The 72089-nt window shown below is 37.0% G+C and overlaps 2 protein-coding genes and 1 long non-coding RNA gene across 11 annotated transcripts; 2 read left to right on the top strand and 1 right to left on the bottom strand.

The window, feature by feature from the left end:
* Window positions 1-16905: 16905 nt before the first annotated feature.
* On the top strand, window positions 16906-17499 carry LOC131033605 (uncharacterized). The gene is made up of 2 exons (XM_057964847.1): window positions 16906-17332; window positions 17444-17499. Exons 1-2 carry the CDS (start codon window positions 16906-16908, stop codon window positions 17497-17499), a joined length of 483 nt encoding a protein of 160 aa, XP_057820830.1.
* A 7394-nt stretch (window positions 17500-24893) lies between these two features.
* On the top strand, window positions 24894-59002 carry LOC131033604 (uncharacterized). Of its 3 annotated transcripts, none has more exons than XR_009103631.2 (3): window positions 24894-25566; window positions 58377-58447; window positions 58718-59002. It is a non-coding gene; the product is annotated as an uncharacterized LOC131033604 (long non-coding RNA). The 3 variants fall into 3 exon arrangements; XR_009103632.2 differs by having other exon boundaries at window positions 24894-25617; XR_009103630.2 differs by lacking the exon at window positions 24894-25566 and having other exon boundaries at window positions 56651-58447.
* On the bottom strand, window positions 25906-62288 carry LOC131033603 (equilibrative nucleotide transporter 3). Of its 7 annotated transcripts, none has more exons than XM_057964841.2 (12): window positions 61796-62288; window positions 61578-61647; window positions 61339-61362; window positions 51971-52067; window positions 51752-51856; window positions 48054-48209; window positions 47676-47819; window positions 47472-47577; window positions 28043-28215; window positions 27760-27920; window positions 26536-26794; window positions 25906-26411 (listed from the first exon to the last, which is right to left on the bottom strand). In XM_057964841.2, the coding sequence occupies exons 4-12, from the start codon at window positions 52028-52030 to the stop codon at window positions 26304-26306; spliced, it is 1272 nt and encodes a 423-aa protein (XP_057820824.1). In that variant the 5' UTR covers window positions 52031-52067; window positions 61339-61362; window positions 61578-61647; window positions 61796-62288; the 3' UTR covers window positions 25906-26303. The 7 variants fall into 7 exon arrangements, with proteins under 7 accessions (XP_057820824.1, XP_057820828.1, XP_057820826.1 ...); XM_057964845.2 differs by having other exon boundaries at window positions 61930-62288; XM_057964843.2 differs by lacking the exon at window positions 61339-61362 and having other exon boundaries at window positions 61930-62288.
* Between the last annotated feature and the right edge of the window lie 9801 nt (window positions 62289-72089).

The raw sequence follows: 72089 nt of genomic DNA, 5'->3' as shown, positions 1-72089 counted from the left end.
TGGACATTGCAAGTACACTTTAGATTCATTTACATTCCATCCAACTCTTGGTCTTCCATACTTTTTCCATTTTTTATCTAGTCTCACACATCTCGGTCAATACCTAGTTCATGGTTGAAACCTGTCTTCAAAAATCTAGGAGAGAAACTAAAGAGGCTCAAGAGTCCGCAAACATGAGTTCTTATGAGTATGACAATGATATCTTTTTCAATTCTGATCATACTACATTACCTGGCATGGATGCCTATAGAAACATTCCAAATGTTGAAAACATGGACACTACAAACAACAATGATACACATAATGACAATATGGACAACTTTTCCGTACATTCAACAGATGTGGAATAATCCATTATGAATCCCCATTTCAATCGATTGGTTGAGGAAATAATGAGGAGGGATAGACAATACTTCTTACAAATGATGGCACAAAGTGGAGCCAAGATACCTCATGATTTTGACATGTCTCAAATAATGGAACATAGGCCTTTGCAACAACCTCACTCTAACATGGTTCAAAGAAGGCCTAATAGTGGAGGCAATAGAGGACCACATATGGTACCTGAATCACCATCATCTTTGTTTCAAAAACCAGAGGTCCCACATACACATGGTCAAGTATATGATACTCACCTTCACAGACCATTGTGGAAGTCTTATGCAGACAGATATGCTCAATCACATACCAATGCTAAGGATCAACCACCAAAGCAATTGTGATCTTTTGCAAGTCATGATTATGCTGCATCACATACAAATCTAGATCATCTATTGAGTTCAGGCATGCTCGACATTTTGGGACACAATAACCCATGCATTGGGGCACCAAATTAGGAAGGCGGGAGAGCATGTCTGCATATATGGATGATACATGATCATACACATTAGTTCATATGGCAGGAGGTCTATATGTATGATCATTATCATCCATATATGCAACATGCTCCCCCTCCAATTGGTGCCTCAAGCATGGGGTATGGTCCAAGAAGTCGATCTCCACCTAAGAACAATTTGGAGCAACAAATCAGGGACTTGCAAAAGAAAATGGAGGACATAAATACACCAAAGCCAACATACACAATGAGAGACATATGTCCTTATCCATTTGACAAAAACATTCCAATGCCTCCTTTTCCTACAGACTTTGTGACACCTAAATTTGATAAGTATAGAGGAAAAGGGGATCCTAAGGCACACATAAGATAGTTTTTCATAGCTTGCATTGAGGTAGCAGCAGAAGAGACATATTTGATGAGATTATTCCCACAAAGCCTAGGTGATCAAGCTATGGAATGGTTCTCCCAACTCCCACCTGGTATTAAGTCATGGGGTGATCTAGCAGAGGCATTTATCCAACATTTCTCCTACAACATAGAGACAGACATATCAGTCACTACTTTGTGCAACACCAAGCAAAGGGATGGAGAATCTTTTTCATCATTTTTACAAAGATGGAGAAATCTATCCAGCGGATGCTCTTGTGAAATTCCACAAAAACAAATGGTAGAATTGTTCACCCAAAATGTTAACAAAGACATTGGCTATGATCTAAGGAAAGCTTGTTTGTCCACCTTCAAGGACGTCATTGAAAAAGGCTTAGAAACAGAGAAGGTCCTAATTGAACAAGGAGTCATTAAGATATTCAAGGAAAACAAAGATGACTTTAAGGGAAAAGACAAGCTGAGATTTTGGAACAAAAACAAGAACACAGTCAATGATGGTGTTGTTGATGCCAATACAGTGCGACCCAAATTCATCTTTTTGAGATCAAGTTCTACAAACAATCAAGTGAATACTCAAACAACTTCCAGATCACGAAGGAAGTACACTCCCTTGGGAGAACCACTTGAGTCAGTTTTCAAAAAGCTAGTGGCAAACAAGGTAATCACAGTTCCAGATTTTCCTCCATATGAGCCAAAGGTTAAACCAAATTGGTGGAATGATGATGAGTATTGTGAATTTCATAAGAGCAAAGGTCATAAGATAGGAAATTGTCATCGACTGAAGAACATCATACAAGATCTCATTGATAGAGGTAATATTGAGATTGAGGGACACTCGTCTAATCAAGAACATGAGATGTTTAAGGAACCATTCCCAAAACATGACAAGGGAAAAGCTAAAGCCACAGAAGACCAAACCAACTATACCAGAGCATCCTACAACTATGATTCAACTATCAATCACATCTCGATGGACAATTATGTCTCTACCATTATCATCAAGGACAAAAACCCTGAGAATTCTACCCGGAGACCCAAGATTGTCCTAAAAGGTGTTGGATCTTCTCCCGAACCTACCTCTGAATGTCATGTCACAACTTGCCAAGGTAAATTTACTTTGCAAGGTGCTCCAACTAAAAACACCCCTTCTTCATCAACCAAACTTGAGTATGACCTTGTAGAATAGTTAGGGAAGACACCCGCGCTCATCTCCATCCTTGAGCTATTACGCATATCCCCCGCACATAAAGCTATTCTTGACAAAACCTTGAGAGACACTGTCGTCCCTACTGATCTGAACATGGACCAGTTTCAAGCCATGGTGGGATACATTTCCGTTCCACACTCCCTTACATTCATAGAAGCCGACGACGCCTCCGTAAGTCAGCCACATAATGCACCACTACACATTGAAGCCTTCATACACAAACATCGAATAAAATGAGTCTTGATAGATGGAGGAGCAAGTCTAAACATTTGTACATTGAGAACTATTAAACAATTGGGATATTCTGATAAAGCTGTGAATCCTACAAATCAAATCACCATCAAGGCATATGATGATGAAGAGCGTTCATCCAAGGGCATAGTCACCTTACCTCTTATAGTTGGGCCTGTTACGAACGATGTGGTTTGTCAAGTCTTGGATCTAGATCTCACTTATAATATATTGCTAGGACGTCCTTGGATTCATGAAATGAGGGCAGTCCCATCCACATATCACCAATGCATTAAGTTTCCTCACAATGGAGTAGAAGTAACAGTTAACGGTGATCCTGATCCGTTCATATACTGCAATAACCTGAGATCAAAAACTGAGACCATCATTCCCAGTAATCGTGAAGTTGTTCCTTCTTCGGCATACATTGATCCTGAGTCATTAAAACCTTCGACATCAAAACAAGGTGAGCTTAAAGGTAAGTTTCAGGACAAGGGCATGGGAGAATGCACTTTAAATTAGACCATGTACTTACGACAAGTCATGAGTTCCCCAAAAGAATATGGAAGACCACATCCTAACAAGCAAGTAACCATCATGGTACTCAAATGGGATCCTACTACCTTTCAAAGATGGGGCGAACTGGAAGAGGAAGACTTATACAAAATGCTTTACAAAGACATTGAAGGTGACACACAAGATCACATCAGTCTACCATGTGAGAAATATGGCAAAGGTTTCAAGATTCTACAAAAATTTGGGTATGATGGAAAAAGCCCTCTTGGGTTACGAAAGGAAGGCATCATTGAACCTTTACAACCTGAATTGACTTTCAAAAAGGAATGCTCGAAGGGACTTGGTTTCTCGACTTCCAAGGTCCACACTCAAAGGGCAGAAGAAGCCTTACAAATCAAAGCTGCCAAAATTCAACAAGAGGATCGCTATTCCATAGACTCCAATGAATGGGAATTGGGTTCAGACAAGTCTTCCAGTGACTACGAGCTCACCGAGATATTCAGAGAACCAAATGAACCCACAAAAGAAGAGGAATTTTATAAAAGATTCAAAGTTGGTCAAGAAACAACCCATGAGGATTCCACACAGTCCTTGTCTTAAGGTCCTAGGTTGAAATCACATAGGATGAGAACCCCTGTCCCAGACTGTGCTACTAGTGATGATAATTTAGATTCGCTCGCGATCGAGATTGATGAGGAGAGTGCCATCGATGACCTCGATAATTACCTTGACATACCCGAATATAACTACATCTTCACTCTTAGCCCCTCTAACTTTGAAGACATTGAAGGCCTTCCCCTTGTTCACCACCAACTCCTTGACTGGGATCATGAAGGACCTGCACAGTTTGACACATTCCAAAATGATGAAGCTTTTATTGACTATCTGGGCATATGAGAATATTTTCCTCCTGGGGACCATAAAGTGGGATACACTATAGAACTCAATAGCGTGGCATATTTTGGTGAGGGTGTCGGACCTTCTAGTCGCAAAAATGTGAAAATAAGAACAAATCAAGGGTCTTATGGCGAAAACCACACCGTGGCGCTGTCTGACCCCAAAAAAGTAAAAAGAAAGAACGTATCTGAGGGCGAAAACCTCTCTGAGGCACCCGAAGATGGAAGGCTCCACATTCTCCCATCATCATATGAGGAAAAGTCATCCATGTTGGTAGAGGAGACTATCAAAACAAACATTGGTAAAGAAGAGGTTCCACACAACATATTCCTGGCTCAATCGTTGACAGAGTCAGAAAGGTCAAAATTCATAAGTTTCTTCAAAGAACGACAAATCAACTTTGCTTGGTCATACGTTGATATGCCTGGATTAGATCTGGATTTGGTAATGCATCATTTGATAGTTAAACTGGGGGCAAAATCAGTGAAACAGAAATTAAGAAAGATGCATCCACAAGTTGCATTATTGGTCAAAGCAGAGCTTGAGAAATTATTGGATGTCGGATTCATATGCCCAATTGATTATCCTGAATGGATCTCCAACTTGGTGCCTGTTAGTAAACCAGATCACAGCATCAGAATATGTACAGATTTCAGAGACATCAACAAAGCTTGTCCAAAGGATGACTTCCCATTACCAAATATCGACTTGATTGTTGATCTCACAGCAGGTCATGAAATGTTATCATTGATGGATGGATTCTCTAGTTATAATCAAATAAGGATCGCGCTCGAGGATCAACACAAAACATCATTCACTTGTCCTTGGGGAACTTTCTGCTGGAATGTCATGCCCTTTGGGCTAAAGAATGTAGGTGCTACATATCAAAGAGCCATGACTACTATCTTTCATGATCTCATGCATGTAACCGTGGAAGATTATGTCGATGACCTCTTGGGCAAATCAATAGATAGAAATACACATTTGGACATACTTTCAGTCATCTTTGATCGGTTGGAAAAATACAAAGTAAGATTAAACCCCAAGAAATGTGTCTTTGGAGTAACCTCCGGGAAGCTCCTAGGATTCATTGTATCCAAAAGAGGAATTGAAGCTGGTCCAGCAAAAGTCAAGGCCATCTTGGAAATGCAACCACCAAGAAGTATCAGTCAACTTCGGTCTTTACAAGGCAGACTCCAGTCTATACGAAGATTCATAGTGCAACTTGCAGATAAGTGTAATCCTTTTCAGCACTTGCTACATAAAAACATCAAATTCAAATGGGATGATAACTGTCAACGGGCTTTCCAGACACTCAAAGATTATCTTCTAAATCCGCCAGTTTTGATGCCACCAATTCCAGATCAACCTATGTTACTATACATATCAGCTACTCCAACAGCATTAGGGGCACTCTTAGCACAACAAATTGCTGAGGGCAAAGAAAAAGCAATATACTATATCAGTCGCACATTGGTGGGATATGAGCTAAACTACACACCAATTGAGCATGCATGTCTCGCCGTGGTCTTTGCTTCACAGAAATTACGACATTACATGCTCACTCATAAGACTAAGTTGGTTGCAAGAATCAATCCATTGAAATACCTTCTCAATAAAGCAACACTTACTGGACGACTAGCCAAATGGGTAATGATCTTGAGTGAATTCGACATCGAGTATGTGGACAAAAAATCAATAAAAGGACAAGCCATCACAGATCAATTAGCAGATGCTCCCATGATAGATGATGTTCCTCTAAGTTCAGAATTTCCAGATGAATCCATTTTAACAATGTCACATGTGAAGCCATGGCAACTGTACTTCGATAGCTCATACACACAGCATGGGGCAGGAGCTAGCATCCTCTTTATAACTCCTCAAGGGGATTCTATACCAAAATCATACCGCTTATCATTTCTTTGCACTAACAATATAGTGGAATATGAGGCCTTAACAACTGGATTACGGATTGCAGTTCAGTGGAAGATCCAGGAACTTTGTGTTTTTGGGGACTCTCAACTTGTAATCCGTCAAGCAACTGATGATTACCAAACAAAAGATGAAAAATTACTACCTTACAAACAAATGGTGGATGACCTGAAACAACACTTCACCAAGATAGATTTTGAGCAGATACCAAGAGAGCAGAATCGCGCCGCAGATGCCATGGCTACAATTGCTTCCCTGATCGATCTACCTCCAAATGAGACCTGCTATGAGTTCTTGGTGGATAACCTTTTGGTTCCTTCATATGAAATCATTCTTACTGAGATGATATGTGTCATCGGTCCCGAGTCCCAGTTATATGGTTCCATTTTCACATACCTTCGTGACAATACCCTACCTCCTGATCTATCAAATAACCAACGTCGCACTTTCATTTGCCAATCTTCTCAATACGTCATTTTAGCTGATATCCTATACCGGCGAGGTCTAGATGGCACTCTTCTTAGATGTTTAGAAAGTGACGAAGCTCAGATTGCGTTACATGAAGTGCATGAAGGGATATGTGGTCCACATGCTAGTGATCCTACCTTAGCCAAGAAACTCATCAGAACTGGATATTACTGGCCCAATATGGAAAAGGACTCATATCAGTTTGTCAAGAAATGTAAATAATGTCAAATTCATGGAGACCTCATACATGCGCCAGCACAAGAACTTCAACCAATTGCATCTCCCTGGCCCTTTTGTTAGTGGGAACTCAATCTCATAGGCAAGATTCACCCTCCTTCTTCCAATGGTCATAAATTCATTATCACTGCCACAGAGTATTTCACAAAATAGATCGAAGCCGTGCCTCTCACACAAGTCACTGGAAAACAGATTGCTACGTTCATCCTCAACTATATCATTTGTTGATACGGTATTCCTGTTTCCATTATCACTGATAATGGGCGTCCCTTCAAAAATCAGGATGTTCGTGAACTCTGTGACCGCTTCCATATTTCCCATCGTTTCTCCACACCATATTACCCCCAAGGTAATGGTCAAGCTGAGGCGTCTAATAAAACAATCCTTAAAGTCCTAAAGAAGACAGTCGACGAGGCTGGCCGTAATTGGCATATCCAACTTAATCGTACACTTTGGGCTTACTGCAGAAGTGTCCGCACACCTACAGGAGCTACACCCTATTCACTTGTCTATGGTGCTAAAGCCATCTTGCCTATTGAGGTCGAGCTACCCTCTTTATGGGTCTCTTTGCAAAATATCATTAGTGATGAAGACTATAGGATCTCTCGCTTACAAGAGCTTGAACTACTGGATGAACGAAGACAAACTGCTTTTAATCATCTCAAGGCTTACCAACAACGAATGAGTCGCAACTACAATCACAAGGTCAAGCCTCTCACATTTGAGGTAGGTGATTTGGTTCTCAGAGAAACCCCCAAAAATCAGCAAGACAGAGAGAAGAAGGGCAAGTTCGAACCAAATTGGCTTGGTCCTTACATCATTACAACAGCATATGGATCTAGGGCATATCAGCTCTCAACTATAGAAGATGAACCTTTGGAGGATCCTATCAACAACATGCATCTTCGCAGGTTTTACACATAGCTCTTCAGAGTATCCTAATTCAAAAAATACAAAAAAATAAAAAAAATTCAAAAATACAAAAAAAAATTTATAAAACAAAAAAAATCGTTACTTGGTGAAAACCTGGCAAACAAGTGCCTTGTGACACAAAAAAACATTGAAAAAATAAAAAAAGTAAAGAAAAACATTTCGTCCAATGGTGAAAACCACTTCTGTGGTGCCCTGGGCAAGTACCATGGTGAAAAATGGGTCACCAGCGCCATGCATAGAGACATTGCTCCTCCCTCCTTCAGGGTTCACTTTCATCCTTTCACTTTGCACACACTCACAACCTATTCGTTCATAATAAACTTACCCATTCCCATCATGGCTTGTTATTGATCTACCCAAGATTGGTTAGCCATTCATAATAAACCTCCCTTTTCACTTCCCTTTCCATCCATAATAAATCAGCTCCTATCTGTGGCTAAGGCAAATCCTACGTCTAGTGATGGGTGTGGAACTAAGAGCATCACATGTTTCAAGGAGTACAATTTCTTCCAGCTTCCTTCAGTCTATCTACGCACAATCCGCAATAAAGCAACACTTGCATTGTCGATCCGTAATTTCATATTCTCTGCAATAAAGTATCAGTTTCATGGATTTAGTCAGTTTCAGATGAGACACAACAGCAACAATGGGCTTCAACAAATCAAATGTTTCAACAGACTCAAACAACATATAGTTCAGTGCTATCTATCCTTTCTGTGAAAGTAAACATTGTGACCACAATCAAATAAGACTTATACAAGTGACAAGAGACACTAAACTTGAGGGCTACAGTGGATGTTGGTGTCGAGTCTTGGTTTTCTTTTGATTTCATCTTTTTTGGTGACATGTCTTTTAGCTTTTCCAAGATGTGTCTGACTAGAGATTCTATCTCCAGGATGTCTTTGACTAGAATGGCGAGGATGGGGTATCGTCACCTATTTGTATTTGCTATCTGTGGATTGTCTCTTAGTAATGCTATGACTTGTCCAAGGATATGAGGACACTGTGAGTCTAGTATGAATTGGGGCATTCCTTGTTTGTGACTGTCTTATCTCCATGCAAACGGGTACAATGACTTTCTGGGTCGAACATATGCCTCGATTGTCATAACCTACTTGCCATAATAAAGCTCAATGATGATAAAGCACAAGAAGCTCTTTCACTTTCATATCTTCTATCTTTCATCCCCCTTTCTTGATTGACTTCCATCGTCCTTCTCGAGTCCACGTAGCTTGCTATCACATGACTGAGTATAATGACACACCAAAAACATATGCATCTCATGTAGTTGCACCTGCATTACCACATGTTAGCATTTCATACAAACACATAGATATCACAATTGCATCACATCCTGCACGCAACACCTGTTAGCACAATTTACATTTGCATTATCATATTCATCTACATTACATACATTCACATTTGCATCATGCATACACATATTAAAAACATAAAAGAACAAAAAAATATATTGCATTTCATCATGTACATATTTGCATCCATATCATAAGCATCACATAGAAACACACATCACATAGGTACACATGCATATAGCTGCCGCAAAGATGAATCATCTCATATATATATCATAAGTGTCATAATACAATGAGGTCAAAAAAATCATATGGCTACAATCACCCGAAGGTGTCTACATCATCATACAAAAATGGTGCAATACTGATACATAGGGAGCCCTCTATGGCTATGATGAACTCTCTCCCTCGGAACCGCCTGGCCTCGATGGAATCTGAGCCCCTGAAGGACCTACCCCAGGATCATCCCTCCTGTCCCCTCTATCTGGTGGTGGTGGAGGACCCATAACCCCACCACTAGATGCTTGTCTCCTCCGGCTCCCTCCCGTAGCTGTCGTTGTCCGCAATGGTCTATGGAAGCTCCTCGCCCGCTGATCCGCTAGCATTGCACCATAATAGAGATCCTGCCAGTAGGCAATCTCCTCCTCAGCCTGCAGAACATAGGCATATCTGGCCCCTATGTCCTCTGTTGCCTGCCTCCCAGCCCTCAGTACTGTCTCAGCCTCTGTGTACCACTAAATGGCCTGGTCTCACTCTCGCTTAGTATCTCAGAGCCGCCTCTTGAGCCTATCCCTCTCCCTCTCCAACTCCTGGATCTCATCTGCCTGTCCCTGGCAGATCTCCCTCAGCTCCATCAACTCATCCTCCTCGGCCTCAGCCCCCTGTGGCTTTGCCTATGGCTCCCCCTGTACGGGTGCCTGCCCCTATGCCTGTGCCTGTACCTGTACTGGTGCTTGTACGGGTACTTGTCCCTATATCTGTCCCTATACCTATCCTTGTACCTACACCTGTCTGGGACCTTGTGCTGCTGGCACCTGTAGCGGCAATCCACCACAACCTCTCACCACCCGAGCCTGCCTATCCTCTCCACCCTCCCTCTGCGGTGCAACCCTCCTCTCTCCAACTGCCCCCCTCCTCCTCCGTCGGCCTCTACCCCCATCAACTCCATCATCATCATCATCCCCACCACCATCTCCATCTAATAGCTCTCCCGGATCCGTCAGGCATGGGAATGGATGCTCGGCCCAGTATGCTGTGTACTCGACATCCATGTCGACATCCTCAATCTCTGGCCACATGTCCCAGGGTAGGGGCATCATCTCTACCAGCTACGTAACAGCCTAATCATATGATAATAGGGGCCCAAACTGCGCCTGATCTCTCACAGTCCGTGCATACATGCCTGAACCCCGTGGCATCCGCTGAATCCTGCCAAACTGTCTGCCAAACCTGTCCACTAGCTACCTCTCCAACACATAGGGCATCCGCCCAATCAAGTACCTGCTCTGGAAGGTGTAGGGAATCTCTACCACATCGTCCTCCCATTGCTCGCATCCTAGGTATGGCCTCCATATGACCATATCGATGTCATCAATCACCCGCCGCCAATGCTCTAGCCTGCCAATCCATGGCTGCGACGTGATCATGTTGTATAAATGTACAAAACTGCGTCCGTGACCTCTGCCTCTGAAATGTATCGGTCTCGTCACTGGCAGATGCTCATAGGCCCACACCTGTAACAATGTCACCCCATAGCCCAATCCCACTGATTCATGGTATACAAACTGATGCAGCTCATAGTAGAGGTGTGCCAGCACACACGGTCCCCAGGCATATCTAGTGTGTTGTGTCACCAGTGTCTCTAGTGCACCTCCCCAACCCACAGCCAACCCTCGTGTCGCTCTATCAGGACACAGGAACCCACTAATCGCTCCTCTTATCACTACTGGCAGCGCCAATCCTGAAGCTGTCATAGTGTCCCAAGCCACATGCCCTGCCCTCATCTCCAGTCCTGGGTCCTGGAACACTCGTCTCAGGGCCTCCCTATCTCCATCTCGATCATAGGGAATCATCTCCCCGTCGATCGGTATCCACAAAATCCTATATACATCCTCTAGGGTGACTGTCATCTCACCCATCGACAAATGGAACATGCACGTCTCAGAGTGCCATCTCTCAGCTAATGCAGTCAGCAAACCCATGTTCGCCCGAAACTCAGGTACATACAAAATATGTCTCAATCCCATAGCCTCAATTGCAGCTCGATCCTCGACCGTCAACTCAGGTCGCAATCTCTGTCTCGATGGGAATCTCTCTCATGACTCCAACATAGGCAGATACTCCTGCAGTCAAGCAAATCAATCATGTCAATCATAGTGGCATTCACTGTTCATCACAAAATGCTACTTTTTATCTAAGTGCATATGGCTATCTATTCTAGTGACACTCACTGTTCATCACAAAGTGTTGCTTTTGCCCTAGTGACACTCCCTGTTCATCACAAAGTGTTGCTTCTATCCTAGTGGTACTCTCTGTTCATCACAAAGTGCTCCTCACATTTGCACTCACTGTTCATCACAAAGTGCTGCTCTTTTTAGTACTCCCTGTTCATCACAAAGTACTATATCTTGGTACTCACTGTTCATCACAAAGTGCCTTGATTTATCCTAGTCTTCCCTAGAGGACCTGCTTGAGTGTATCCTCTCAGCAGCTTATCCAATCGACATCGTATGTTCATCATAGAACTGTCGATTTGACCTAGAAGACACAAATTCACATTTTTGGACACAAACGCGCTTTCCTGACATAAACGCGCTTAAAGATTGCACAGACGCGCCTGAAAAACACAGATGCGCTTGAAAAACACAGACATACCTATGCTCTGCACAGACGCGCCTGGGCAACATAGACGTGCCTTCTTGGCACATACGCGCCTACACATCACAAATGCGGCCGCATTTGGCACAGACGCGCCTGGCACAAACACAGACGCGCCTCGCGAGCATAGATGCGCCTGACACCAACGCAGATGTGTCTGGACATTTTTTGACATTTTTGGACCTTAACCTAAAGTGCATTTATTGCCCTATCTACCATGCATTAATGACAACAATACATGCATCAAAGTACAAGGAGGTTTCGCGGTACTTACCGGCTCTCCTGCCTCTGCTGGCCTCTGAAATCGGTGAATGCGGTCGAATCTGTGAACAAAGGCCATCGCTGCTGACTGCTGCTGCTCCATTTTCGCTCTGCACTCTGCTCTCATGGATGTGTAGATGACAATGAGGATGTATTTTCCCCCGTGGTCTATTTTATAGACTACCCTAGTCCTAGCCCTTGTTTCCCGAGTCATTCCATTCTATCCTGTCTTTCTTATCGAGAGATTGTCTGCGATCTTTTCAGACATTTTTCATCCAATCTCTCGAGGGGGCATATCATTCCCATCTTGAGGCAACTCTGTATTAGTTCATATTATCTTCTTTGAAACAACGCGACAAGCCGCATTGTCTCAAAGAGGGGCAAAATGTAGACACCCAAAATTGTCCAGTCTAATTAAATAAATATTTTATTTATTTAATTATCTAAGCCTAATTATTCTATTAATTAAATAAATCTTTATTTATTTAATTAATTCATTTATCCTCTTCTAGCCTTATTTCTCATTTAAATAAATACATTTATTTATTTAAATTATCCTTTTCCTAAATTAAATAAATATCTTATTTATTTAATTGATCCCACTTCTTCTATTAATTAAATAAATCTTTATTTATTTAATTAATTCATTAACCTTTTCTACCCATGACACATGTCACTCATCTCTTAATTCATACACTACCTACCCCTTTCATTATTTTATTATTTCTTTTACCTACCCTCTAATCATAGCCGACCTCCTTTTACACCTCTCAATCTTATCCCTCCATTTCTTATTGTGTCTTCTATATAAGGAGATGCCTCCTTCATTATCAAACCCTAATCATTCATTCTAATCAATCATCTTGAGGACTTGACTACACTGCGATCCTACTTGCAACCACATTTCCGTTCTTTGTTGAGCTCTTGTGCACATAAAATCTGAGAGCAAATACATCAAACAAGATCATTGGAGATAGGAAGAATGGAGATCCAAACCCTATTGGACATGTGATGGTATAATCTTTGTGATTTCATTTGATTTGCATTGTCTTAGGTAATCTTCATATGTTATGGTGGATCTTTGTTGTTGTTAGGCTAGGGTTTTGTGGTTGAATTCATTTAGCCTTTCAATATCGTTATTATTGTTATCCATTTTCACCATAAACAGTAACCAATAAGCTTGATATTATTCTTATCCAAGAGGTGAAAATGACCTATCAAAATTTTTCTTCTCTTGTGGACAGTAAATGGCCTAGTGTCGCCTTCTATTATAATGAGGCGAAAGGATCTTCAAGTGGAATTGTGACTCTCTAGAATAGGAGCAAGTTGGATGGGCACGCTATTAGCCTTTCTCACAACTTTCTTGCTACCAGGTTCACTATGAATAACTTCTCATGGTACTTTTTCAACATATATGTTCCTAATACTAGAAATGGTTGGGCTCTAGTTTGGAAGGAAATCTCTATCTTCATGGCTAATAATAAGGAGGCAATGTTCATGTTAGCCAGTGACTTTAACACCCCTCTTTTCCCCTCTGAGAAGCTAGGTGGTCTAGCTGATTATAGTGATAGCATGCTTGACTTTGCTGACTTCATTAGAAAAAAATGAGCTATTTCATCTAGACCTTCAAGGGAATCCTTTCACCTGGTCTAACAACAAAAAAAGCTCTAATCTGATTTAGGTCAAGTTGGATAGGTTTCTGATCTTTGCTAAGTGGGACCTTGGCAACAATTCCTCACTCTTGAGTCTCCCTCGCACTATCTCTGACCATTCCCTGATCCTCCTTTCTTGGGTTAATAGGCCGGTCTCGGGCCCCATACCCTTTAGGTATGAGATTATGTGGCACTCTCACCCGGACTTCAAATAGTATATACAAAATTGGTGGAATTCCCCTGTTCAAGGTTCTGCTATGTTTAGAATCTCTAAAAAAGCTAGAGATAATCAAAAGGGAGATCGGAGCCTGGAATAAATCTTCCTCTGGCGATATCTTTAAGAGAAAGGAGGTTGAAACCAAATTGGACCACCTCTAGAGAACCATTGTGGAGGGGATCACCTCAATGGATATCCACAAAGAGGAGGAATGTTGGAGACAAAAATGGAAAGAAATCACGAGCCTTGAAAAGATCTATTGGAAGCAAAGATCCAGAATCCAGAATCCAGTGGTTAACTGAGGGGGATAGGAACACCTCCTTCTTTCACAGGTCTACTTCAAAGCACAAAAGGAGAAACACTATCCGTTTCATTTCAATGACAAAAATGAAGAATTGGTGGGGAATAATGAGATTGGGCAATGGGCTTCTCTTTTCTTTACTAATTCTTACACTAATGACAGGACGAGCGAACCTACTAAGGTTAGTGATAAGCTTCTCAATCTTATCCCTCAAGTCCTGAATGATGCTGACAATGAGTTGCTGATGTGCCAAGTGTCTGAAGATGAAGTCAAAGAGGTGGTTTTTGTGATGGTTGCCTTTAAGGCCCCAAGACCCGATGACTTCCCTCCAACATTCTTTCAGGTGTTCTAGGAAATTGTGAAGTATGACTTAATCAAAGCTACCAAGGACTTCATTCGCACTGGGAACATTCTGAAGAAATTGAATAACACTTTCATTGTATTGGTTCCCAAAGTTCTAGATCCTAATTTTATAACTGATTATCGCCCTATCAGCCTGTGCAATTTGGTTTACAAGATCTTCTCTAAAGTTGTTGTCAACAAAATCGAACCCCTTCTTGATAGATGTATTAGCCCCTCTCAGAGGGGTTTTGTTTCGGGTAGGCAGATCCTCGATATGGTCATAACTACCCATGAGGTAACCACTCCATGGAGAAGAGTCGCAACCCAAGTATGGCTCTTAAACTTGACATCTCTAAGGCTTATGATAAAGTTAACTGGAATTTCCTGTATGTTGTACTATCCAAGATGGGATTCCGGGGAAGATTCCTCAATGTTATCAAGGTGGCAGTGGTAAGTGTTCACTACTTGGTGATTGTCAATGAAACCTGTTGGGGATTCTTCAAGGTTGGGAAGGGCCTAAGACAAGAGAACCCTCTCTCACCTTATTTGTTTATTATGGTGGCATAAGTTTTGAGCAGGAACTTCTCCCACTTAATCAGGAATAGAAGAATTTCGAGGGTGAAAGCGGCTTCCACCCTTCCCCCAATGGTTATGCAACAATTTGTTGATGACACCTTCCTGTTCGGCCAGTCGTCTGTTATTGAAGCCAAAGAATGGAAACACTTGTTGGAGGATTACGCCTTGGCCTTGGGACAACTTATCAATTATAATAAGAGCAAATTTTATATTTTCAACACGGATATGAATCTCCAAGGTAAACTTATTCAAATTCTTGGATGTTTTGCTGCTAATCTTCCCAATTCCTACTTGGGACTTCCCCTCACGATAAAGGAAGTCACCCCCCAATTCTGGGAGTCTATCTTAGAAAGAATGCAAAAGAAACTTGCTGGCTGGACTGGAAAAACCTTGAGTAGCGCTAGAAAACTCCAACTTCTGTCGGCCTCTCTTCAAGGTGTCCCAGTCTATTTTCTATCGCTATTTAAGATCTCCATTGCTATGGATGAGAAACTTGAGAAAATCCAAATAAGCTTTCTATGGACGAGGATGGAGGAAAAGTCTAGACTCAACCTTGTCAATTGGGAGGTGGTGTACAAACCTAGGTACATGGGAGGCCTAGGGATTAGAAAAATTTCTAACCTGAACAAGGCATTGCTGACTAAAATTGGATGGAATCTTGAGAAGGAGAGAGCTGACTGGTACAAGATTATGCGGGCTAATTATTTCAATCACACTCCCTTCTCTTCCCTTCTATCTTCTCATGAGCTCCCTCCTAGATCAAAAATATGGAACAACATTGTCAAAAACTAAAAGTTGCTCAAGGGAGGCCTAAAATGGTAGTTGGGCAATGGTGAGAAGATTAGATTCTGGGAGGACAACTGGATTGGCGATAGACCCCTGGCTTCTTCCCGCTTCAGTTGCCTCATGGGAACCCTCAAGGACTTGCTTGGTCCTCTAGTGATGAATTACATATCTGCCTCTCGTTGTTGGTTGAGGCTTGCTGATGGTTTGGGAGATAATACTCATTGGGGCCATTTGGGGGGGGGAATTACAATCTCTTCTTGAGGAGGTCAGGATTCCCCGATTCCCTCATGCCAATAAGTTTGTTTGGGCTAAGAATCCCTTTGGGTCTTTCAGTGTTAAGTCGGCCTATAATCTCCTATTCGCTCCTGCGAACGACTGCTACAGCTGGAGGGAAGTTTGGAATTCTCAGCTTATCCCTAAAATAAACTTTTTCTGGTGGGTGGCTCTGCATGGAAAGATCCTAACCATTGATAACCTTAAAAGAAGAGGCTTCCTATTAGCCAATCGGTGTGTTCTGTGTAATTGTACAGAGGAAAGCATAAATCATCTCTTTATTCATTGTCCCTTTGCTTCTATGGTCTGGCACAAAGTCTTATAGAAATTCAACATTGTGTGGACCTTCTTAGAAGACTTGCAGTAGTTTATCATCAACTGGAAGTTCCCCTCTGCTCACCCTTCGATCAGACAGTTTTGGAAACTCATCCCTCCTCATATCTGTTGGAATATATGGAAGGAAAGGAACAACCGGATCTTCCGAGATACTAATAACTCTATTGACACAGTGGTTGGCATAACAAAAAAGCTCCTCAAGGAGAACGCTTTGGTCTGTAAATGGAAAACAATTGCAATCTGCCCTCTGGAGATGGATTGCAATTGGGTTAGGACATGGAATATGCCTGACAACTTCCTCTAATATGACAATTCTAAAAGGATGGAGAGGCTCAACACTAGATGGTCGCCCTCATCCCCCTCATGGCTCAAACTTAACTTTGATAGTGTCGCTCACAGTGGAGTTGCAACGGGAGGTGGAATTATAAGGGATAGCTTTGGCAACCCGATTCTGGCCTATGCTGGGAATTTTGGCTCAGCTTCGAGCAACATGGCCGAAGCCTTAGCGCTCTTCTGGGGGCTTAAATTGGCTCTCGATATTAATGCTAAAAGACTGATCATTGAAGGGGATTCTAAGCTGATTATTGAGGCGACTAAAGGTGTTTCTGGGATTAGTTGGATGATTAACAACATACTCAAGGACATATGGTCTTTGATTGTTTGGCTAGAGGAATTTCAAATTCAACATATTTATAGAGAGGGAAATTTGGTGGTGGATTCCCTAGATGCGATAGGCCTTGAGATGAAAGGTATGAGGTGCTAGAGACACCTGGAATCGCTTTCTGACAGACAGAAATCCCTCATAGGGAGAGATCAAAATTTCATTACTAACCAATGATTTGCTATGTCCTATTTTACAGGTGGACGTTTTGGCCCTTCTGCGATGTCAAGGTGCAGGAGGGAAATTCAAATTTGAATTGGGCGGGTTATGCCAAGGTGGCTATCGGTGGTCCCCATTTTCTCCACCGCTATGATCTGGCGATGACGTGTCTGATCACCTATGATTGTGTTACCGAAGGATTGCAGCTTCAACTTTTAATCATTAACTTGATAGACCATAGAAAGTACAACACTTATTGCTATAACTGGAACTTGAGATTTTTCCATAATAAAGATCTTTGCAAGTTGGCAGACGAGTTAAGAGGTGTCCTTTCATATGCTTATCAGAGCTAGCAGACGCATGCCTTGGGATGCACCATAAAAGATAATTATTGCAATTTTCACCATACTTTGGCTAAAATTTTGTCAATCATTCTCACCTTTCACTCAGGTTTCTCCCTCTGCAAAACCATTACCAGTTCCACACTGCTTACCAACATCACTCTGGAGGAAGCTGATATGGGGGGAATTTAGTCTGGGTTGAGCCGGACATTGTTGATGACTACTTTCGCAATGACCCATGTGTTTGGATGTATGTCAAGGAAGGGGGCATTATCCCGTTCATGGAAGCCATGACTGGGTTTGACGAGAACCTCTCCATGCAGTTTGTCAGCAGCTGGAAAGACAAGAGAGTTGTTATGTGGGATATTTTGTTTGAAATTAACAAAGATGTCATTGCCCAGGCTACAGGACTATCTATTGAGGGAAGTAAGTGGAAGAAAACTAGCATGGTCATGGATGAGACTGGTATGAATAGATTCTACAAAAAGGGCGAAGAACCAGTTAAGATGCATAGGGGTTTCAACAGAGAATGCCTACCTTATCCGTGGGACTAGCTGTGTAAAATTATCATGAAATATTTTACCCTTGAGGGAAGATTTGGGGTTTTCTATTACTACCACTTCCCATTGCTCAATCATTTTGGCAACCATGATACTATTTCCTTTCTGTTCTTTTTACTTCATGCTTTGGATTCCACTATTAAAGAGGTTCGTCATTGCATGAGTTAGGACAACAATTTTACCATCCTTCACCAGGGTTTAATGTTTCAGCTCTACAATTTCCACCGGGCCCTGTGTCCACCTAAACCCATCTTTGTCCAACCCGCTCCCTCCTACTAGGGCCCCCCTATTGGTACTAAAAAAGGAAATAAAAAGACCTCAAAAAGCCTAATATACCATGTCAATCCCCTGACCACACCCCTCTCATTTCCCCTAAAATTGGGGAGAAAAACAAATGTAATCCTTCCGCTAAAAAAAAGCTACCTCCAAAAAACCTAGGAAAGAACCCAAGATCCTGTTAGTTGAGTCTGACGTGGATGATGGTGTGACTCCTCAGAGGTCCAACAGATTTGCTAGTAAACCTCGTATGAAACAAATTGTTGTGAGGAAGAACTATGCCAAAGACGGTGAGGAAGATTCTAAGAAGGAAGAAAGTGATAAGGCTGAGGATGATATGGAGGCCACATAGGGCTCAAAGTCTTCTAAGTTGGATACCAATTCCCCTGACTCTGAGACCGTAAAGGAAGATAATAAGAACACCTCCCCTTCATCTGCCACTTGCCCCCCTCATAATAAAATCTCTGAGGAGGATGGGAGGAAGTCTGAGGACGGTCAGACTATTGTTGAAGGTGGTGAGAAGGAGGAGGTGGTGCATTATGTGGGGTGTAAAGCTATCTCCGAGGACCTGAATGGTGTGAAGAAGAAGCTGGACTATCTGGATTCCCATGTTAGTAAAATTGTGAAATTTGTCATTAAAGTGATGCACTCCTCGGCCACTACAATGTGCATGTTGCACCAGGAAAAAGTGAACTAGGATGGGTTGGAAGGTGACACCACAAAGGAAATATTTGAATTCCTTGCTGCAGATTGGATCGGGCTACTGCTCTCCTAGCACATGGGAGCTGGAAAAAATGATTAATGGGTGTTACTTTCCTTTTTTGCTCTAGTTTTCGTTTCAGGATCGACTGGATCCTTGTTATGTTTAATTTCATTATCAGCCCTATGAGGCTTGCTAAGACTCTCTTTAACTTTATTTAGTTATTTTAGTTTGAACAATAAGCTTACCTCTAAGGATAGATGGTTTAAGGTTAGTTTTTTTTTGGTTATCTTATGTTTAAGTTGCTATATGGACAAGATTGTTATCAATCTTGGGTTATTCTATAGCTGGAGGTGGTTTATGTTTTTGATGATTAAGATAGGGATTGGCTGACTACCATTTGGCAGTTGTGTGTGCTGGTTATGCTCTCTTTGAGGTTTGCTATGTATTTTGGGTCAGCCCCCTTGTTTTGGCTGCTTTATTATCAAAAACAATATCATATAACTATACAAAAAACAACACCATCCTCCTTCCTAAACCCTACCTAGATTATCATATTCCATCTGACAGAGAAAAAATGTAGCAAAAAAACTATACAAAAACAATGTACTGTGTATGTGTATGTGTAAACCCTACAACCAGTCTACCCTAAAAGCTAGCAGATCCACCATTATACTGAATATTTATAAACATATATATCTATATTTTGTATTAATAAATTCTTCACCCAACACAATGTCTATAATTTGCGTAAAGATGGGCTCTTCGAATTTAAACAGACTGCACATCCTCTTCTCTGTCACTATTCCATAAAAGCTAACTGTTGTTTGGGTGTGTTAAGGGAGAAATTTGCTTCCATGTCGTTTGATCCCTTGCCACCTATCCACTTGTCTATTTCTTCCTCAATACTCAATGAGTTGATCATCCACCACCTCATTCCGTTTTAAAAAGCCACCAACTTGTCACATTTAATGCCCTATTTGATCCACCATGTCTATCTACCTTTGGTGGCGTATGGTCCTCCTCAAAGGATTAAACTCTCCTTTCGAAAATCCTCTTAGATTTCACATGACTACCTATCATTAATTGACACAACCAAATTGGAAAGGGAATCAACTACTGTATCACCCCCTCATTTTACATGTGAAATTTTAAAATCTTTAAAAGAATTTAAAAAATTCTTGATAATTTTGACATATTTATTTAGTTTCCATGACAAAGCTTCACCTTTGATGACTAAATTGATGATAATCAATGAGTCTTCTTCCAAGTGTAGTTGGTTTATGTCTAATTTTTTAGCCATTTTAATTGCTAAAACAACAGCTTGAGCCTCCAATTCATTATTTGTTCCTTTGTTCCCAAAGCCACTATATTTCCATTTGAATCCCTTGCCACAAAACCAACCTTGAATGGTCCCAAGTTCCCCTTTGAAGCGCCATCGAAATTGGCCTTGATCCATCCATCATCAGGCTTATTCCACATCGCCTCCATAGTACCACTAGGAGTCCAATCAACCTCGATAGGCTCATTAACAAGCCATTATTATTTTAATTGTTCATTGAGTATATTTTAATTTGATTAAATTAAGTTACGTTTAAAGTTTAATTTTGAAATGTATTTTATTTATTATTAAAAGTTTATATCTGTATTGATTTATTGATTAAGTTAAATAATTTTATATTGATATCTGAAGCATAAATTAAGTAAATTTATTGAGATATGTAATGGTGAAAATTTAGATCTGATTTGACATGTTTGATCTTAATGCAATAATTAGTGTACAAGCGACATATTTGTGCATGCAAGTTTGCAAATTATTTGTTATCCCGACTTTCTACTTTGCAAGAATTCAGATATGTGTTTTATTTTATTTTTACTTGGATCAAATCCATAGATGCAAAAATGACCCTTAAACTTTGTGTAATGTTGTAAATTGTAACCCCTTTTTGGGCCTTTGCTTTAGTGTGCCCAATCCTATGTCAATAATAAGCTCATTTGGACCCTCACACATCCAACTATTGTCAAATACTTAGAATAGGACTTGATTTGGCATCACCAAATCCAACACTCATGACTCCGCTTTGAGAGGCTTTGGTAGGATTGTGCCAATCATGGGTGCCACAGATCCATTTGGGTGTCATTGACCTATTTAGGTGCCATAGTCCATGCAAAATCCCACAAAATTTGTGTCATTGTTAATGTTGGCTTTCCTCTTTTCAAATCCAATCTCAATTCTTGTATACGACTGTTGGAAGTCGTCCTAAATGTGAAAATATCTTGAAAACCCTATATAAAGGCATCATTTCTAATGATCATTTTTTCGCAACCTAGCACTGTCATTCACAAGCACTCCTAATTCCTTCAAGAGCATATTTGAGTTCAAGAAGCATCATACTACAATAGGCTATCTTCAAGTATGCCTTCATGATGTATTTTTGTCATGATTTATCATGTTATTCCATCAACATTTGGAGGACTTACCTAAAGAGCATTGCATCACCACCTTATCAATCATGAGTTATAATCTTGCCAATTAGCATTTTACTTCAGATTTAGCCTCTACCCGACCAGAATTAAGCTCTCTTTTCTAATCAATCATGGTTCTAGTGGAGGTTAATTCCTACTTGGGGTTTGACTTAAGCAAACACCTATACAACACAATATTTTTCCTCTTTTTTATGTGCAAGTCATAGATCCCACAACTGAAAGTTGTTGAGAGCAAATTGAGACATACATCCCCAAATTTTGAATAGGTGAAAACCCTTGGATTATGCCGATTTCCACATGTGACCAATAATTTTTTGCTACATTTTAGAGGGAGTGATCAGTAGGGCATCTTGATCTAAATTTTAAGTTATAGGCGACAAAAGAACCTTTAGGTCTATGGCACCTAACACACTTGACCGACATTTTCAAGCTCATATTTCAATGACAAGTTCTTCTCTATATCTCATTTCCAAATCTGTACTTTTGAGTTGACTTTTAGTTTTGTATCTGTCTATTTATGCTGAACCTTATCAATTTTGCATCATTTAACATAGTTCTTGCATCTTCAATTTAATAATATCCAATCAACATTCAAAAGGGAATAATTAGTCAAAGTTCTCATCTCTCCTATAGGATCGAAGTTGAGCCTAATTGGTTGTTCCCTAATAAAGGAGTTTGGAAATGGCTCCTGGATTGCATTCTTAGGCTAGACTCCATTTTCCATCATGTCACTTTGTAAACCAAATTAATCCTAGTCACAAGCTAGCCCCTTTCCAATTAGTCTTTTCTTGTTGACTTGAATGTGAACCATTCAAATTTATGTGTTAGGGTGTCATATAAAAGGAAAAACCCTATTAAGAAAAGTGAGAGAACTTTTGGTTAAAAAAAAAGTGTAAAACTATTTACATCAACATTTTAGATCACACTTCATGATCCATCATCAAGATGAGGAAGAACGTTATTTTATTTTTACACATTTATGACATCATGTGAGATACCTTGCATGTTGGTTACATTACACATTGTATTATCTTTAGAGCATTATCTAAGTTTGAAATGACTAAGCACATTGCATGATTGCTTGGCATGCCTTCAACCCTTGTTATAAAACCATTCAATTATATCTTAGCAGTTTGACTTAAGGAAAAGATCTTCCCCTAGCAAAATCCTCAAAGGTGTTCCTTAATTGTAATTGTTCTATAGATTCAGGTTCCCAAAAGTGAAGCAAACTATTTTAGGTGACCACAACTAGACAAATTAAATTTGTGCATAAAGATTAAATAATTCACAAATGATTCAAAGAGTTGTATAATGAACATTCTAGTTTGATTTTAGCCATTTAAAAATGTCTAACCATGAGTCACGATGACAAATTAAAAAATACCATATGTCATACAACATTTGATATCAAATCCTAAAGCTAAATAACCTAATTCTCTCCATCAATTTTGGTGTATGTTTTTAGATTTGTTTCAGTAACATTCTTATCACTCCTAACTCTTTATTATAGGATATGTCATGTGGATATGCCATGTTATAGGAAATTCTTATTAGCCAATTGATATTAGTACTACTTGCAATCATTTTGATAGGGAATATTGTGTCTTCAAGAGTGGCAACATTCTAAACCCTTTAAAAACTAGGAAGTCCTTAGTTAAAGTCATAAGCGGACTAAAATTGGCTTGCACTTGTGAAATAAAGCACCTACTTTCCATTCCTAGACTGTTCACCATCCTAAAGTCTTGTATTCAATTCTTTGGAAGTATGGGAATGAGGTACCTTAACTAAATTTTTTCAACATAAAAAAATTAAAATATTTTCATAATTAAGAACAAATAGAGCCACTTTTTTGCAACAACATTTAAAACATATCTGATCAAGGCTATTTTGAGAAAAATGAGCTAAAGATAGAGATAGCTTGGTATACTACTAAAGTTTAGGACATGTCTCCATGTAGCTTCTTAGCTTATCTCAACTTATTTAAGAATTATTTGTGGACTAGGCGACCCCATGAATGTTCAATTTTTAAGAAGATATGTTAAATTAGTATTAATTATAATTTGTGTAATAATTTTTTTTAAGAGAAATAAAATCTTAAAAAAAAAGAGAAAGAAATTTGTAGTCATGTGACATCTTTTTCAATATGCAGTTGTTGCTTATTACTAGCCCTCTTGCCCTCCCTTTTTTTCATAGCTTATACCATGTTCTCATGGAGTTGCTTAAGTGCACTTTCTGCTTAAATCTAAGTTGTTAGAGTGTTTCTATGCAAATTTAAAATTATGGGAAAGAGATAATTTAGAATATGGGCTAAAAATAAATAATAATTATTAATAATAGAAATTTAAAATGGTTGCTTAAAAACAAGAATAAAAGTTAAATGTTCATGGAGTCACCAACCTCAAAAATAATTCTTAAATAAATTGAATAGCAACCTACCAAAAGAAGCCAAACAACCACATGAGACCAATTCCTAAATAGGGAAAGATCGCCAATTCCTAAATAGGGGAAGAGCACTACTAGTGAATCGCGTTCCAATAACCAATCACTCCTTGTGCACCCAACCCCCCAATTCCTCATTTTAAAGGAGCCAGAAAGATGATAATGAAAAGCTCATTAATAAGATGCACATGTACCAATAGGCAATCATTTTTTAGCTTTTTTGATCCATAATTGGCTCGTGTGTGCATCACTACTAGGACATTTGTGCATAACTACTTCGGCATTTGTCCACAAGTACTGACAATTTTGAGTGGACAATTACTGAAACATCTTTAAGTAGGTATCAGGGGACACTTTGAAATGTGTAATTTTTTACTCTTGTATGCATAACTGATCCCACAACGTGCATCACTAAATCGTCAAAATCCAATGTACCGTTTCCGTTTAGAAATTCTAGGTGCATGAAGTTATCTATATCCAACATGATACGCTTCCCCTAATAACTGCTTCACTAAAATAAGAAAAAATTCTAATTGTCCTTTTCCCGCAATTTTAAATTTACATGATAATACTTGAGGACTAAATTTAAACAGAAAATGTACTTGACCAGTGGCATGGGAGAAATAATGGCTTCACCTAACTGTGAATTATCCGTTCTTTTTCTCACGAGAGATGGAATTCCCAACCAACATTGGACATGCTGGTCTTGTTTTGACTGGGATTATTTTGTTGTATCTCATGACAAATTTATTTCTCTAATTATAACTGCCAATATTCAGGAATGGCTGAATGTTGCATCTGAGCCCTCATAAAACCAAAAATATCTTTCAATGATAAATTTCCAACATGTAGGTTGAACCAAACGATTTTAACAAAGAAACCGGGTGAATTTGGTATTTTTGTATGAGATATCCATGTTACCAGCACCAAGACTGATCATTCACTCATGGAAGTATTGTGTATTAGGACGAAGTGAAGTATTGGAATTTTACCGTTTGACAGGCGAAAAAGGATAATCAAAGATGGACCTGCCCTGTCTCCGGATTAGCAGAGATGATTTGTGAATGCCACCATTGCATAAGCACGCATTAGGGAGAGCCAACTACGGCAACAACTTCCCAAGTTCCTCTAGAGGTGGAGATGATAGCTTAGATAGAGAATGTAAGAAACAGGAGCGTACAGTTGAGTCCCAAGTCCTGACTTAATCAGTTCATTAGTTAAAAATATGTAAGGTGATTGGATACTTTCTGTAAATGTTATCTTTTAAACAACCATCGCATACGCCACATTTTAACCCAGTACAAGTAAGCAAGAGTACCTCTTTTGACATGGTGTGATACAGGAACCGTTTTGTTGAGAGGTATGACAGTTGGATTCATGTTGATGCTGTGAGCTTTTTCAAATAAAATTAGTGAGTTGAAATCACTAAAAATTTAGTGATTAATATTTGTCAATTAGCTATTCTTTCAATTTTTTTCCAAAATAATTAGCAATTGAAAATACTTGAAAGTGAAGATTCACTTTTATATTTGTTCCCTAAGTTTTATATAAGATGGCCCTGAATGTCAAATGTAAAACTTCCTTTTTGAATTATTTTTATTTAGCATTTCTGATGCAGAGTTGTTTATTTTAGTTCCTGTCCAACTATAAAATGGTCTTCCCCTGATGCGAATTCTCTCGATGCGACAACTCTTTACCATTGAAAGAATAAGATTCAAATTTCATCCAAATAACTCATAATACATAGTAGCAGCTATCTGTGGGCGATAGCTTTTTCTTTCTATTGTCAAAGCTCTGACAGTACTAAGATTTATTAACTCAAAGCTAGAAACAACCTTGTAGATTGACGAATATTATTTTATATACATACAGACATCAGATAATGGGGAACATCTTTCCCCACTTAAAGTATAAAGATGGGATAACTGATAGAGAACTGGTAAACTTACATCAAGTTCTGTTTTGATTCTCCGCTTGTACAACTGATTGTAATCCAAGCTTCAAGAATATTTTCAGATGAGAAAATAAATGAATGACAACCTATATTTTCGTCAACAATATCTCCAACAGCCTCCTTGTAATTATCAAGATAAAACATTACCATCCCTTACCAATTAGCCACAACCAATCACTGATAACACCTGAAGTTATTCCCATTAGCAAGAATACGACTAATATATTTCCTAGGGCGTTTTGTTCAGGTCCCTGCAATTTTCCCGAATTTTAATTAGTGGGTAATCTGAAAATCAATAATTTTTGTGTGTGTGTGAGAGTGAGAGAGAGAGAGAGAGAGAGGGGGAGAGAGAGAGAGAGAGGGGGAGAGAGAGACCTTATATCCCTTTGGTGCAAGGGTAAATACACAAGTTGTAATGAATCCATTAGACAAGCCCAGTAAAATGCATAGCATTAACATCCAGCCTTGGTCTCCATACTTTGCAGTGAAATAGAATGCAGGGATGAAGCTTAGGCGAGAAATTGCTGCAATTGTCAGCCATGACCTTCTTTCTAGCTTCAGAACCTTAATCAGGGGAATGTATCGTCCAATAAGATCTCCAACATTGAACATTGCTATTAGAGTGATAGCATACCTGTGATAAAAAATGGAAGTCATATAACAGTCCCAAAAAAGTCAGTGTTTCCCAATCTAATTGCAAAAGAAATCTTTATTTCCAGAATTATGCATCCATTACTAATTTTCTCATTTGACCTTGGTAAAGTAAAGAAATTACTTTGTGACCCGTCATCGTTTATTCATTTCATGTACAGTGCAAGCAATATGAGTTGAATCTTCCGGTAGTATTGTTTTGTCTTCATTTTTATCTTTACAGAGTTTATATGTCATTTGTCTTGTTGGTCAATGTTCTCTTATGCATGAAGCTGTTTGTTGAGGTTGTTTACTTGCACAGGGCTATATGGTATAATACTATAACTATAAATAATAAATACTAAATACTTACTAGTTTTACACATGGTCTTTTATCTAATGCAAAACATTTTCAGACAATAACTATAATCCCTGAAGCTTATGCAGTGATAGCACACTACTGATTGCAGATAAGTAATTAAGTATTTAACTCGTAATTTGAAGCAACAGTCAAACGATTTCTCAGCAAGCTTTTGTTGTAGAGGGTTTCTAATTGTCTTTGTTTATGACCCCTAATACAAGGATTAAGTGTTGAAGAGGGGGGTGGGTTATAGCTCTAAGCTGGGATTTTCATAAAGTTGTTAAAATACATAACTACTTAATTTAGACAGAAAAGCTTATAGCTATCTAAGAGTCCTCCACAGGCAATTTTGATGGTGTTAAATTTAATTAGACCACCGAGACCAAGTGTTCCCAATAATAAAAATAATACACTAATAGGTAAAAACTAAATTACCATCATTTGAGAATGCTAACCTCCAAAAATTAAAGCAGATAATATTGCATTCCAGAGGAAACTATATCAATGCATTATCTGATTGTGAAATCCTCTTTAATACATGCTGAGAATTTCATTCCTTTTAACATTCATGTAAGTAGTAAAAAGTCCTGAAAAAAATGGAAACTCACCAGGAACCCAGCCCATGTTTGCCTGTATCTTCTGATAGAAAACCAGGGAATATTGATAGTGTAAGTATATAGGTAATGAAGATATCCAACCCAAAATCAATGTTTTGTTTCAGCAGCTCCTTGTTATTCAGACGTTCTTTAGCTTTTGATTCTTCAACATCCTTTTCAATTAACAAATGAAAGTAAAATCAGTGAGAGCGAGATGCTTATGAGTCCATACTCAATAAAGAAAGCAATATAAGTGATTTTTTTTAATATCTGATAAATTAAGGACGGTCATTACATTTTGGTCTGATACTGCAATACCTCCTGCAGCAAGATCAGCAACCACTGTTTTTGATCCCTCAGAAGCTGCCTTAGATCGGTAATAGTTTACAACCTTAAGGCGTGGGAAGATGAAAGTATAGAGAAAAACACAGAATAGCTCATACAAGGTACTTATCGAAAAGAACAGCACTGCAAAGAAAAATGTGAATTAAATCAAACCTTTGGTAACATAAAGAAACAATAAAAGCACTAATAGTATGCTTGATCTTCATATGCAGCAGAAAACAAACTTCCTGCACAAGTAAAAGATTGTTGTTATCCTCAAAGGTAAACAAAGACAACTAAAAGATTAGTGAAAGATGCCAATGACCAAAGAAAACTGTCAGTTTTGAACATTGAATCTAACTCATTAGGGAACTCTGGAATTTTGAGGATCAAAAACTATATTCCTCAATAGTTTTCTACATTTGGCACCTCTACAGCTTGAAATTTTTTTTCTTCCTTCAACTTCAAGATAAATGGCAGAGTTCACAATTAAAGCTTTTAAAGTCTGTTTGTTCTTTCTTCCCAACTTTTGTACATTTTCTTTAAATCTCAATGCTTCTACAACCCAAGTTATCATATTAGTTGGCCACGTTTTTGAACCATTAATTTCACTTTGTTAAACATGTTGGTTGTAGAATGATTTTCTCATGCTTTTCCTTTTTTGGAGATGGGAAACAAACTCACTAGCCTTCAGGCTGCAGATATCCCATACCTACTTTGGTTAAGCTACTAAGATCTGAGAGGCAACTCGTCTGCCAAAATCTTTTGGGAATTTATGACTTTTGGCTTGATGGTCTTTGATATTTGAAGAGTTTGATGAAATTTAAAATATTTGTATTTGTTCTTATTTCCTAAAGAGAGATTAATTGATGGAATTAAATTATAGTTGGGAACAGTAAGTGGTGTTCCATTATTTTGTTTCTGTGTATTCCCTTCATTTTGTGCAATAAACTGAAAGTTGAAACAGTCCAGAGATGAATGAAATCAACTATCTTGTCTGTTTGGTGTTTCTTTGCATTTTAGTTGAATGAATGATAATTCTGATAATTGAAAATGTTGATATGATGAAAGAGATGAATGCGATTCTGTAACCTGTTCTTAATGTATAAAGATGACTTAGAATTCTCCACTGCCCACTACATACACCTAAGATTTCAATTAGAGATAACTTTGGAATCCCTGAGCATGATTTATGCATCATTGGTCAAAAAAGTAGTGAGACAAATGCCTCCTCATCATTGAGCATAGTCATCATAGGAGGTGCATGTGCTCACTGGCTGTATTTTTCAAGGTTGATTATAGGCTTCAACCTTTTTCACCTTATCAGCTTCTGATATCCCTCTTCACTCTTAACATGTCACATGAATAAAATGATAGGGCAAGGCCCACTTATTTTGCAGAAAAAAGGTGTAAGAATTGGCTATGGAGGTAGCCACCCGAAGATCTAGAGGCCTAATGAATAGCACTATATAGGAGACCCCTTGGTTATATAGCCAAGGTGAGTACAAAAGAGTGAATCAGATAATGACAAGTGCCGTTATCTCATGACATGATAACCTAAATGAAAAGCTATCATCCCACCTAAAGTGGATAGGTGATAGTGTGATAACACCACAAATGGTGATCCATTGTCCTGTGACTGAAATCTGTCTTTATATGTTGCCAACCTACAATTTTGTGACTACAAAAATAGCTTAAAAATATTGTTTCAGTGCTAGAAAACCACCATTTTGCAACTTCAAGACCACCTTGAGAGGTACAAATGGAGCTTGAAATTCTAGGTATTGTTTTGTCAAATTTTGCCTTGAAAACCCAACTATTTTGCCAACTATAATGACTGAAAACTACTTTCAAATCTTGCAATGTCTGTTCAATAAAAACCTAACACCATGTGATTGTCAGGTCCCATGAAGTCCCTGTTGTTTGTAACTAGGTGTATAGGGGTTCGGATTGCCTTAAGGCAACATCTGAACCACCTTTTAGGACCGGGTCCTACCCTAAATAATGTGATCCCATCCTTATGCATCACGCCACACTAAATTCTCCCAAAATAACATTGGTGCCAAAATCAATAAGGAGGCCGACTTACAAGGAGGCCGACCTACAAAAGAATAAATATGCATATAAATAAATGACAATTTGTAAGTCATTTCAATCAAGCAAAAATCATATCAAAGGTGATTTAGCTCTGCTGTGCGAACTTAAGGAAAAGGGCGAATTTATTCTGCTTGGTGTGAAATTGTCCAAAGGGACATAGTAGATTTGATGCAGGTCATTGAAGCATACAAGGACAGATCTGATATGTGAAGATCAGATTCGAGCTAAGTATTGTACTTATATTTTAGAGGAGAATATATAATCTGACCTGTGGGTCTTTCATGCTGGGTTTTTCCTCCTTGGAGGTTTTCCCACGGTATGCTTGTTTGTCTTTTGCTCTATTTCTGATTTATGTTGACTTACTAAATACTGCAAATCTGATTACAATCTAGGGGCACAATTTAATATATATTGGTTTCCTAAAACACTACAAATCTGATTACAATCTGGAGCATAATTTAATCTATGTTGGTTCACTAAATCTGAATACAACCTAGGGCATAATCAATTAAATAGATCTGGTTAATATACCTAGTGTTTAAAATAACATGGTATCAAAGCTCTAGGTGTCACTAACTTCTGATTTAGCAGATCGATTGTTGCATATAGCTGTTGTGTGTGTTCAGATTAAAGATGTCAGGTTTGAAGGCTGAAGATAGGCTTGAGGGAGCCATTGATTTTGCTGCTTGGAAAGTTCGTATTCTGTTGATCCTTGAAGAAAATGACCTACTGAAATTTGTAGAAGAAGAAAGGCTGTCTCCTCTAGAAGATGCTGAAGAACTGAAACTGTTCAAGAAAGATTCCCTCAAGGCTCGAAGGATCATAGTTGAGTCAGTCAAGAACCATCTTGTCACTGACATATCAAAGTTTACATCTGCCAGAGAAATGATCAAACACTTGGAAGGGATCTATGAAGTCAACAATCTCAGCAGGGCTCTTGCCCTAAGACAACAACTTCTTCACATAAAAATGAAAGAAGAAGTCTCAATCATAGCCTACTTCATGAAGATCAATGAACTAAAGGACAAGCTAAGCACTCTTGATTGCCAAATCTCAGATAAAGACCTTGTTATGATTGCATTAAATGGTCTACCAGATGAATGGGAACCATTCATTCGTAGCATTGGTGGAAGAGCCGATCGTCCCAACTTTGAGCGTCTTCAATCTGATTACATTGAAGAGGAATCTCGAATTGAGGTAAGAGGAAAATTCAAGAACTCTCTCAAAGATAATCATGTTCTCTTATCTAAATCTAGGAAAGGTGGTCATTGGAAGAAAGAAAAGAGAAGCAAAGATTTTAGATCCTCCTCCTATGATCCAAGGAAAAAGTCAAGAGATTCCTCTCACATTCGTTGCTTCAGATGTGATAAGTATGGTCACTATGCCAGAGATTGTCAAAATGACCCAAAGGAAAGGGAAGCTAACTTAAATGAAGTTGCCGAACAAAGTGAAGACTACCTCCTTATCTCTGCTTTTTCCAGCAATGTTCCTACGGACAGCAATACGTGGATACTTGACAGTGGTGCCTCCAGACACTTCTCAGGATTTCGTGAGCATCTCTTAGATTTGATTGAAAAAGACACCAATCTTCATGTAGTAATCGGTGATGATGCTCGATACTTGGTAAAAGGCTCTGGCACTACCTCTTTAAAACTAGATTCTGGTATTTCCTTACAACTCTATGATATTCTATTTGTACTTGGTATTAAAAGAAATCTTATTTCCATTTTTGCCTTAGAAGATAAGGGTTTGCAAATAGCATTTTTTGAAGGGAAAGTACTCGCTTGGTCTAAGAAATCTAACTTCAAATCTGCTCGCATTATTGGAAATAGATGTGATAGTTTATATAAGCTTGCAGCTAATCCAATTCAAGCTCTCATTCATGAGACCCCCGAATCATGTGAGCTATGGCATAGAAGATTGGGTCATCTTCACTTTCAAGCTCTTCCCACTCTCGGTAAAATGGTCAAAGGTATGCCTAATCTCAGTTTATCTCATGATGATGCTTGTAAAGGTTGTGCAATGGGTAAGAATGTAAAGAATCCCTTTCATAAAAGCGATAGTAGGGCTAAAGAAAGGTTAGAGTTTATTCATTCAGATTTATGTGGTCCTATGTCAGTAGCATCTCCTAGCGGTTTCCTATACTATGTTATCTTCATAGATGATTTCTCTAGGAAAACATGGATCTATTTTCTTAAAACTCAAGAATCTGAAGAAGTCCTAAACAGATTTAAAGAATTCAAAGCCTTACTTGAAAATACTACAGGAAATCGAATTAAATGTTTGAGGTCTGACAATGGAGGTGAATACACCTCAGGTAGTTTCTATGGCTTTTGTATTAAAGCAGGAATTAAGAGGGAGTTCTGTGTTCCCTACAACCCTCAGCAAAATGGAATTGCTGAAAGAAAGAACAGGACCATTATTGAAACTGCAAGAGCCATGATACATGATCAGGACTTGCAACCTTTCTTATGGGCAGAAGCATCCAAAACTACAGTTTATATTCAGAATAGATGTCCTCATCAAGTCCTAAAGAATGTGACACCTAAAGAAGCTTTTTCAGGAATCAAACCAGACATCAGTCACCTAAGGATATTTGGAAGCCTTGTGTATGTTCATGTACCTAAAGAAAAACGAACCAAGCTGGATCCATCTGGAAAAAAAGGCATCCTAGTAGGATACAACGAATCTTCCAAAGCCTTCAGGATCTGCATTTCAGGTCAAAGGTATGTTGAGGTAAGTAGAGATGTAACTTTTGAAGAAGATATTGCTTTCAAAAGATCTAAAGGTTCATTAATCAACAATGATGATATGGTGATGGAAAAACAAGATTCAATTGTTGATGCTAACCCTGAGTTACAGGAAGAGTCTACTGATCTTCCAGATTAGGAAGTTCAGAATGACTCATCAGAACCCATGCAATCTACCGATATACCTCAGGATATTGTGGTTTGCAAGAAGAGACCACTTTGGGTTAGAAATACAATTCAAGATGCTGAAGGGTTTGCTGCTCCCAGAGGAACCTTCAGAAATAGCAAGAGTGTCCAAAACCACGTCAACTACATTTTTGTGATGTGCAATATAATTGAGTCTGAACCCCACAATATCGGAGAAGCTATGTCACATCATGCTTGGAAATTAGCCATGGATGAAGAGTATGGGTCTATCATCAAGAATGATGTCTGGGACATCGTACCCAGACCCAAAGGTAAGTCTGTCGTTTCCTCTAAATGGTTGTTTAAAATTAAACATAATGCTGATGGTACTATTGAAAAATATAAAGCTAGGTTTGTAGCTCGTGGTTTTTCTCAAAAGGAAGGAATAGATTATGAAGAAACCTTTGCCTTTGTTGCTAGATATACCTCTATTAGGTCTATAATAGCTATTGCTGCAGCCAAAGGTTGGGAGCTGCATCAAATGGACGTTAAGACAACCTTACTTAATGGTGTCATTGAGGAGGAAGTCTATATTGAGCAACCAGAAGGTTATGTAATCCATAAAAGAGATTCTCATGTTTGCAGGTTGAAGAAAGCTTTATATGGGCTCAAACAGGCTCCTCGCGCTTGGTATGGAAGAATTGATAAGTACTTACTAAGTTTAGGGTTTTCCAAGAATGATGCTGATGCTAGCATTTACTTGAAAATTTATAATGATGAGATGCTTATTTTAGTTTTGTATGTAGATGATTTATTTCTCACGGGTGAAAATAAATTAATCATAAGATGTAAAAAGGAATTAGCCTCAGAATTTGAAATGAAAGATTTAGGTCTAATGCACTATTTCCTAGGGTTAGAAGTATGGCAAAGAGCTAATGAAATCTTTCTAAGTCAGGGAAAATACACTATTGACATTTTGAAAAGATTTAGAATGATAAATTGTAAACCTATGCGTACTCCTATGGAATCTAACTTAAAGAAGTTAAGTGTTTCTGCTGCTAACTCGGATTTTGCAGATCCTTCTGAGTACAGGCAGTTGATTGGCTCTCTAATGTACCTAGTCAATACTAGGCCAGATATCTGTTATGCAATGAATGCTCTCAGTCAGTTCATGAGTTCACCTAAACATGTTCACCTGGTTGCTGCCAAGCACATTCTAAGATACCTACATGGCACGATTGGTTATGGACAGAAGTATTCACTTAATACCCCAATCCTCCTGAAAGGCTACTCAGATTCAGATTGGGCAGGAAGTGTCAAGGACAGGAAAAGCACTTCAGGCATCTGCTTCAACTTGGGCTCCGCAATGATCTCTTGGGCATGCAGAAAGCAATCTTCGGTAGCATTAAGCACTGCAGAAGCTGAGTACATTGCCGCATCTGTTGCATCTAGAGAAGCAGTGTGGCTTCGTAAGCTCCTTGTTGGATTATTTGGTCAAGTCAATGATCCTACCACCATTCATTGTGATAATCAAAGCTGTATAAAGATGTCAGTAAATCGTGTATTTCATGATCGGTCCAAACATGTGGAAACACACTATCATTACATTCAGGATATGGTGCAGAGAGGCGCAATTCACCTAAAGTATATTAGCATAGATGAACAGATTGCTGACATCCTCACCAAACCCTTATCCAGAGTGAAGTTCGAGTACTTCAGAGATAGACTTGGTGTCATGGAAAACGGAACCCTGATTGAGAGGGAGCTTCAATCTCAGTGACTATTGGTAGCACTTTGAATCATTCTTTGCTTGTGTGCAAGAATGAATCTATGCTTGTGTGCTAGATGGATAGTTGTAATAATGTAAAGACCCACTGGTGTATTACACTTTCTATGCTTGTGTGCTAGAACCATCCTATGCTTGTGTGCTAGGTGGAAGATGTAATTCTATGCTTGTGTGCTAGATCCATTCTAAGCTTGTGTGCTAGATGGAACTTAAAAGGTTCAGATTATGTATTCTCCTCCTCCCTAGTTAAGAGGGAGTGTTGTTTGTAACTAGGGGTATAGGGGTGAGGATTGCCTTAAGGCAACATCGAAACCACCTTTTAGGACCGGGTCCTACCCTAAATAACGTGACCCCATCCTTATGCATCACGCCACACTAAATTCTCCCAAAATAACATTGGCGCCAAAATCAATAAGGAGGCCGACTTACAAGCAGGCCAACCTACAAAAGAATAAATATGCATATAAATAAATGACAATTTGTAAGTCATTTCAATCAAGCAAAAATCATATCAAAGGTGATTTAGCTCTGCTGTGCGAACTTAAGGAAGAGGGCAAATTTATTTTGCTTGGTGTGAAATTGTCCAAAGGGACATAGTAGATTTGATGCAAGTCATTGAAGCATACAAGGACAGATCTGATATGTGAAGATCAGATTCGAGCTAAGTATTGTACTTATATTTTAGAGGAGAATATATAATCTGACCTGTGGGTCTTTCATGCTGGGTTTTTCCTCCTTGGAGGTTTTCCCAGGGTATGCTTGTTTGTCTTCTGCTCTATTTCTGATTTATGTTGACTTACTAAATACTGCAAATCTGATTACAATCTAGAGCACAATTTAATATATATTGGTTTCCTAAAACACTACAAATCTGATTACAATCTAGAGCACAATTTAATCTATGTTGGTTCACTAAATCTGAATACAACCTAGGGCATAATCAATTAAATAGATCTGGTTAATATACCTAGTGTTTAAAATAACAGTCCCCACATTTCTAATACATTTTTGGGACATTATCGCCAAAAACAATTGATTGTGGATGGCAGGGAACATTTCTGAGGCATCCCCACTTTCCCAGTATGATACGTGTCAAAAAATGCTAGGGATGCATCCTTGGGGAACTATCTTATCAAATCTCATAAACTAAACTAACTTTGAAGTTTGATGAAATCTTAACAGTAGTATTGCATAAAATCTCACCATAGATTTTGCTCAAGGCACTTATTTATAGGCTCATTAGAGGTAGCTCTTAAGGATCAAATAATAATAAAATAATCTGAATAAAGCCTCACTTAAAGCAACCCTATCTCTATCCATTGCAAAGAGAAAATAAAACACTTAAATAGCCTAAAATAGGTTCTTTCCTACCTTAAGTCTACTTTCTCCTCAATGTAAGCCAATTAGAACAAGGTTGTATCATGCTTTGAATGATTTTGCTTTATGCCTATGTTGGCTGACTGAGGTAGGAAGGAAGATTTTTGTAGTAGCCACGCCACTCAAAAAGCATGCCATTGTACAATTAAGGGAAAGCATGCTATCATACAATTAATGGTTGTGGCTTTCAGTTAAAATTTGGTGCTACTCTCCTTTGGTTGTGGCCTTACAAAGTGCATCTAGCAATGATGAAGTGGCTGGGAGCTAGTAAAAGTGTATCATTTTATGTTATTCAATTGACATAAGTGATTGTGTGATTTCATAAGGTTTTTGGTGCTTTGCACCTTGTTGGGCTTAATTCTCATGTGGCACTACTGTTGATGTGTTTTTTAGACACTTCAAACACAAAATAAAATATTAAGTATTCTATCCTCTCTTGAACAAAGAAACCTCATATGCTAATTACATGATCAAATGAGGCAACTCCAAGGTTTACGATGCGAACAATCGACTTTAATGCTTTGGATAGACTCTGTGTGTTTGATGTGATCTTGCTGGTAATCACAAAGGGACTTACGCTTATGAACACGACTGAAACATGGAATCTTAGTTAACTTATAAAAATAAAGATAAAAGAGATGAAAGGGTAAAGGAAGTCTATGCTACTCCTAACAATGTAAGAAATGATTGTTGACTCGGTGCAACCAAATAAAGCTTTTCTTCCTTAGGAAACAACTACACAAAGATGGTGCAATTTCCCAAGGATAAGTGAATGATTTTCATGTCACCTATGTACACCAACATTATGAACAATGAGGATATAGCAATTGAAGTTAATCTTTTAGATAAGTTCAGTCTAACCATGCACTGCAACTTGCAATCAACTTGCAATGAACATGTGGTTTCACCATTTATCAACAATAAGATCTTACATTCATCTAATACATCTAAACTATGAGAATTATCGACCATGCAACATGTTGAAATAGCACACAAAGTCCACCATCACTTCAATTAAAATAGTATGTTTATTACAACAAGCCTTGGCAACCTTTCCTCCTACTCTACTGCTACTTTTTATTCACTAACTATTAACTATTAACCTTTACAAATGAGAGAACTAAGCCTTATATAGAGGTCTCTTTACAATTGAATGGTTCGGATCAATTCAAGATCAATGGTTGAGATTACATGATAAAACCCTAATTAGGGTTAGTTACAACTAACTTCTTTTGACCAATGATAAAATTATATCTTCTAGGACACATGTCCCTCTTTAAATTTCGATCAATGAGAGGTGAGGTTAGGTACATGGAACAATCTACAATGCAATGCCATATGTCACTTGCTACTTCATGAGATGAATCAGGTTCAATGAACTTAGACATGCTGATGTGGAGTGACTTGACTTGTTGAATGATTATTGGATGCCACCTCAACTTACTTGTCATGTAAATCATCACGAAGTGTTCGTGTTGGGGCAATATCTCTTGATACTCAACATTATCAATTGCCTGGTGTGATGAAGATGGGGCATATTCCCAAATTGTATCATCTTAGTGATTGAGTCAACTTTCTAACTTTTCTTAAGTCTTCTGAAACTATCTACTTGATCATACTTGCATTTCCATTCTCTAACTTAGGAAGATTGACCTTGGGTTGCACTATCCTTAATGATGCCTAGGCTTGATCCTCTTGTAGCTCTAACCTTGATGATGTTTGATGTAGACTTTGTGATACCTATGCTTGATCATCATGTGCAAGTTTATCTTCTTGCTTGGGAATTCTGAACTAGTTCACCTTTGACTTATGTAGCATTGCACCCTAAACCTTACATTGATCCTTGCTTAGACTTGAATTCCTCGCCATGATGAAGGGTACCTCCATGTTGCAACCTTTTTGATCCTCATTGTATTGACACCTATTCTTGGATTTTCGAAGGAAATTCAAGATTGTCAAATTTCCTTGATTTGAACATCTTGACATTGTGAAGCTCTCTCCATGTGGTGGCTATAATCCTCGCAAGTATGGTATTTGAATCTTTTGGTGTCGCAATGCTAGTTTTGAATAGGTGACCCTCTTGAACACTTGAATTTTGATGTGGAGATGTTTCCCTTCGTGCCTCTTGGTGTATTGGGATGTCCCTCCATGCCCCTAAGGTGTTATTTCCTCCTTCCATGATTTGACTCCTTGAAATAAGAATCCTGATTTTGTGATAGCACCCTTTGCATTGTGAAGTCCCCATATCCTAAAAAGAAAGAGAAATGTTGTGAGTCACATCAAAATATTGCATAAAATCATAATTTACGAAATAAATTCATCCCTTGAGTTTAATCCCCTTTTTCTTCATCCTCTTGTGTTGTTGGAAACATGTTTAATCTTCTTTGCATCATTCCATGCACTCATCAGACCTCGAAAAGATAAAGAAAACACTTTGAATCTTGAAAGAAGGATGAAACCCCCAGTTAATTATGACAAAAAATGAAAAAACTCTTGCATTCAAATCCACATGATAATCATTGCAAGATATCATCACTAACTCATAAAAATCGCTCCATGTAACCCTCTCTATAATCTGGAAATGATCACTTTAGGTCTGAGAATGCTGACACAGGCCTGGAAATGCAAGATTTCAGATCTGATTCATTCCTTCCAAGTATGATTTTCTGCACTTAAATGCACTCCTGCTGGAATTGACCTAGTTCTGATTTGAATCTGCCTTGTATTGTTTAGGAGTTTGACCTGATTTTAGAATCACCTCCCATTACTAAGGAATTTGCTGACCCCTGCCCCTTGAATTCACATTTTTCTGCTAATAATTCCCTCAACCTACTGCTGGTCTACCCCCATTCGCCCAGGCCTACTCTGATTTTCTTTGTAAATTATTGATGAGGGAGTGATTTGTGCTTTGAATTGTGGAAATAACTTCACTTGGTCGGCCAAGATTTCGTTTGATTTGTTTTTAAACTACAAGTAGGCCGGCCTTACTGCAATGCATGTTCTATTGTCCTAAACCCAAGTCAGACCCTTAATACTTTATGTTTTGAGAGGGAATTTTGGTTGCTTCTTAATCAGGTTGGCCTTCATAACTCAAATCCATATAAATAAAGGCTAAGTGCTCAGCCTTAAACACAATTCGAATTTGCATCAAACATTAATTCTTCTCTGCCTTTAGGCCTCCACCTGCAAATTTCGTCCTTGGAATCATTGGCAGATATGATAGGGTATTCAACATTTTTGTAAAATGCAACACGCTCTCCCAATGGTGGAATTAGAGCCTTGTTCAATAATTTTTATACTTCAACATTTTTCCTCACAAACATGGGCGAGTTTAGCATGTGGCCTTACAATTGCACCTTCAAAGATTGGCGGAAATCAAGCCCCCAGCAACATTTTGCAAACTTCAAGCAATTTTCCTAAAAGCGGAATTTGACACTGTTCGACATTTTTGACTTTCCTCTTGAGGCAATTGGTGGACTTAGAGGGGTCAACAACATTTTTCCCTTAGTGTGAAATTGAAGGAGAAAAAGATTGGTGGATTTAGCAGTCCCTTCAACATTTTTCACCGGCACTTTGCGATTTGAAACACTTTGCAACTAATTTTTTGATCAACCCTTCAAGAAAATTTTAAATCAATCACCTCCCTTTGCTCAAAATTTTAAACAAACTTGTAATGCATTATTGGTGGGTTCTATGCCTTCCTTTGCACAACATAAGATAGGTCGAGATTCCTAGGTTGATTTTCAAAAATGAGTGTGTTGAGTGCATTTTAGGTGGATCCTTGCACTAAATATTGGGTGCAATTGGGATGAGTGCTTGCACAACAAAGGTGATTGAGCGCATAGAAGGTGGTGATCTACTTTGCATCTAACCTCATGAGCGCATGAGAGGGGTATGTTTGTGTTGTCATTTTATGACACCCTTGGTCCATCAGTGAGAACCAATCAGAGATATGTTTTATGGACCAGTGCTGCCTCAGTTGATCAATGAGAAAACAATGGAATCATGAAGTGTGAAGTGTTGTCTTGCCGGAACTCCGGAACCCCCAGGGTCCCAAGTTCCTAGTTCTTCTACCCCGGAACCCCTAGGTTCCCAAGTTCCTTATTCCTCAACCCCAGAACTCCGGAACCCCCAGGTTCCCAAGTTCGTAAGTCTTCCCAACTTCGGTGACCCAAGTCTCTGAAGCTCCCCCAACTTCGGTGACCTAGGTCTCCGAAGTTCCCCCAACTACAGTGACCTAGGTCTCCGAAGTTCCTAGGTCTTCTCTTCCTCAACCTCGGAACTCCAGAACCCCCAAGTTCCCAAGTTCCTAAGTCTTCAACCCCGGAACTCCGAAACCCCCAGGTTCCCAAGTTCCTTATTCCTCAACCCCAGAACTCCGGTACCCCCAAGTTCCCAAGTTCTTAAGTGGTGCAGGGCACCTAGCACTCCAAGAATGTAAGCTTTGATTTTCTTTTAGTTTGTGTGTTAATGTGTGATGTAATAATGGACCAACCATTGAGGACTCAGTAGAGCCATGGTTGAGTTGTCCAAATTTTGGTTTGAGTCAATTGTGCTCAGGACGCTGCTAGCCTGAGAAGTGAGTTGCTTAGGTAGGTCACAGGCAAATACTCCAGATGAATGTATTCATGGATTAGGAGTCAATTGAGTTGTTTTAGGTCTTGTAAGGTGTTTGAGGACCTTCAAGAGTCTTAGAATGCAATAGAATGCAAAATTTGCGTCCTGGAGCAAAAGTTGTCAAAAGTTGTTGAGCAACATTTTGCAATTTCTTGCAAAAGTTGCATTTTTTGGTTATGGGCATTAGGTAGTTGGTTCAACCGACTAAACTAGTGGATATAAGCCAAATTTCACTTCATTGTACGGGTTGGAGGATTGGAAATGCAAGAGCAAGTTTTTGGTTTGTGAAACAATCTTGTTTCCATCTGGTTTTTGATAGTTTTGTCTTGTTTTCATTGCTTGTACGGTCCAGTACGGACTAGATGGTGTAAACTCATTGCCATCTTTGTATGTTCATTGTGTTTGCTTTCAATAAGGTTGATTTGCAGGTTTGATTGTTCCAGGTTGTGAAGATTTCTGTCATTCTTTGCAACTAGGAGCAAAACCCTTGCAAGTAGGGTTTAAGAGCAAGAAATGGCTCTAGCCTAGGCATTCTTTGATGGCACTTGTTATAATCATTAAGAATGCTAGGTTAGGGTCTGTATATAGTTTTGGAATAGGGTGTGTGATGTTGCAGGTCTAAGAGGAGGAGAAACAATGAAGACCTAGGCTCACCGCTGGGAGTAGGTGAGTTAGGACAATAAGCAAAGTGCGATTTGTGAGCACTTGGAGATTGATGCAGGCCCAAGTGGCATATGTATGGAAAGCCCTCAGAGTGTCCTTGAAGGTTCCCAATATGTTTAGAGCAGGAGTTTTGACTGGTGAAAGGTTCTAGACCAAGTTTGTCAATCCACCGGTTAAGCCTAAAACCCCACAAAATAGTGCAGCATTAGAAATCACACCTGTACGGATAACCCAGATGCACTTTTCCAGTATTGTCTACAACTTCCAAAAGGGTATCCGAATCCATGATTTATTCCTAGGCTTGTTTGGGACTTTTGCAAATTAAACCCCAAAAACCGCTTAAGGAGGGCTAATGCAATTAGGCCTATTTAGGTGCCAGTAGAGACCTAGAAGGCTTGAGAAACCATGGCGATGGAATTGGCGAGTCTTAAACTTCAAAACACAATGAAGACACCTTATTAATGCATTGGGAAACCATAAGGAGAGTTGGTGTGTCAAGGATCCTAGCAGGAGTGGTTGGAGCCCAGTAGAGGTGAGTGTGAGTAGCTAAGGTGACAACCTCAAGTGGAGGAGTTGATTGTCTAGAAACCATTGGCTATACCTAGGAGGCAAGTCAAGAAGGTTCAGACCTTGGAGGTCTCATTGTCATAACCCTTATCAAGTGCCATAGGAAGGACTTGAGTAGTTGTAGGGTTGAGTATGACAAGTCACTCAAGAAGGTGAAACAAACAAGGCTCCAAGACTCTCTGCATCACTAAGTCTTCCCAACTTCGGTGACCCAGGTCTCTGAAGTTCCCCCATCTTCGGTGACCCAGGTCTCCGAAAACTACAGTGACCCAGGTCTCCGAAGTTCCTAGATCTTCTCTTCCTCAACCCCGAAACTCCAGAACCCCGAAGTTCCTAGGTTCCCAAGTCTTCCCAACTTCGGTGACCCAGGTCTCTAAAGTTCCCCCAACTTCGGTGACCCAGGTCCCCGAAGTTTTCCAGACTTCTTTCCGGCTGGCAACACTTCCGGATGGCGTGATCGACATTCAAGGCTTTAAATGCTCCGCCAACTTTTGTGACTTGTGCACCTTCTTTTGTGGAGCCACAGAGGTGCATTTAATGTTTTTGGCAGAATTTCCATCAAGGGAGGTATGGGGCCATGCTTGTTGTGGTGACTTATGTCATGTCTACATACTCTGACTTTGGAAGGTCGGTCAATCCACCTTCTTAGGGTTGCCTTTTGTGGGTATGGCTAGGTTGCTTGCATGTACAGAAGTCAAGTGCATGCACTTACCTGCACTCCCAGACTGACATACAGGGGTCACAATCACCCTTGTAACCATTTTTCTATGTAAGGCTATTAAGCCTCATTGTAAAGGGTTATCTCCCTGTTGGCTTGAGCTATTGTATGCTCTCCCACTTCTCTTGTATTATTTTGTATTTTGCAACTATAAGTTGGCCATTGGCCTTATAATTAATTGAAATCACCATTCTTGCCTTCTTTCAACTTATGTATGATGTGTATGTTTCCTTACCTTCATCATAGGTGTATGTTTTGTGGTTCTTCTCTCATATATGCTATGTTAAATTTATTTCTAAGTGTGACTTGTGGGAAACCTTCTCCCCTCTTGGCATTCAGTGAATTCTAACCCTCATACATGCATTGGGGTCACTCATACAACTGAAGTTTGTGCATCTCCTAGGTGTTTTAGTTGATTTTTTGTGTCATTTCGGGTAGGGAGAGGAACAATCTCTTCTTGGTGCATCACCTCCTTTGATTTTAAGCATTTCTCTCTTCCCTTTACCTTTGCAATTTGTTAGGATAGGCCTAGGAGTTAGTTTCGAAGTGTTGAGTTGGTTCAACACGTGCACCTTGATGGAGAAGGAAGTCGGCCTTCTCCGGAGATTCAACCCCCTTGCGCAAGGTCCCACACTTCGAGGTTGTTTCCATGTTTCACAAGGTTGCTGAGTTGATAGCTTAGCAAGGGTGCAAGCTTTTGTGATAACAGTTTGCATAGCGGGTTTAAGACATCTAGGAGGTAGAGCGCATCCAAGAGGGGGTCCCTTGCAATGGCAAGTTTAGAGAGTAGGCTTGCACAAATTTGTAAACGTTCAAGGGTGCTAATCCCTTAGTCAAAATTTCATCCTCCTTCATCCCACACCCAAGGCGCATACTATTGGTTTAGCACTTAGTCAATTTCTTGATCATGAGGTTGGGCCTAACACTAGTGCACAATTTACCCCCCTTAACCTTGCACAATTTTGTACATGCTAGGAGGGGGTTGACTCCATACTTAGACAAATTTCCAGACTCATTGCCCATCCTAGGTCTTACATAATGTAGGCTTGAAATTCATGACCCTAGGCATTGTGTTTGCAGTTCCATCAAGAACTACAAGCGAAATTACCACTCCTTACTCTTTAATCCACTCATAACAATATCTTGCATCCCAGCAACTTGACAACTTTTCAACATTGACAACATGACAACTTTAGCAACTTACCTCAATCCTGAACTGAACAAAACCAACCTCCTTTCACAAGCAAAGGTTAACAACTACGACCACTGCCAAGCTTGAAGATGACCTAACTAAGACACCTAAGCAAAGCAAAAGTGGGGGTCCCCATTTGCAATGGGGAGCATTGACAACATGGCAACCTTACCTCAATCCTGAACTAAACAAAACCAACCTCCTCTCACAAGCAAAGGTTAACAACTATGACCATTGCCAAGCTTGAAGACGACCTAACTAAGACACCTAAGAGAAGCCAAAGTGGGGGTCCCCATTTGCAATGGGGTGATGTGTGAAAACATCACAACAAATGCCACCCCAAAATGGCAACACATAATTTTATGTTTCTTCCTTCTAGTTATAGTTTTCATATGCTCATGCCAATGTTTAAGTTGTGATTTTATGTTGCCTTTAAAACTTGAAATTAGTGAATAAATTGGGTTCTTTAGTGCCTTTTTAACTTGGGCGTGGATCTTATAGTCTTGCTACCTGCTACTTGCATTTTTGCCTTGGATTTGTGACCCTGATTTGGTACTAAATTTTGACGATTTATCCACCCTTAGTTATGTTTGGTAGAACTTTTCTCACTTCTAAGTGTTGTTCCATGCTAGCAAAGCCACTTGAAAAATATTCCTTTTAACACTGCCCTATGCTGATGTGCCATTTGAATGGAGTATCAAAGAAGTATCATAAAACATTTGCCAACCTTCTCATCCATTTCAAGCCCTTGATATCTTTTTCTCTTCTTTTGTTATGCACAAGTCTCCAATAATTAGGAACTTCTTCGTCTTTTTCTTGGCGTTGCACCACCTTGAACAATCTTCAAGAATGTTTATTGAAAAACAAGAATACGATAGGACAACTTTGTAACTCAACAAGGGAGGAATTTAGTTCTCATTGATAATATGACAAGGATCTAACTAAAGCTACAAAAATTACTATAGATGAAGTTTCATAGGGGTACCAAAAACTTGTATCAAAGTTGTTGTTACGAAATCACCCTAGTGGTTACAAAACCACTACTTCAAGGCAAGTGGTAGTTTAAAAACACCTCATGTGGGAATTGATGGTTTCATTCCATCAGCTTCCACAGTGAAAATTTGCCTCCTAGAACTTCCCAAAGTGTTTCCTTTTGTAGAAAGATTTCCTACTAGATCCAATTCAGACCAATTTGTTGATAAGCTTTAGTGGGATGGAACCTCGGGTACCATTAAAGTTACTATATGTAGGCTGATGCCACACCACCCAAAAGGATAAGCAAGGCATCTCCTATTTATGGTATCACTTCTACTTTGAACGGGACTTCTCCATTTTGGGTAGTCTGTACACTTTTATGTGTAGAAAAAAATTGCTCCCCACCTTGATATTTATGTAATTATATCTCTTAAAAAATAATCAAATAACACATTTTATGGTAGTTCTCTGTCTCCATTTGTTACTCTTTGGAACCTGAAATTTAAGACAGTGTTTTCATGTTTGTTCATTTTCTTCCTGTTTGGTCTTATATCAAGTTTTACTTCACAACAACACTAGTCTTCTATTGTTTATTTTGCCTGATTTTGTTGTTGAAAGATTTATTGGCCTGCCCTCTTCTTCCATGAACTACTACCAAATATATACTTCTTTTATTTACTCATGGAACATTTTGTTATATTAATAATTCACACAATGCATGGATTTTTTTCAATTCAGCTTTGTTCCTTTTTCATCTCCTTTTTATTTGAGTTTATAGCAGGTGTACTTTGCTTGCTTGCAATTGCACATTTTGTGGTCTCCTATTTGGATTTATTATCATTGCTCAGTTTTTGGTAGGAATTAATTGTGATTGGTTTGTATGCTTCTTCAAAATTGAAAATTTAGAGACAGAAAGAGTTTGTTTTACTCAATATGGTGTTCTAGTAAGGAACGTCCATTTTCAAGGGACAAAATTCATATCCTCATATTCCGCAAATGTCAACACTTGCTCACACAACTTAGATACAATCTTGACTATTTTGGATGACCTCTTGGATAGAGAGAAAGAGTTAGAAATCTGAGCCAATAGGGGCTTGGTGATTAAGTCTTGCTATAACTTCTATCTTGTAATGTCTTATAGAAGTAATTGGAATTGGATGCATGGTTAGGCATCCTAACTGAAATTTATTGGAGGGGTGAAGTAATGATCTAGAAGAAAACTCAAAAAACAAATTTATCATGGATCTATACTTGCGTCCATCTTTTGTTAAAGATAATAGATTACAAGACATCTCATAGATCAAAAAATTGCAAAGTACCTTACTAACTCATGAGTTATTTTTGTAGCTAAGTAAATCATCCGTTAACTTTCCTAGCCAAGTCTTGCCATGGTTTTGGTGAGCACTTCTGAATTTCGGCAAGTATTCCCAAGTTTTATATGATTTTAAGCATTTTTTATTTGTCTCATTTTTGCCATGTCATTTGAGTCCAAGGCAAAATAAAATAGTTTTCCCAGGTTACAAGATTCGAGACCTTGAACATACTACAAACATAAATAACAAATTATTTGCAAATAACAATGCAAAAAGCCAAAAGACTTACTAATAGAACTCTGACCATAAGAAGCCCTTACGTTTTGTATTTAAGATGCCAAATTCAACCTTGTGATCTCCCATTCAACAACAGAAGTGTGTATAGTTGCACCCATATATTCTTGAAAATACAATGACTTGGGTTACTATTTAGTACTGGAAAATAAAAATTGTATTTTCCAGTGTTTCTTCAAGTTTTGAAGATGGGAAAGTGGGTTTTAGAGATGACAATTTTTTTTTCTGAATTACTGGGATGGCAGGGGATGGCAAGGGGATGGATATTAAATAATACATAAAAATAAAATTTGAATTTTTAGAATACACACAAATGAAAAATACCTAAAAATAACATAAACAAATCAAACGAATTGAAATTCGAAAGAGTAACAATTCATGAATCCCACAATCCTTGCATAGACTGATAATCGTAGACATGATGTGAAACGTGATTTATGATGACAGATGCTAAAAAATAAATGGCATTAGGCACATTGATGAACAAATTTTGAAATTTGAGTCATCATCTGATTGCTATCTTGGAAATTGCTCCTCTTCTCTTTTTTATATTTTAATCATCAAAAGAGAGAAGGAAAAGAGAATAAGAGAGTAAGACCAAGAGACAGTCCCCAAAAAAGACCAATAAAAAGGGAGGCATCCCCAAATCTTTCAAAATAAGGAAATGAGGGGACAACCTCTCCAAATCCGTAAGTCCCTAGGATGTCTCCTTTTGGTGGAACCTTTCATATGCATTCTGCTCTACTTGCCTATTGAAGGAGAACTTAAGGGTAGGTTAAACTCTTCCTTGATTTATAACCATAGTGGAGAAAAGTGATAAAGCCTTTTAAATTAATTAAAATATCATTTATTTTCTAAAATCACTATAGGATTCTAATTGTATATTTGTTAAAAAAGTAAAACAAAATTTGTACAATAAGCTTACAAGCTCCTTTTCGAAGGCCATCTTTTGAGTTTTCAAAGGCTGATTTTGTTATTAGTCTCAAACCAGATGTAATAACTCCTGATGCAGCAAGCCCTGCTGTGAAAGACTGCACATTCACAAAATAAGAATGTTAAACAACTTAAAAATCCACCTAAGATGAAATGAAGACCATTCAACAGAAAAATAAATGGATAATATCTTTGCCTGAATAAAGTCAGGATTCATGTATGATAAATCTCCCATTATTCCTGCCTGGACATGAGCATCTGCAAAGCCAAAAAGTGCACTCATTGCACATATGCCAATGAAAGTTCCCAGTCCTCCCTTTCCAGAGGTTGCAAGGTCCAGCTATGAAAAAACCAAATTATAGTTTTAGAAATATATGTACAAAATTTGGTAATCTCCTGTTTAATTATGAAACAATTCTTAACACTTGAAAGTCAAAATGTCTTTTTGACGTCAATATTTTTTTGGCACCAAATTCATCTTCCTTAAGTGTGCTGCTGAAAACTCATTTTATAGCAGAGAAAAAAATTGAAATACATATCATCAGCACTCCAGAGTTCATCTCAGAATACTCACAATAATTATGATGAATGTACTTATAAAAAAGAGAACATATCCTATGAGGATGCGTTGTCGCGTATTAATTCTAGCCTCATTGTATGCGAGTATAAAAGTTGTTATCAATGCGAAAGGCTGGTACACCAATGTCAACACTCTTGATGAGTGATAGTCCTACACAAAAGTTAGAAAGCATCATGAGTTTTTGTGAAGAAAATAGATACAAATTTAAATTTTTCTTATCATTTGTACACCACATGGTTTGACCTCTAATATATAAGATATGACATTTTCATGACTCATCACACAGTTGCACGCATGAATTGACAATCTGGAAAGTAACTAGAATAAATCTTTTACTATGATATAACAGTATGAAATATGTCTGATCAAATACATCTAGGGGGAGGTCAATTGTCTTGAAGGAACTACAGTTACTACACCCTAGAAATCAGAACAAAAAATTTCCACCCTATATTAAAATATTTGAAATTAGAAATTAAAAGCACTTCTTACTTGCAAAACAAAACTTGGTCCCTTGCTCCTTGTGAGCCGTTAAAACCCTATATAATAATCACATTTTACTAATTTTACTTGAAAATAAACTCAAGAATGGACCATACATATTACATTTCCTAGATTATAATCCCCATACAAACTTTTTTAATGTCCTCAAATGAAAAAAATGGTTAATAAAAAGCTACACTATCTTTAAATCTGGAAGAGACATAGACAACAACCTATCACCTAATAGAATATGTGAGCATTTGTTAGCTTGCAACTAGTAGAACATGCCCTCAACTAGCCAAGGAGAATCCAAAGCCCATGTGATAAATGATGGTGCCACCAAAAATTTGCAAAAAATGTTTCACATAGAGATCTATCTTAGTTTGATATGCTGTTGTGAAAAGGTCCAACTGACCTGAATATATTGTGGATATACATATCCTCCTCTCTAACAACTTTCTAGTTTATTGTATTTGTCATCACCTTTCATGTAAAGGTGAGCAGGAGTGATCAAGGAGTAATTCCATTGAGGAACCAATTTATAGATATGCCTAAAACCTAGATAAAATAAAGCTGCTCTTAGAATACCCACAGAATTGTTGTCCAAAATGAGCTGTAAGGAGATTCTATCTGAAGAACAAAGGGCTACATATGTATATTTCTTCTAACTAGAGTTCAAATCACCTAGAGGCTTAAGTCTATGGGGATGGAAAACGATCCCAAAGAAATTCTTGACATCAAGCTAGGCATCAAGTTTTTCTTAGACAAATGCATTATAGAAAAATCATACATCAAAGCATGCCAGTCTATACCTATCAATATCTGCAAGTCAATAGATTCTAAATAGGGTCCCCAAAACTTTGATCCATATAGATTAGTTGGTTTAACTATTAAGTTCAAGAGATGCATCTAATGGATATCCTGCAAACATACATCAAAAGCCTCGACACTCCAAAAATGAATTGGAGACATATCTCTTAAGTTCTTAACCATGGTATGGAAGCAGGATTTAAATAGGGAGATGAACGTGTAGACTGTATTCTTGAGTATCATTTCCCATGATCTCCACTGGCTCAAGCCTTTGTAGGAAAACTGAAACCAGGAAATAACATCTCTCAATGTGTTGAAGTCTGATGATCATGATCTTAATTTTAGCTTAACTACTCATTGGAAAAACACAAAAGCATCTATCATAGAAACCTTGGGAGAATGAGTGAGGAGGACCACATCATCAACAGAAAGTAGCATAAATATTAATATATGATGTAAGGAAGAGTGCCTGTCCAGAAAAATATAATGCTCATCATCATATATCTGAAAGAGAATCAATGAGATAATATACATTATTTAAATTCTTATACTACTCTTTACAAAGTCAGAGAGCCCACAAGTAGTCAGAAACTGTCCAGTAATTTTCTCACAGAACCTCATGATGGTAGTAATAAAGATCTCTGAGATGCAGCCTTTGGACAAAACTAGTTCAGGAAGTTTGTGGGTAGTTTAAAACTGACAAGTAACAGTTTCATGGAGCTTCATGATGACATTGATGAAGATATCTGAGATATCAATTGTGTGTGACCTTTGGAACGTCATGTCTTGTTATAGAATCAAAGGTCTTTAACATCTATAAAAGAAACAAAAAGAATTAGAAGAAGACATGCAAGAATTCTTCATGATGGATCAAAGACTAAAATGTGATCGATTGTTTGGAAAGATTTCTCAAAGCCAGCTGGCCCACACTATGAATTCACTATACTCTAACTAGTCAAAAAGTCTGACACTGTGGCAGAGAGAAAATAGGTGTGTTTATAGTTAAAATAATTTCATAATTTCATAATAAATGTGAAGATGATGTCAAAAGACTGGCAAGGAAGGGCTTGTTCTATTGGGGCAACCTTTGGAACAATGAGAGACAGCAACAGAAATCTTGGTGCGATTTAAACAGGTCTCAAGTTTCCACACCAGAAGAGAAATCCGCTTTTTTAGAACTGTGTAATATAATTCTTAAGTACTATCTTTTAAAATGCATTTAGAAAGTGTGCAACCATATTGGGGGGATTAGAAGTGGGACATAGAAAAATCCCTCCTCAACTATAAATCAAAGGATTTATATAATCAAGTTTGCCACTACAATTCAATTGCCCTTCGATTGAACAAACAATGGCGAGTCTAGGATGCAAGGATGCTGTCAAGTTTTTCAGAAAATAAGAATATCCTCCAAATATAAGATGATGGGATGGCTAGTAATATACCAAGGCTTAGCTGTCAAAGCAAGGTTAAGAAAGATTAGATTTACAGATGCATTTTGCACTATATGTGGGAAAGAAGAAACAACTGATCATATCTTCTGGTAATGTCCAACAACTAGAGGCTCTTGGAGATGGCTGCTAGATAAATTCAATTTCCTTTTTATTGCTTCTTTCTCTTGGAAAGAGCCTCTTTTAGGGGATGCTTGGATGGTCCAGAATACCAGCAAGGGTTATTGTATACAACTCAGTTGGAAAAGCAGTTTTCTTTGGAGGTCAAGATGCCATTCTATCTTTCATGAGGATACCTCCCCTCTTAGTATGGGGAAGTTGAGGCTTCACAAACAAGAGTTGGTGTTGATTGTACAAGCTAAGTTTGATTTGTTTTAAAGAGATGTTAACTCTTTGCCCATTGAAGTGTAGGTTTAAGTGCTTTCTTGATTAGCCTATATAGGGAGAGAATCAGCTTGTTAAGCATTGTGCTCAAATGATGTAACTTAATAATCCTTGGAAGTTTATATGAAGCATTTTTTTCAATTAAAGAAAAATGAGGTTAAAAACAATTATGATGATTCTTGTCAAAGTTTTCCAGTTTTAATTTGTATTCCAAGTCATATCACTGATCTGAAGCTATCCTCAAGTAGTTTGAAAATGCAAGGAATGGCCTCGTTTTGTAGCAAAATTGGTTTGGGGTTATAATGCATACACGTTAATTTCTTTCACACCGAGGAATGTAAGTGATTTGTTATCACATAAATTACTAAACAAAAATTAATTACTAATCTTTACTACTTGATGCACCATTTTTGCAATAATGGTTACCTTGTTTCCTATAATTATAATTCAGAAATAAAAACATACAAGGCAAGCCATCATAACTTAGGTTTCATTGGAGAGCACAAGCCAACAATATTTGGAAAAAATATCAAGAAAGGGAATAAAATCGAAAACTGCAGTACTAACCGGAAATAGATATTGATAGTAATCTTCAATTGTCAACATACTATTCCAAGAGAAAAGGCATCCAATCCCAAGAAGCCAACAAACTGCATATGCACTGTATTGTCCCTGAAATATGAGTAAGAAACTTGTGTCATGTTGGACAAAATAAAACAAATAACATACATATGCAGTCATTTATTGTTAATCATGTAATCGAATTCATAAATTCAGGAATCTTACCTTCTTTGGAGGAAGAGAGCCTTGGAATTCATCTTGCGTAACAGCACCATCTATTGTCATGCTTGGACTTCCGAAGATTTTGTTCCAGCACTTATCACTGGACAACTTCAACGAAATAGCATTCTTTTAGTCTATGCATCAATTTTCTATTCCAAATTCAGCCTTTCAACTTATGAAGTCTATAGGAAATTGGAGTGTTAACCATTTACAAAATTGCTAAGCAATTATATGTTCTTAATCAAGTATATACTATCTATTATTATTAAAAAAAGAGGCTTTAACATGCTCATTTTCAGATTAAAAGTTTGATAGTTCTGAGTTACACGTATCTAACAAATTACATTTGTAACAATACAGATCACACATATATGTAAATTGCTGTTCAATAAAGTCATTAATAAAAGTGTTGCTCTTACTAACAATATCACTGTCATAAAGGAAGTCACCAATGATATAAGGACACACCCTTTCGTGCACCAACCTAAGCACTGCTTCTGGCCAAATCAATTGCTATGTCTTAAAAAATAATCAGCCTGCTTTATCATATAAACCATAATCAGATCAACTATCTGGTCTCATAAAGTTGGGCATATTGATATTTTAGATTGCTGCCTATCCTCTTAGCATAGTCTTAATCATGATCTTTTTAAATTGATCGCTGTCCAAAATCACCATCAACTTCAAATTGGAGGTCGAGTACTTGTTTGCAGTGAGGTTGATGTCTAATCAGTCAGTAGTCACATCCTAATCAATGGCTCTACTTTGATATGTCTTTGCCAAATAGAAATGATGCACTCTCAACATACCATTCGTTGTCATGTTTTATTCCCTCTACATGCATCTTAATCGCTGCCTCGGATTGCTTGCATTGGATCACAGTCTTCCTTATAACTTCCATTAAAACTCTTCTTGATCACTGTTTCCTGAATGCTATTTCTTCCTTAATGACAAACACTGTTGCTTCTGTTTATTACATCAATACATAATCACTGTCTCTTCTTCATTATTACTGATTTATCTTTCCATTGAATCGCACTTATTTAGGTAAGCCACTTGGTTTGACTACAAGGATAATGGAGTCGCTTCTTATACTCAGACACAACATTAGTGTTACTATTAAATCTTGCAGCTTACACCATTCACATTATATTTACAATATCAACATCTAGCATTCTTCTAATAGCTGCTATCAATATCAAAATCAATATCACGTGCCTTCAATAATTGATCTTGCAAAATAAGCAAACTTGTAACAATCCTTGGTAACTTTGGAAAGTATTAATCTTGACTCTCAATTCATGCATACAGATAGATGTTCATTGTTTATTATGTTTAAATTTTATGAATATCTCTATGTCAGTCTTCTCATTTCACCAACTTTCTTCAATGCAAATGTAATTACAAACTATTCTGATTTTGTTTTGACATTAATGACAAACATTTAACAAATCTTACATGAGTGCCCTTGACATCAATGACAGATATTTCCAACAAAGTTATTGACAGCTGTGGTATTGGATTCTTCATCCCATGACAGCCATTTGGATAATTAAGTGGTGAAAACAATGGTGTAGCTGTTGAAGAGGATAATGATGATCATCGTTAATTGTAGTGAAGAGAAGCTAGAGATATGCGTTAGTTTCGTGCTGTCAAACCTGTAAGAGAGAGTATTGATGGAAAAATTTGTAGTCAAGCCCGATCACATTAAATGCTTAGCGTGAGAATATGTTTTTTTAATTTTTACCCTACATGCTGGCAGGATCAAAGCTCTGATGCCAATTGTAATGTCCCTTATTGGGATATTCCTAAATGTTTCCCTAAAACCACAATTTCAATTAAAAATAAGAAAAGTTATACATTTAAGCAAAGTTGCATGGACACGGATATGGTATCGGATACGGATATGGCTATTTTTTAAGACCCCCAATATGGATATGGCTATTTTTTAAGACCCCCAATATGGATACGGCTGGATACATCATTCATAAAAAACACATACACATATTTAACACAATTTTCTAAGTTATTCGAGGAGATTTTCATTACTTCAAAAGCAATATAGACACATAATTGCTACATAAATAATGATAAGTTGATTTGACATTTTACAATATGCAAAAATAGTAGAGTTACATTGGAAGGTAACCCAAAAAATGGGTCACTGAAATAGAAAAACATTTCATTTGTCTTTCTCATTTGGTGTAGGTTTTGTTAATATCATTTTTTTTTTAAAAAATGCATGAATGAAGTTTTTTAAAATTAAATTTAGGAAGATTTATGTCAATTTAAAAAAAAAATCAAAACACATTAGTATCTAGCATGGTTGGAAATCAAGGATTTTTGGGCATGCGTGGGTACAATATTCGACGTGTATCCGGGTTGTATTGGATACCTATCCATTTCGGAAACAGGAACAGATATGGGGATACGTGTTCCCAGAGAGGGACAAAGGAGTTTCCGGCAACTCTACATTTAAGAAATAACTTTACCAATTGAAATGCCTTTATAAGAGAAATCCTAGTCTAGGTCTTGCACACAATATTAGCCACTAGAAATTGACATTACATCATAAGCCATGATGTGACATATATCTTATGAAACATTAGTAAACATCATGCTATCCATAAACATCATTCATATTGAAATCCAAATAAGCAATTGCCTTTGTTGAAATGTTTGCAAACCGCAATCTTAAGGTTGGTCACCCTTGTACTATGAGAGCATGGAAGGTGGGCCACCCTTGCATCCCTCAATTCACCTTGGAGACTAGCCGTCCTCCTTGTTCAAGCCCAAGAGCATGGAAGGCCAGTCTTTCATTCCACCTCCTAGCCCATCAGCATGGAAGGCTGGCTGTCCATTCCATCCCAAGGTGGTTGATGGGACTTCAAGCCCAAGGGAACTCTAAGCGCCCTGGCCCACAAGCATAACATCCATCTTGGGGTGGCGTACTTGGGTCTCCTGAACTCGGAAGGATGGCCATCCTTCTTATTTGCAATCCATTTCTCTAAATTCAGAAGGGACTATCATATGAATCTTCTATTGCATGTTTATATTAAAAAGAGCATTTAGATTACTCACAAAGATCAACAATTAATGTAAGTACCTCTATTAAATGAACACATATGCATAAATCTATAATTCTATTATTTATCAGATTTATCTCTTATTTAGAATTGCTGCTAATATCAATTCCAATTCTGATTTTAATTTTTTTTCTGCTTGTTTTCCTTGATCATTCGATTTCACCCGATTGAGGGACTGTTGTTGAATGATTGATATTTATATGAATGATCAATTGATTGAATGAAGTCCTTTTCCTGTATGATTTGAGGTATTGGTGAATGATGATTAAGTGATTATTGATTAGATGATTGGTGGTGAGTGATGATGTAATGAGTGCTGGTTTGATATATTGGTGAATGATGATTGAAGGAATGCTGATTTGATAAAATGATTTTCTGATTGATTGCTTGATTTGATAATTGTTGATTGCTTTGTGGATTCATGAGTGATGATTGATAAATGATCCTTGAATGCTTGGAATGATTTCTCCTTTATACTTTATTGGTTGAAGGGTCACCACCTTTCATAAGAATTGAGTCGCCACCCTCCATTGCTGCCTTTTGAGAATTATAAAATAATTTTCCAAATTGATTTCTCTTGGATGTCCTCCTCAAATGAAACCTTCTCCCCTTTATATCTTCCAATGTGAGGGAGAGTCACACTTCTTCATCATGTCTTCCCTTGCAAGGGTCGCAACCTTTCACAATTACCACCCTTTTGAAAGAGTATGACCCTTCATCATTTCTGCCCTTGAAAAGTAACTTCCTTATTTTCTTCCTATTCCTTTCTTCTTCCATTTATCCTTAATTCCTATGCTACATTCTTTCTTCCTTCCTCCATATCCCCTTTCAAATGAACTCTTCTCCCTTTTGTATCTCATGTTTGAGGGAGTCACAACTCTTCATTGCATGCCTCTTGACCTTTCATTAAACTTAATAAGATTTTAATTATATTATATTATATTTTATTATTTTTTTATATTTTAATTTTATTATTATTATTTATTATTTAATCCTATTTCAAAAAGGGGACATTACATGTATCCTAAAAGTTATTTTGCCATTTCTTGATACTTAGCCATTGTTTGCTCCTTCAACAACTATTGTGCTGATAAGTTGGAGGTATTTTTCATAGTGTATCAAATTATGTTGTTTTATTAGAATTCAACCATATAGTTTTTGTTTCATACTCATTGACCCATTGTTCACACAAATCCATCTTTCATGAGCATGAATGGTCCACTTAGCATTCATTGCATCTAGGTGATGCTCACAAGGGTTAAGTGTGCTCGAGTCAAAGAAATACTAGGATGGATGACCTCCTTGTAAGTTTCACTACTTGAATTAAATAAGTGCTAGGATGGGTTCCCTCCCCAAAAGTCCCAATGTTTCACCCCTATGAGCATCATCTAGATGCAATGAATACTAAGTGGACCATTCAAGCTCATGCTCATGCTCATGAGTTCTTGTGAACCACTAATTGTGAAAAATGGGTCAACAAGTTTGACCCAACTTTTCAGTTGAATCCTAATAAGAAAACATAAATTTTCTGCTTTGAGTCTTAACTTCTCATCTTCATGCTTGTCCATTGCCTTGACAAAACACTTAATAATTTTTCTTGTCAATCTAACAAGAAAAAGTGTTAAATCATGTGTAAAGGGCTCTGTACAAAAAGTTTTGTAAGCGTACAACAGGTTGCATTTATCCAGATTAAAGAAAGGTTGTTATAAGGAAATCAACCACAAAAAAATTGAATAGAGAAGCGAATTTCAAAAATCTACATAGAAAACATGTTAGGAGATTATTATCGTACAAAACATGGGGAGAGAAATTATCTTGGGAATTTTCACATAACTTGTAAATCAGTTATTTAAGGATTATGGTCTCTAATAATACTGATAAAATTATGACTATATCAGTAGAGTTTCCTCTGCAAGAAGTAACTGCAGAATAAGAAATAAATCCTTAGGGATTTGAAAGGTTCCAAGCTTAGGAAGTTCTACAAATGAGAAAACAAGTAAATATTTTCCATTCACCTTGAATTCCATAGGAATTAATTGGTGGACAACCAAATTATACGCAACAAAGATTTGCAGCAGTCTCTAATCATCCGAGTGTGCCAACAAGAAGATGACACCCAAAAAGAGTGGCATTTGTACATAATCTGAAAAAAAAAATTGTCTTCTTATAATGACATTAATAACTCAAATGTATCTTTTCTGTTAAAAATTATCTGTTTTAGAAAAATAGGAGATAGATGCTTCATTAAAACTCTGTGTAGGCATGTCTAATATTCCCAGGGGACATGGGGAACTAATTGGCAAGCAGGTTATGCTGAGCAATCTGTGACAACCAACCTCTGGCAAGTATTCTGAGGGAATGACTGTCTCCACTTCTCCCATGGCTACCATGGTACAGGGAGGCAGTAGCTCCTCTCAGCTCTTTCATGTTCTCAGCTTGGATCTATGTCTGTTCAATGTAAATAGTAGTCTCATATCTCCATGCAATGATTATGTTTTCTCCAACTGGAATTTTGTACTAAATAGCTTTTATTTCTCCACATCTTGTGAAGAATGCATTATGGATGAGTGAACATACCTTGAGGAACTGAAGTTGAATGATTCTTGAAACACAAAAAGATACCAAAATATACATATTTACTGTTAATTTAATTAACCTTATTTTCGCAACCTTCAATTAACCCTAATGAGAATATTTCATATAGCTAAACAGATTAGAAGAGAGCTCCAGATTTGTTAGCTCAACTAAGGAAATCAATCACAGACTTAACAAGATCATTCCATACTAGTGAGGTAGAGAATCCACGAGTGAGAAATTTGGGAAGTACAGTCTTAATGCAAGATGAATAGAATGGTCCACCAAGATAAAACTAAATAGGGCACTAATGGTTCAGATGATTAAAAGGAAAGGAATCTCTATTAGACTACCTTGGAAATTCTTGCAATTTCACAGTATTTGACCTATGCAATGCATTCAATGCCAATGATTATCAGAATTTGCATGTGCTTTTTATGTGGACATTTCTCACCAAAGATGCAAGACTCGCAGAAAACTCACCAAGTCGAGAAAAACTTGCAAGTTTTTCTGCTCGGTGAGTCTTTGCAAGTTTAACTCATAGAAAAACTTGCCCGATTTTTTGAAAAATCTTACAGGTTTTTTGTCAATTTTTTCGGAAAAACTTGGAGAGTCTGACAAAAAGACTCAGCCGCAGCAAATAAAATCGTCCGGGACATGAAAAAGGCAACTTCATTTTGTTTTTTTACTTCTATTTGCTCCTCCAGCTCTTGGGATGTGTTTGGGATGTGTTTGCAATGTGATTGCAGCCAATTGGAGCTAAAAAATGGAGATTTGAAGAGGATTTGGAGTGAATTTGAAGAGCAAATTGGATTTCCAGGTAGGGTTTCTGATTTTCTCTTATTTTATTTATTTATCATTTTGGTTTGTTTTGCTACTTCTAGGTTTAACAAAACACATCAATGCCATTAGGTAAATACTCTGAATCAGATTTAGATTGCAAAGAGATTTTCCACCATTTTTTGACAGTTTTTTTCTGATTTTTTCTTTGTTTTCACAATTTTTTCAAACCCTACCAATTTTTGAAGAAAATGTTTAGAATCTTAGATTAGATTAAATTTTTACTGAGATCTATGATTTGGAGAGACAGGCAAGGAAGGAGGGGGGTGGATTTAGAATCACCTTGGATGACATTGAGGAGCATGAGGAGGTTGACGATGGAGAGGAGTCATTGCTAGTGCCAGTAGGATCTGCATCCAGGATGGAGGTCGAGCCACAGCCTGTCATGTTGAGCAATGTGGCAAAGCTGCAGCGGAATCCTAGGACGAGAGATACCTCTCCCCTAATTTTTACTAGAGCTGGGAAGAGGAAGATGTAAAATGTTTTGATGTAGTGTTTACTTTTAGTTTATAAAGAAAAATTGCTATTTTCATTTTGTTTCAGACTATCAGACATCAGCATTCAACATGAGGTTGCGATTTTGTACCCAATTTGCATTTAAATCAATCAAATATAACTAGACTCAGCTTGTTTCTTTTATGTACTCATTTATTTGACTCATTGGATGCATCTCCTCATTGAATTCTGCAAAAAAAATGCATTTGTAATGAAATTCAAGCAAAGTTTTAAGTTGCTGAGTTTTTCCGAGTTTTTGCCGAGTCTGAGTTTTTCAACTTTGTTCCTCACAATTGCTTATGAAGAGGTTCAGAGGTCTAAGTAATAATCCACAATTTTAAATTGTTACAAATCATGGCAGTACAGTCATTGAGCTGTCTCCCACTCCTTTGTGTTGTCACTATGCTTCTAATCAATATCCTCAATCCCATTCTTTGCTTGAGCGGAGCAGTGATTTTTCTCAACTCTTTCTATATATTGCAAGCATCCTTTTGGATGCCTAGATAGGCCATACTTGAATGTTCGTGATGCATGTCTGGCGCTAGATTTCAAGTGTACATCAATTGTTCCCACCTATGCTCCTGATCTACAGGTTTATAAAATTCTTCCTATAAGCTACCATGCAATTTATAGATTAGGCAAAGGAGAAAAAACAACCCAGAATGATCCATTATGCCATATTAGAATATGTCTATGCAAGGGTTTAATCTATTGACATGACAAATTTCTTCAGAACACTTGATCCTGTCTTTTAATTGAAATCTCCTTCACTTAGTATCAAACTCAATTTAGTTTTTCTCATAAAGTATGGACTGTTAATTAGCAATCGTATATCATCTCCCAGCATGCCTTTCTAGTTGAAAGTGAATTGTGTTGTCTTTACAGCAGATAACTATTAAGGTCACTTCATCATTTATTCAACCTTAGCCGATTATCATACTCTTCCAAACTTGTCAGATGTTACCTTTGTATAAGCAGTAGTTTCATATCACAGAAATAGTAAACAGTCAAAATATGAAACATATCACACAACAGAGATGATCACATGTGGCATAGCTTACAGTAAGTATTTTAGGATTCCTGTCTTTGCATCACAAGTCAAAGAGTAAAGGCAACACTATGTACTTGTTTTCTAACCAAAATTTGTCATTATCGTGGTTAAATGGATGTCTCCTCCTAGAGGCTTCTCCTAAAATTCTATTCATAGCCATGTTTGACTACTTTCATGATATTCTGTTTCTTTCCCTTTTTTGACCATTACAGAATTCACCAAATATTCTCTCCATTATTTAAGCACTTAATCATCTTGTGTTTATCCACCATAACTTGTCATATGCTAAATAGTAAATAACAGAATTTTTAGTGAAGCAACTAAAGATGCTTTTGGAAATTGTGTCCTACCTGTATGTAAAATTCCATATCGGTTTTAGACAAGACGATCATGCCAACTCAAATGCTGAAACTTCAATTCTTTTCTTTTCTTACGAGTACAAAAACAAGAGAGCCATCAGGTTTGTCCAATCAATTCAAGCTCCCAAGTAACTACATTGGCAGGAAAACCCAGGTTCTAAAGACTTTTCTAAAAGAACAAAGTTCTTTGAACTGAATACTAAAAGAGGAAGGAAAACACACCCTCGAACATTGACATGTACAATTGACAGGGCAGTGCTATGGCAAATTCATCCAGTGTTAAAAAACATGAGTTAAAAAGGTATCATTCTAAAGTTAGGAGAGACAACAGCACTATCTACATACAAGATAAACAAGAGTAAAATAAAATTGCCAAATTGCCTGCAAGCTGCATCATATTGTTTGTATAACATTCAACATATAAAGCGCTCGCAATCATTAAAAGATATCATGTAATAGGATTGCTGCTAGAGAATTTGGAACTCGCATGACCTATAGCTGATCTTGTACAGATAGCCTGAATCCAAGTTTCGTTCGGCTATACAATGAAGTGATTAATCCAGAGCTTTTAATATGAGAAGGTAGATATGGCACTGGGCAATTATTCTTTTGCCTGCATGGAGATATAAAACTGTCCCCCAAATAAGTAACAGACGAAATAGTCATGATACTGAGGTCATGGGTCATTTATTGATTTGTGTACCTGATAGACCCTTCCGATCTTACACAAGGAGACCCTCTTAAGTGACTTAACACAGGGCAAATACCACGAGAGCATACAGGGGATGTTTTTAAATTTAAAACTTTTGTACTGCTGTGCGGGTAAAAATAGAGAGGTATTAGTGTAAAACAAGGTGCCATGAACAGAAGGGAACAGTGGAAAATTGTAAAAATAAAGGCTAATATTTAGAAGCCTATAAACATATTTGTTTTGCTTTGGAATGCTTTGCAAAGTGAAACACCCACCTAGTCTTAGGAGATCTGGAAAGCCTGTAAAAATTCAAATTGCAGAAACCAATTATAAAATTGTCCCCAATATCTCTCAAACATGAACTCGGTCTCTTTATGTCATTCGTACAATTCCTAACACAAATTTCTCTCTATGCAACTTTCCTTCTTGAATCTCTTGAATTGATAAAAATTGGAAAAAATTCAGAAAGGAAACCAATACTATACATGCATTGGCTTTCGTGCAGCAAGCATACCTGAAGTTCAAAGATACAAAGCTAGGTCGTTATGACAGCACAGGAACAAAATTGGGTTGCTTTGCATTCCCTGAACTCCAGTAGCACAAAAGTTTCATATAAGCATATAATCCCAAAGAGCCGAGTTAAGAGAAGTAAACGATTCCTTTTATTGTCACAACCACTGCATATTTTTAGTCAACTACTCCCAAAACAATTCCAATGATTCCATATCTTACGTGCCCGGTTGTTACTGTCTACAAAGCTTGACTTCACATGGAATTTATCAAATGGGTAGCTTGTATCACTAAATCTTAGAGCTAGTGTTCACATTGGATGTTTAGTACCAGCACATTCTTAAAAAAATTCCTACCTGTGGACGCAAATTCATGGAATCTTAGCCAGTTAATGATTCAACGTCCATAAATGGGGCGGATCTTCTAGTCTAGTTAAACGTCATGCAGTACAATGATGATTGGCTCTCCCTAAAAGAAAAGACTAACAGTAGATAATAGAGGTTTTATTTGCAGGTTAGTTTTTTTCTTTTCTTGATTCACACATGCATACGGAATCTATCCGTTCAGATGTGGACTTCTATATTCAGAACCTTTGACTAATCTCCATGCATGCCGATTTAGGTTTTTTTTAAGAATAGTCCAGCCCCAGGTATCCCCTTTTCACATTTTTTGAAGCTATTATCTAAAAGGATTTTCTTTTCCAAAGTGAATACAAAGATTTTTTTTTTTTTTAATGCCAGGGTAGCTGGTAGATCAGCCAACCTATGGAATCTGTTTTTATATACCTACATTCCTCTTTCCAAGGACCTTGGCTTAATGATGGATTAGTTTTAATATAAAAATGTTTGGCCTGCATGTTCTATTTGGTTATTAAGGAAAATTATTAAATTTTGTATTAGATGAGTGTTATTTTGTAATTTCTATATTTATGTTAATTTTTGTTTAATTTTATATTTATTTAGCAGAAGTTTTAATATGATTATATATTAGTAAATGATACAATTTAGTATGAAGTTAGGTTTTTTTTCTTAGTCTTGGATATTTTTGTATATTTTGTATCTTATCTATATTTATATACTTTCTCATATTTTCATATTTATTGTATCATGCATAATCAACCATTTATTATATATGTAGATTCCATTGTCCTTATGATCATTCATGTGGACGCATCATCAATCATATTCGTGGATCTAATTTTCAATTTTCTAATATTCAATCCTACATTCATGAATCTAACCTTCAATTTTTGAATATTGAATCCTAGATTCATGGATCTAACCTTCAAATTTCTAATATTTTGGCTTGTCATACAACTCAGTATTAAACATTGTCACTCCAAACAAGTCAGTATTAATACTTATTACCTTGTTTGTCACACATCTTTAGCTCAATCATTCCATCTTTGAAAAATATATTACTTAGGAGTAAGGCCCTTGTGTTAATCAAAATACTCTACAATTATTTAATAAAAGGGATTGTTGTTAGTATTGCAATATTTGGTACTTCTTTAATTGATATGATGTTTTTTTATAATATTTATTCTAACCATTAATAACAAAAAAGTCTAATTTGATTGTCTTGTAATTCTATGTATGATTTACCAAAAAAAAAACGTTTAGTAGATGATTTCTTCTTGGTAAGTCTTAAAGGTTATGCCGCCATGATACTAAAAAATCATTTACTTTTCAAATTAATATTTCAATATTAATCTTTGTGATTCACTGCCAAATTTAATATTAAGTTTATAACTATTTTGGAAGGCTTCCCACTAAAACTAGTTTTTGCTATTTTAGTTATCAATTTGTAATTTGAAAGGCTTATTGCCAAAAGAAGCATTTCACTAATTATATAGTTTGTAATAATTAGAATATTGAGTTGTGTCATTGCTATCCACAAGCATTTATTATAATACTATTTTGACTCTTTCATTGCACACTCTTATATTGCCCATATTGGAATCTTGGTGATCAAAAGGTTTTAAGGTTTCATGTATTATTCTTTGTGAAACTAAAAAAAATAGAACATTTTTATTCTAGACATTGTAGTGGTATTAGATCTATTGATCTTGCTAGCCTATAAAGAAACTAACATTTGATGTAGGGCACATCATATGAATGGAAAAGAATACAAATAATATTAGAGAGAAAAGACAAGATCAATCACTAGAACATTAGTTTAAGTGTCAAGGTTTAAAAATAGAAAATTTATGACAAAGGGAAAGATTAAAAGAGTCATGATAAAAAAAAGAGAAAGAAGATACATAGTTAAATTCCCTTATCCAAGAGCAACATTATATGACAAATATAATGGTTCAATTGATACTAAATATGCAGGACTTGAATATCCATAGGCCTACTCAAAATAAAAAATATCCATAGGCCTACTCAAAATAAAAAATGGTGAAGGGAGTTCTTCAATGAATAATTATTACACTAACAATAGAACCATTATCCATTGTGTTGTTAGACCCTTCCAACAAACTTTCCTACATGGGTAAGAAGAAAAGGAAAATAAGTAGAAGTGCAGAATTTGATGTTAGATGATAATATAATTTATTATGTTGAGTATAGAACTCTTCCTATGAAGATTCAAGTAGAAATCTCACTCACAAATTTTAATAATTTGAAGAAGATATGAAATGGACCTATACTTGAATGAAGGCTCCATACAAATCAATGCAATAGATATTTGTAGCTACACTCACTAGGGAAGTTTGCTCTTTCTACTTTTGATGGTTCAAACAAGTGTATAGTTCATGCATAAATTAAGAAGCTAGACACTTAGCACTCAAACCCATGTTTGAGGAGCAAACCATCAATTTTTCCTCTCTTCACCTCAAGGGATTTGCTCATGAGTGGTGGTATCATGGGTTGGTCACCTACGATAATAATTTCATTGATACTTATCATGAGTTCAACAAGTGTTTGATCAAGAAGTTTGACAAAAATGACCTTGAAATCTATTTTAAAGAGTTGTCTTAGCTTAAACAATACAATACCAGGGTAACTATGTGACTAAATTTCAAAAGTTGTTTATAATGATTCCTAATTTATTTGAAAAGGGTCTAAACATGATGTTCATGGAAGATCTATTTGAGACCCTCAAGTGTTTGGTGAAGGATTTTGATTCATCATCATTATAAGAGGTAATTTAGAGGTCTTTGGCTTTAGTGACTTTGGTTCCTAGTAAATTTCATACAAAGAATCTTCCCCTTGAAGAAATATTTTTAAAAGGCGGTTAAATAAGGCAAGAATATTATTCTCTTGCAAGAAACCATGGTAAACAAGTCATAAGTGTTTTGGTTGTGGCAAAATATATTACATTGAAATAGTTTCATATGAAGAATTTAGAGCTAAGGAAATTGATTCAAGAAAGAGTAAGATGGACCTAAACTAGAGAGATTGATGAAGGAATATTTTTAGGAGACATATTTACTACTTTATTGAGTACTCCTAAGTATGTCCCCTTTAGATACTTGTGGAGTTCATCATAGACATAGGGTTGCAATGTTAGTTGATAGTAAGACAAACAAACAACCCATTACTTTATTAATGATAGTTTGGTGGTTAAGAGAGGTCTTGAGACATAATACTTTGAAGGGTTTAATGTGATGGTTGTTGATGGATACACCATGCCTCGTACCAATAAATTTTCCAATTGAGCTTCTCCTTAGAAAATCACAAGTGGCAAATGCCTTTTATGTTGTTGGTATAGGAGAAACTAATGTAGTATTATGGGTTCAATGGTTACATTCCCTTGACAAATCCACTCAAAAAATTTAGACCATGGATTTAAGTTCCAATATACTGGAAAGAATGTAGTGCTCTAAGGAATGCCAAATGGATCTCAACCAAAATACTAGAGAGAACTTTGCACCATAGTTAGGTTGTTTGGGGAGCCCAATATTTGATAACCTCAATTATTTCTTTAGATGGTAAAAATTCTTATCATATTGATATCCACTCTCTTTTGAATAAGCATAATAATTTTTTTCAGTGGTATACCTCCAAGAAGGCTACTTGATAAATTTTTTGAACATGTTATAGAGTTGGAAGAAAGAGATAAACCAAATCTGTTGTAGGAGATGAAGTAGGGGAATGTCAAATGATCACCATGAAGTAACCATATAAGCATGTAGACTATCAAAACAATGTGAAAGCGAACTCCCACATGCCAATGAACCAACATAAATGGCCACCCAACTTCATTGTTATAACTTTGGTCAACAATATATGTGATATCAAACATGTTAACAAACCAATGTCAATCAATGAAAATCACTCCACACTCCATCTCTATTCCCAAAGGTATACCTCCAAACACTCCCATGCTACTAGGAAACTAATGTAGACAATGAAAAGTTTAGATATTCCATATGATTCCAACTAGGATAGCCACAAGTCCATAAGGAATCAAAGAATGTGAAGTCATTGATCAACAAAGACATCATTGCCATATCAAGTGAAATAGGTGACAAGCTTAGAAATGGAGTATGTATGCCATCACTACTCCACACAAACAACTCTCTAGTGGTTGGCCCATTAAGAAAGTCATCAACCAAATCACTATCATCATCGAGAGAATGATCAAATACCTCAACTAGAAATTTTGAATTAAGCAACTCATGTCTCTCATCATCAAATGAATCGTGAACATCATGAGCATGTTGAAGATTGATCAATTATCATTCATCATTTGGGACTGAGTTATATCAGTTGCTCCAAAGTGTCTAAATCCAATCCTAAAATAAGATATACCATGTGACTTATCATGACCAAAGCATGCTTCATGAATACCCACTATAATATAATTATCATGACTCATTTCCCAATTATTAGAAGCACCAACGTCATGGAAAGAGGAGGATGAATCACTGTTGTTATAAGTCATAGAATGGGGATTGAATTGTTCAGACCTTGTATTCATACCTTTGGAGTCATCAAGCATATAGACTACATCAAGGGCTAGTTTTAAAGATGTACCCACTAAAGTTACCAAATGATGATGCAATTCCTTTGCTACCAATGATTTTTCTGAATGTATACCTTTATTAAGTCTCATTGCCAAGCATGAAGTATCATCACATGAAGATAATATATCGCCACTAGCACCATGTACCAAGGTTTCCATGTCATGAGTATAAGGAGATATGTTGTTTCTTTCATAAAGGGAATTGATTTATCCCCATATCTCCAATTGGTATTATCATCATCAAGGTATGCTTGCATACACTTGGCTGCCACAATTTTTGGGTTATCATTATTGGTAGACTTCAACACAATTTTTTTACCTCCATCGGTAAACTCAAGCTCCATGTTGTCTTCTTCCCTAACCAAATATGCCTTCCAAGTGTGATCAAGGAATGATATTATTACGAAACAAAGGCACAATGCCCAACCTTGCATGCAATGGCGTTATTTAATTCTTATCACATGCTCTTGCATAACAAGATGAATTAAACTATGTAAACATGGGAGATGGTTTATCATCAACATGAGACCCACCTTTATTTTGTACCTTCCAAGTTTACCTTCATAAATGCTTTCATAGCCTATTGTCCAAAGGTGTGGGACATACTGAAACCTCCCCTCATGAGCTATCAAATTTATCACCTCAAGGCTACTATTATAAATTAGACCAACAACTAAAGTGAATTCAATGATGTCTATATACACATGCATAAGAAAGAAACCCATCTCATACACCTAACCTATCGATTAAATGTGTCTACACACACTCCAATCCAACCCATAAACCGATGTAGACCCAGATAAATCTGGAAATACAATGTATAACCACATAGGATAGCCACGTGTCAACCATGAATCCATGAAATTTATGTCACAAACCAACCAATAAATAGTTGCATAAGCATATGAAATAGGTGATAAATCCATAGTTGTATTGTAGTTGTCTCCCTTAATACCCAAAGTCAAACCATGGGTGGCTGATCCGCTAAACATGTCACCCATAAAATCGTGATACACCTCAATAGAATTATCAACATCAATCGGAAACTCAGAATTTTGGATGTTAAACTCTTGCTTCTCATCATCTGTGGAGCCATATGAATCAAAATCATGTTGAAGATGGAGCTTGGCTTGATGAGCCATCAACTGGGCATTCCTTGCCTTCACCTACCAACTCTCTTTCATTCTTTGCGACTGATTTAATTTTACTGTCCTAAAGTTTACAAATCCAATCCTCTCATAGGATGCATTATCACAAAGATTATGTCTAACCTTTGCATCTTGTACCTAATTAATTGGAGATCCCATAACACTTACTTTTTCATGAAAATAAGTAGCTAACTCATGGGTATATAGAGATATAGTGTTGTGGTCCTTAATCAGGGATTTGGGACTAATTGTACGCTTATGTGATGTCACCATATTGTTGTCCCAACACAAAGAACCAAAATTATGCTCATACCTTTCCAAGGTGTCTTTATTGCTCTTTCTTGTATCAATTTTGAGGGAAGATGGTTCCTCCATGAGTGCAGGCCTATAAGGTGTGACTTGTTGCGAGTAACATAAATTCCTGGCTACTAAAGTTGATCTGCCTTTCATTACTAACCAACTCCATGGTGTAGTATGCAAAACAAACCAAACATTATCAAACTGTAGGATCTTCCCATTAGGGAATCTCTTAATCTCTATAGTTAGCTCTTTAAGACAAAATGCCTCATATGATCTTATCAAATGTTCTTTCATTGTGGATGATGCATGTTCAATCAAAATGGAATTAATAGTGTTTCTTGCTACACAAATAGGTATAATATTAGTAGCTAGTCCATTGGGTGTGTGTACATTATCATAATAGTTTTGAATCATCAAAGGACTCTCTAAAAGAGGAAACTCATGAACCTCATGATGCAAACTAGATGCACATACTGAATTTTATGAATCATAACTTTTCTCTTGTTTTCTTACCTCAAGAAGATCTTCCTTTGCATGCTCAACTTGTATACATTCTTCTCTTGAAATAAACAATGATCTAATTCATGTTTCCCTTTGATTCCTTGCATTATCTAGTTGGTTGCATTGTTCCTTGACCTCTTGTAGGCATTGTCTTACTTTGGCAGCAAGCATTTTTGCCTTCTTATCTCTTTGTAACCATCCATCACACATTCTTTGTGTCTTCTTTACATCTTCCAAGCTGTGATACACAAAATCAAAACATTTGTGGCTTGAATCCACAACATATTCCTCATGTTTGACTCTCAGATCTGAAGTGCCATGTTCTGATTTTTCTTCATGTGTAAGAATTTTGTCATCATGGGAATCAACTATCACACTAGAAGATGCATTGTGATCACCTAAAGAATCCATACCATCATTATCCATGCTAATCCCATGCCCTACATCAAAGGAAGTCATGCTTATCTCTCCTATATAATCCTCTTGTGAATCTTCTGACAAAGATGATGAAGCCTCATGCGAGTCACTACCCAATGCTACCATTTTGTCTTCATGAATCGGATTTGCATGTTTATCACATTCTTCATGTGAATTTTTCCATACTTCATTTGAATAATCTTTCCTCTTATACTGCTGATTTGAACTTATAGATACCAAATCATCATCATCCTCTTTGGGTACACCCATAAATTGTGTGAAGGAAAGGAGGTCACATACCTTCTTAGGAAGGGAGCAATACTTATTTATGGTAGCTGCTCATAATTACATCATTTGTTGCCATGGAATGAGGTTTCTTAATTTTCCTTTTAGATGGAGATGAAACCTTCGAGTACCCAAATTTCCTTGAATGTGAATCATCAAAATGCAGCAATTCTCGATTGTTCTATTGTTGTGTTTATTTTAACTTTGTAGGATCCTTCATTGTTTTCTCATAGCTAGGTACATTTTCCTTCACTGGTGAAGCACAAAGGAAGGTAGTTAATAACCTTCCATCCTTAATTCTGGCCATTGATGTAATCGACAAGTAAAGCAACTAACTTCTACCCTCAGGGTGGCAGAATCAAAGCTCTGATACCACTGAAAGATCCCCAACCCAATTCTAACCAAATCTTATCCAAACCAATTGTTTGTTTTGTTGATAAAGTCTTTGGCCAGCGTATGTTAAGTGGGGGTTTGACTGATTTCTTTGTTTTGTTTGGATTTTTGAGATTTTTTGAATAATGTTTTGAATGCTAAATGAAAGAAATAGTTGCTACAAAATAAAATAATGCATAACACATTAAGAAGGCAATTAAGGTAACTTTATTTCACTTAAAAAGAGTGATGTACATACCTTTAATTGAGCATAAAGGTCTGATACTAGAATATAAAAATTAGCTCTAATATTAACTTCAAACTCCAAATAAAACCTAGGGCTTGATGCCCTTCTTCCCAAAATGGAGCGACTGGCTGAGAATAAGCAAGAAATGATTGATATCAACCTCTAAAAGGTCTCCCCTACAATTACCTGAAGAAAATCTGCCCTCACTTTGATAAATATGCACTCAAACCCCAATAAAGGCTACCAATTGCACAATGAAGTTGTATACTAATGTAACCTATCACCGGAAGAGATGGGTTTTTGTCCAAATCTCCAAATTCTTCCAGAAGTTTGTGTTCCTAGAAGCTCCAAGTTGCTGAAACCCTCAAGCTTGCTCCTAATCTAAAAATTGGATTCATTCTTATTTTTATCTATTTTGGGGTTAGTATTTGGCCTAAAAAATAATAAAATAACATCGATGGTCTAATTCTTCATTGTGAACTTGGCCCCCTTTTAAAATCAACTTAAGTTTCTAGGATGGGGGCACTTTTCACTATTCATCTTATGTTTCTCTGTTACTATTCACTTTTTACTATTCCCTTAAGGCCAACTTTAATAATTCAATTTTAATCTTGGATTCAACCCCAAAACTCCAATCTGAAAGGCCTGTAGAGCTCCCCGTTGAGCTCCACAACCCTCGGTTGGGTCCCTAAACCACACTGCTGACCTACAGGACCCTAATAGTAGGCCAACCTCTGGTAAAGTTTGACATGCCTAAGGGATTACAGTAGTAGCAGCACATTAATAGCTAACTAACATAAAAAAAAACTAACCATCAACAATAGTATTTGTTGTGTAATTGATAATTGAATTAGACATATCAATTTAGGTGTAAACATAACCTTAATTCTAATATAACCCTAACCCAAATTTAACCTTAATCCTATTCATAATTATAATCTAGACATAGCCCAAATCTAAACCCTAATCTTATTTCTAACCGTGGTTTTAATACTAACCCTTCTAACATTATTGTAACCTTAGTTTTAACTCTAACTCAAATTCTACTACTAGCCTTGTTGTAATCTACATTAAAACAATTGAATTTCTTACATGCCTAAATTAATGTTAGATTTTTTTTTAAATATTAGCAATATGCATTCATAAGAACTAAATAGTTCAATATTTAAATTATATGATTTTTATTATTTATTTATTAATATTTCATTTTATATGTTAAATCATAATATAAAAAATAAATATTTAATTGTTAAATATAAATCAATTATATATAAATAAAAAGTTTTCAAAACTATGAAAAATATACATTATAAGAAAATATCCTACTATTTAATTAATATGAATTATATTATTTATTTATTAATATTTAATTTAATATATTATATTATTATATAGATTCAATTATTTAAATGTTAAATATAAATTGATTATATTTAGAAACAATCTTCAAACTTATGAAAGAGTATATACTATAAGAAAATATAATACTATTTAATTATATTTAAATATTTGATAAATTTTAATATTAATTATGACATTGATATTTTTTTTATTTTAATTAGAAATTAAAACAAACTATATAATATAGTCCATTTAACAAATAATAAACCGCCATTAGTATATGTAATTAATTTGAATATATCATCATGAAAATAAATGTTATTTTTGTATAAGTCACTTAAGTATATATCATAGAGAAAACATGAATAGAATAAACATTTCTTTTTTAATTCTTATTTTATTTTTAGGTGGTATAATATATTATGTCAAGTAATATGTTAATTAAAATTATGTATATATCAATTTTTTATTAATTATAATATAATATTATATGTATTAATGTAATTGTCTTAAATAAATGTGATTTAAAAAACTTTCAAAATCATTCTTGTTTTTTCAAATAAGAAAGATTTTTTTATTTAGTGAAGAGTTAGTTTATTTATTTAAGACTTATGTTTAATTGTGATTAAATTATAGATCATGGACGAACATTTCATAAAGTGTGGTTTTTTATAAACTTTTATTTGACAAATACAATATTGAGGGAGTGCCATATAGCCATTTTCAAATGGTAAATAATTTCTTTTGAATTGTGGGTTGATTCATATGTTAGTTTGCATTATTTTTTCACAATTAAATGATCCTAATTATGTAATAAATTATTTAATTCTATTACAATTTCTTTGAAATTTAGATTGTAGACATCTCAACATGTTCTTGAAAATAGTTTTCTTAATAAATTAATAATATCGTGTTGTGATGTCGCTCTAGT

This window comes from Cryptomeria japonica, chromosome 6 (assembly GCF_030272615.1).
Source record: "Cryptomeria japonica chromosome 6, Sugi_1.0, whole genome shotgun sequence".
NCBI lineage: Eukaryota > Viridiplantae > Streptophyta > Pinopsida > Cupressales > Cupressaceae > Cryptomeria > Cryptomeria japonica.
The sequence above is the reverse complement of the archived record's forward strand: the minus strand, read 5'-3'. Positions and strand labels throughout refer to the sequence as shown.

What these genes read in the sequence shown, in the direction of transcription:
- LOC131033605 (XM_057964847.1), top strand. Translation starts at nt 16,906, where the DNA reads ATGGAGAGGCTCAACACTAGATGGTCGCCCTCATCCCCCTCATGGCTC. An exon ending in GATAGGCCTTGAGATGAAAG is followed by an intron (nt 17,333 to 17,443) that starts GTATGAGGTGCT and finishes CCTATTTTACAG; the next exon opens with GTGGACGTTTTGGCCCTTCT.
- LOC131033603 (XM_057964841.2), bottom strand. Translation starts at nt 52,030, where the DNA reads ATGACAATAGATGGTGCTGTTACGCAAGATGAATTCCAAGGCTCTCTT. An exon ending in TGAATCCTGACTTTATTCAG is followed by an intron (nt 47,578 to 47,675) that starts GCAAAGATATTA and finishes GTGAATGTGCAG; the next exon opens with TCTTTCACAGCAGGGCTTGC. An exon ending in TGGCCTTCGAAAAGGAGCTT is followed by an intron (nt 28,216 to 47,471) that starts GTAAGCTTATTG and finishes TTTTCTTTGCAG; the next exon opens with TGCTGTTCTTTTCGATAAGT.